Source organism: Lissotriton vulgaris, chromosome 2_1 (assembly GCF_964263255.1).
Source record: "Lissotriton vulgaris chromosome 2_1, aLisVul1.2, whole genome shotgun sequence".
Lineage (NCBI taxonomy): Eukaryota > Metazoa > Chordata > Amphibia > Caudata > Salamandridae > Lissotriton > Lissotriton vulgaris.
Window position 1 is genome coordinate 1,977,616,262 of NC_141687.1, and position 72,089 is coordinate 1,977,688,350.

General features: G+C 44.1%; 1 protein-coding gene across 1 annotated transcript; it reads right to left on the reverse strand.

Annotated features, from left to right (window-relative positions):
- Window positions 1–2,714: 2,714 nt before the first annotated feature.
- On the reverse strand, window positions 2,715–30,753 carry HYPK (huntingtin interacting protein K). Its single transcript, XM_086958185.1, has 4 exons — window positions 30,526–30,753; window positions 29,831–29,886; window positions 21,133–21,184; window positions 2,715–3,016 (listed from the first exon to the last, which is right to left on the reverse strand). Exons 1-4 carry the CDS (start codon window positions 30,685–30,687, stop codon window positions 2,921–2,923), a joined length of 366 nt encoding a protein of 121 aa, XP_086814311.1. The 5' UTR covers window positions 30,688–30,753; the 3' UTR covers window positions 2,715–2,920.
- Window positions 30,754–72,089: the final 41,336 nt, after the last annotated feature.

Below are 72,089 nucleotides of genomic sequence, written 5' to 3' on the forward strand. Positions count from 1 at the left end.
CTAATCGCTCTTGAAGTTCATCCTCCCCAACTAAGAATTACTCATGAGGTTCGTGTCCAGACCATATGTTGATTTTTGTTCAGAACCATCCTGAAACTACCCAGTTAATTCAGGGCTTCTCCCCAGTACCTTACTTATGATTTGTGTGATTGTTTCTGGCACAGAGAGCCACAAAGGGCTGGGAAATATTCCATCTTGGTTATCAATGTCAATACTGTCTCCAAGGACAGCATTTACTGGTGGCAAGAAAAACAGCATGATAACACAGGGACTGAGCTGCTGAAGTTATCGAATATCTGGGAGCAGCCATTTCCTCTAAAGAAGACAAACTGTTGGCACTCATAATAAAAACGAATTTAAAATGTATGGTCAAAATGCTATGCAGATAGGTTTAACTAATTTACATTTGCTCCAAACGTCCCCGGGAACTGGAAAGGTGCAATAATAAAACGTATATAAAAAAGGTGAGTCCGCATCAAGCAGATGTGAATGACAGTAACCCCACTGCAACTCATTAGCAAAGTCAGTTGTCACCCTGCACCCAGGGACTCTATCCGACCCAGGTACTATTTATACACTCTAATCTAAAATATTCAACTATAGATACATATCCTAATATTTAGCTCACAATCCGATCGGGAGGACATCACCAAAAGCACATTTCCCATAATTTCTCGAACAAGTGAAATTCGGAGTGTTTAGATGTACCACCTCAATTGGACTCTTAAAATGTTTAGCTTGTACATGGTTGATCTCTATTTCCTCAGAGAGGCAGTCATCCTTCTCTATGTAGGACTGGTACAAGAAAAAGAGAAAGAGTGTAGTTCTACAGGAATGCAAAGTTTCCAATTCTGGCCTTTGGTGAAAATTAAAACAGTTTCACAATTTACCTTGAAGTAAGCAAAGATTTCTTTCAGCATAGTGAGATAATGGTCACTGCTTAGCATGCATTAGTCTTTATGTCCCATGAATTTCAATTAAAACAATTTATGAGGCTCTTTGCAGCATTCTGCAAAGTCTCATGGTGCTATACTGTCCTGAATGTCTCAAAGTCACTGATATTTACCTCATGCGGTTTTCATATAAATATAACTCGGCTGTGCGGTCACTGGAAAAGGGACATGGACCATAGTTTTTTGGGTTTTTTTAGAGAGCTGTTATCACATTTTAAGTTCCCACATAAAGAGTAAAAAGAAAGAAACCTAGATATTGGACTTAAACACTGTAATGATAAAATCACATTTAAAACACTGAGTGTACAGGCGTCGGTGCAATGCAGTACAGAAGAGCTTGCTTGTGAAGGTTATGCACAATCCATTACACAAGTAAGTGCCAACTAGAAATTAATTGGAAACTATTTCAGTACAACAGCGGAGGAGCTTGGTAGCTTTTTTTGGAGGGGTTGGGGCGGCAGAGGGGTTAGAGGTGGAAGAGCACTAAGGACATACATTTTCTTAGGCATTGAAAACATCAGCAAACCAGGTTCACCAGCTTTCAGGTAAATCTCATATTAATCAGTCATCTGTTAAATTACAGTCTACACCCTCTTCTCTACAATTACCAATTGTATAGAGCAGGATCAGCGCTGTTTCTTTGTATATTCATCTGCATTTTTATAACTGGACCCTCACATGGTCAAAGTTGCATGGAGTTTGAGAACGAATTAACAGCCATTTTGCCTTATCTCATAAACCATCAGTCAGTGCAAATTTTCAGGGTTAAGTTGAAGCTACTGTAATACAAAAGGTCTCACCTCTAGGAAGATATCCAATTTCCTATGCAAGTGAGCACACCAGTGCACTTGTGCTTCTTATTAAATAGGTCAAAAACATCACACCATCTGAGCTGTGTTGCTTAGATGAAAGACAATGTAGTGAATGATCTGTCAAGTGTTCAGTTTGTAACAAGCAATTAAGCACATCCATATGCAAATCAGTTATACCGGCTCACTTTTTTGTATACTTTGTGTTGCCTTAAGTGCGACCGGTATGCCCAGATGTCAGTCCTGTGCAAAGTCATTTCAAGGGGCATCCACATAGCTTCAAACTGGCCCGCCTTTAAAGGGCCAGGTAATAGAGGCAACATCTTATGAGGAGTTGATGGATCTCTGAAGCTGAGCAATTAACTTGGGAAGGAAGAAGCCATTCGATGGTGCATATACTTTAATGGAGAAATTTACTCAGGACAAAGGGAGATTCTTGGACACTGCTCAATTCCTCAGTGGTAAAGGAGTTTATCAAAGCTCAAGTTTTTTTCTTTGAGAAATTGTGTAATGTAGGCATAAAACCAGCAGAGTGCCGAAGATCTTTGCTGGATGCAAAATGTAAATTAAACGGCGTATTTGACTATCCAAACACCATGTAATTAACTCTTGCTTCTTCTACAAGAATCCCAGTCATCACTTTGCTGCTGCACAGAGCACCAGGGGTGGCAGTTAAAACTTACTTTGCAAAGCCATAACATTGAAACCCTACAAGAGCACACTGCAACCAAAGTGATCCCAACATTGGATAGCCTCCTGCAACCTGGTCCTCATAAATGCGGAAGCAACATGGGTACTTGTGTTAAAATCTTAGCAGTCAGCAGGCGATGAAAAAAGTTCAAGAGTTTACCAACATGAGAATTTTCGTTTTCCACATGAAGAAAATGGACTTTGCCAGATTCCAGAACCAAGAACTGGAAAATATATGGTTTATTATATGAACACGAACACACTTTGTTTACATATTTTTATTGATACTTTTACAGTCTAGGAAAAATAAAATAGTAATGAACACTGAACTTGTGGGTCAATATGACCTAAAGAAAAGGTCAGTAGTTTCAATACAAATTTCCCCCTCCTGTTGCTCTTCCTGACCAGAATGAATTCATTGATCAAAGGAATCACCAATGTAAACCATACCAAACACAAACATATCATTCAGTTTGTGAGGGCAATTAAGGCTTCAACCACATTCCCCATATGCTCTCGCAGGCTCCGCTCTGCCGTTGAACGTGGGATCTCCATTTCATTCATCTGTAAGAAGGTATACAAATAAGAGTCTCTGAAAAGCATAAAATGCTGCAATAATTATTCAAATCAGTTTATGACAAAAATATACATCTCATGCTCTGGGATGGCTAAAATATTGATTGAATCGGTCCATTTTCGAATAAATAAAAAGGGCACTGTGGGCAACAAAAAGTACACAATGGACGTTGTCAATTTAAATAATGCAGCTTCTATGCGTTTTTGCAGGCGTTTTGAGAAATGTTGGTCAAGTCAGAAAATCAAGTAGAGAGAACACTAGCAATAATTGTTTTTGTAAATCTCAATGCTTTTCAGCAGCTTAAGCACACTTAGGGGCATAAGCAAGTGGGGAACAGAGCTGCATGAATAGGTAGGTCTGTATGTTAGGTTATAGGTTGAAACTGTTCGGTTCACCACATTATGCAATAGATCTATAATACTGATGTATGTGTATTAATGGAACACCGAAAATGAGAAGCCACACTGGAGGAAAACAGATCATGTAAAACCAATTTAAAGGGGTTTTCGGGTGGATAATGTTTGGTGGGGGATTTTTAGGGGTTAGCAACAACTAGCATTCAGTCATAGTAAGGAGTTTTTAGCGTTCAGAGAAGAGTGTAGGGGAGGTGAGGTTTTTTTTGGGAAGGAATTCACAGATGAGTGGTGTTTGAGGGTTTATTGCTGGGCGGGGTTTAGGGCTGGTGAGGGATTTTAAGGTTCAATTATGGGTAGTGGCTGGGTGATGAGTTTTTTAGGGTTCAGGCAGGGTGGAGTTTAGGGTAGTGGAGATTTTAAGAATTCAGAGCTGGATAGAGTTTTTAAGGTTCAGGAAGGAGTAGTTTAGGGGGTCATGGCTGGTGTTTAAGGGTGGTTAAGATTTTTGGGGCGAGGGTTGCCGGCTGCAAGATGGCCGCACATTAAGTGGGCTCTGCCGGCCAAACTTCTTTATCCACCACCATCCTGCAGGCATCCCTACCTAATCTATACTACATCACGATTCCCAGACTCTAGGGAACTTCGGTGCACCCACCTGCCCGATACCGGTGCTCCTGCGTGCCTCTCCGGCAGAGATCCACAACTCCTGGTCACCGCTGGGTCCATGGGCCGGGAGTCCGCCTCCGCTCCTCTCAAGGCTGTCTGGGCCAGCAGGGCCCCGACGAGGCAGTTGGTGACGTCTGCGACCTGAGGCTGCTGCTGGCGGCGAGTCGCGGACGCTGTTGGGGTTGGTGGGGGGCAGTCACCGGAATTGCGTCTCAGCTTGACCAGCTCTAGGCTCGCCTGGACTCAGTGAAGGCTCGTGTTGACTCCCACCATAACAGACTGCTCCATGATGTCGGACGCAGAGGATGCGGCCACACAGGACAGGCAGAAACTACTCCAAATGGACAAGATCCTGGCCGTCATTCGCGAGAAAAATGAAGATTGAGGCTCACTCCCGTCGGAGTAACCTTCGAAACACGGTTCTTCCGGAGTCCACTAACATCTCCAAAATTGAAGACTTTGTCGAGCAGCTGATTCGGGGACACCTTGTCCCAATTCTTGTGGAACGAGCCAACCGCTCCCTTGGCCCGCACCTGCCACCCCACCCCATTGTGGCCAAGATCCTGAACTTCCGAGATCGCAATGCTATCCTTTGAGCGGCTCGCGACAAGGGCACCATCACACACCAGGATAACTACCTCTCCTTCTACCCGGACTATACCCAGACCGTTCAAGCTGCCAGTAGAGAGTTTTTGCCGGCCAAGCGCATCCTTCAGAAACACTACGTCTCCTATTCCCTGGCCTACCCGGCGAAGTTGAGGGTCCGACAGGATTCAAAGACACTAACTTTTTCCTGACCAGAGGGAGGCCCTGGCTGTCGCTAAGAGACTGGAAAAAGAATCTCGTTCCTCCTCTCCCAAGTCCCCACAAGAAAGTGCTAGCCACCTCAGTGACAATGATTGACTGTGCAGCAATGTTTCCTGTGCAGCAATGTTTCTTGATCAGCATATTATCTATTTTTGATGCCGCTATCTAACCCAAGCTTGGCACCCTGCTTTATTGCAGGGTTGTCTGCCGAGTCCTGCCATGCACCCACTGGGATGATTCCCACTAATGATGCTTTGTTACCCATTCCAAGTGGTGGGTCCCTGGGGCGGGGTGGGTAGTATTCTCAGCCTGATTGGGGGTTTGGAGTGGGTGTGTGGGTTTCTTTCTGCTTGGGTCGATGTGGTTGTTTTGGGGTGGTGGGGATTGTGGGCTTTCTCCCGTTTTGTTTTTGAGACTGTTGCAGTTCGACTTCATTTCGCTTTATGTCTTGCTTGACTGTTACACTGCACAATGTCCTCCAATTCGTCTTGATTGCACTTACGGGTTATGTATTGCGGTTTTATATGCTGCTCCACTGGCTCCTCCCACTATCCCTAGGCTGCACCCTCCTGCGGACAGGCATGTTGGGCGATTTCACCACCTGCCGGAGCATTTCTTACCCTCAGCCACACCGGTCAGCCAGACGCCCATGTGCTTTGCCCACGCTGCTCTTTAGGTGGCAACCCATCGCTAGTTGTCTGCTTTCCATTAGTGCTACCCCTTGCTTCTACTTGGCTCCCTTATTTCACATATGCACTGCAATGAGCTGAGATGTCTGCTGTCCGCGCCGCAAGATGCTGCACCTGTTCCCGCCCCCTAATGGCTGACAGTCTGCTGGACTTGGAATTTCTGCAGTCTGAATGACTACCGCAAGGCCCATCTGATACATTCCCACCTACAGCGCCACAAAGTGGATATCTGCCTCTTACAGGAGACGCACCTCTTACCCGGCAAAGTCTCCAGACTTCACTCTCGCTACTGGGGGGGAATCCCACTCCTCAACATACTCTTCGTATGCCAGGGGTGTCTCAATCTTGCTGCGCCGTGGCCTCCCTTGGCAGACCTCCCGGGTTCTCCTCGATCCGGAGGGTAGGTATGCCATACTCCATGGTCTATTACTGGCCAAGCCTGTCACGATTGCCGCAGTTCACGGCCCAAACTCTGACAACCCGGACTTTTTCCAATCATGTTTGGCACCTCATCACCTCTTGTGGCTCTGCGGCGATAGTTTGGGGTGGAGATTTTAATGTCCCTCTCAGCGACCCTGGATCGTTCTGGCTCTTATACGTCCCACCCGCGCGCAGCAGCGGCGGCGGCTCTCTCGTCTATTTTAATTGACGATGCACTCTATTATGCCTGGTGCCACCTCAGACCCGATGCCCATGAGGGTACTTACGTAACTGGCACGCGGGGCTGTTGGTCGCAAATTGATGTCCGGCTGACCACGCCGGATGTCCTGTCCTGGCTCGCTGATGCGGAGCATATGGCTTGTACCTTCTCCGATCACGCGCCGGCCCAGGTCAGTCTTTGGCCTCCCCACTCCCAGCGACGCGCCTTTACTTGGCATCTTTCTCCCAACGCCCTCCAGGACGTTCTGCGCTGAAATTCATACAGCGATCACTAACTATTTTGATCTCAACGCGGGTTCTGTCGACTCTGCCTCTACCGTATGGGAAGGTTTCAAGGTTGTCGTTCGGGGCAAGTGTATTTCCAAACAGGCGGGTGTTCTCCGCTCCATACGCTCCACCCTGGCAAGGCTTGAGGGGGAAATTAAGGATCTTGATGCCGCCCAGGCAGCAAGCCCCAGTCCTTAGACGCTGCTACGCCAAAAACATACCAAATTCTCGGCGGAAGCCGGCCGTGAACTTTCTTTCCTTGGTAGAGAGGGTCGAGCACGCCAATTTGGAGAGGGTGACAGCCCGGGCGCACCCTGGCTGACCTCCTACGTCCGCCGCATGCTGCCTCCTATATAACGACTCAGTGATGGTGGTCCGGATAGGACCACCTCCCGGAAGATATAAAATCCAGTTTTCTTGAGTTTTACTCCCAACTCTATTCTGCCGGCACTCCCTTGCCAAGGGAGGAGTTCGACCAATATTTCGAATTCATTGCCCTTGTCTGGCTCGAAGACTACCATAGAAATTCTCGATGAGCCTTTCTCCAGGGAAGAAATACTGGCAGCCATTAAAGGCCTACCCAGTGACAAGGCCCCTGGCCTGGATGACCTCCCTGCATCGTTTTACAAATAGTTTACTGACATCCTGGTGCCGCATCTGGCGGATATGTTTAACGAGTCTTTTGACACCAGGCTTTTCTCGCCGTCCCTGCGCGAGGCACTAATAACTCTGCTCCTTAAACCCGACAAGCCTGCCGACCTTCGTGACTCCTACCGCCCTCTATCCCTAATAAACAGATAATAAAATCTTTGCCAAATTGATTGTTTCCTGCCTTCTTCTTTTAATGCCCACCATCGCTCTCCCAGATCAATCTGGCGTCATACCCGGCAGGGCAACCTCACACGATCTTTGCACCATTTTCTCGGTCTTACACCAAATCAATCCTAACTTGCTGGCCGTGACCGCACTACTAGATGCCAAGACATTCGATACGTTGGAGTGGCCTTTCCTATTCTACATCCTACCGCATATGGGTTTCAGCGCTCACTTTCTGCTTAATATCAAACTCCTTTACACCAGCCCCTCTGCACGTCTCTGCATTAATGGTCAGGTCTCCGACCCCATCAACATTGCCTGTGGCACTCGTCAGGGGTGTCGGTTATCGTCCATGCTTTTTGCCATCACAATGGAGCCCCTGGCAGCTAGGTTACAGCAGCACCATACACATAGGGGCATTGGTTTCTCGTCCCGCTCGCTCCTGGTTTCAATGTATGCGGATGATGTTACCTTCTATGTCCGCCATCCCCAGGAAAACCTTAGCCCCCTGGTTCGGGAAATCATACGTTTTGGCGGGCTTTCGGGAATTCAGGTGAACTGGAGTAAGTCTCTCCTCTTTCCCCTGACTGATGCCACGGTCCCCTTCACACTGGACTTTCCATTCGTTTGGGCATCAGGCCCCCGCGTTATTTGGGCATCTGGGTAAGTAGGGATTTGGATGAACTGTGGCGGTCGAAGTTCGGGCGCGCTGCTGACTGGCTTGAACCCAGAATCCCTTAGTGCAGCAGTGTGCCGCTATCTTTGGCGGCCCGTATCGCCATAGCTAAAATGGTGGTCTTGCTTAAATTCCTCTATCTTTTCTTGAACATACCTATCCCCCTTACCTCAATTCTTTCGCAAACTGCGTTCTTAAGTCATCTCGCTTGTTAGGGCGGGCAAACAACCCAGGGTGGCCTATGATATCCTCACTCTCCCTATGGCTGCCGGTGGGATGGGTGCGCTGACTTTCGGATCTATGCCTTATGTGCCAGCTTTCTGCATTTCTGGATACACCCCACCCCATTTCAGCCCCATGTCACGGTCGAGACCAAGGTTGCTTTCCCCTGGCCCCTGTCCACAGCTTTGTTCCCGATTGCGGTGCATCCCCGGGCAGAGGTTGACACGGTCGAGAGGCTGAGCTGGGCATGGTCTTGCCTGCGCCAGCTCTCCGGTCTGTCTCTTCTCTCTGCTAACGCCATGCCCATTGTAAACCACCCAGATTTCCCCTCACTTCAATCTTCCAGCATGTCCTGACACGATTGGGGCTGGGAACAGTGGCGGATATTTACCCGGGAAACTCCTTTTTCTTTCTTCCAGAATCTCCAAGGGTGCAGGACACATTACTATTCTATCAGTTACGTGCCACTTGCCGGAAACTGCATTCCGCCAGCCCCCTCCCACCCTTCCGAATCTGGACTTCATTTATACTTCTTCGTCGCAGCTCAAGCTAGTCACCAAACTGTACGCTTTTTCCCCTTGTGTCTGCCCCCATCTCCTCGGGCCGTGCGAGGGAGGCGTGGAGCGCAGACCTTGGTATTGATATTTCGGAGGCAGACTGGCTTTATTGCTGCAATCAAACCAAAAAGCTGTCACCGAACTACCGGCTCTGCCTGATACACTTCAAGTACTTGCATAGATTGTACAGCACCACAGTACAGCTCTACCGACTCGGGCTCTCCCCTGGGGATACATGCATTCGCTGCGCTGCTCCCGCTGTGGACTTTGCCCATCTAGAGTGGCTCTGCCCCAATGTTTCAGAGTTCTGGTTTGCGCTGTACTCCACCACCTCCGACATCACCGTTGATGCAGTGCACCCAGACCCTCCCCTGTGCCTTCTTGGCTTTGTTAAGCTCTCTGGCCTGATGCTTCCCACCGCCTAACTTCGATGCTACTGGGCCTTGCTAGACGCAGGGTGGCCATGTGTTGGGGTGGGCGGCCTGCTCCTAGGGTAGAGAGTTGGTTGGAGGATGCCTCCCGATGCCAGACTCTCCTCTCTGAGTTTTGGGATTTAATGCCTGCCAGATCCCACCCTGTCAACATTTGGGCTCCCTTGGTCGCTTATCTCCTTTTCCACTCCCACCACAGAAGCGCTACCTCTCCCGTGCTCCCTGCCAGCCCTGGGTCCGCAGCGGCAGCCGGTGTTGGTCAGTGAACGCTCCCCTCCCCAAATTTCCCATCAGTGCCCCTGTTGCCTTGGCTCTCTTCTTTTATAGCGCTTTTATGTTTGCTTTCCCTAGGGGGACGTAGCCCTGGGCAGTGGAGCTGTGACTTGAACATTCCTGGATTTACTAAACTGCTGTAAACGTAACTGAACTGTAGCTCAAGGTCTGAATTGTACTTCATCTTGCTGCAGTGGCTCTGCATGGTGTACTGTGTCTGCTCTGCTTATATTCTTTAATAAAAGTTTTTTAAAACTCAACAAAAAAAGGGGTGGTGAAGGTTTTTGAGTGTTAGGGTGGAGTTTGGGTGTGCCGAGGGATATAGGATGGGTGTTATTTTAGGGTATGGGAATGGTGTATTTGTTGGTACAAAGACCATTTAGGCATGAGTGAAGTTTAGGTGAGGTGTTTTAGAGAGCAGTTATTGATGGGGTTTAGAGGTTGTAAGGGGTCAGCAATGGATAAGGTTTACAGGTGGTGATGGTTAAGAAAATTAAAAAGCATCCGAAGTTATGGTTTGATATTGCATGCGGATAGAAATATAAAGTAGAGCACTGAAATACATCTCTCACAAACTGTTTCTGAAAGTAAAACCTGCAATCATTGGATTTACATTTAAAAGAGACATTCTATGAATTATTCTCTGCATAAAGGTACATGCCATTCATTCTGAAAATATCCAACAGTTTAGATTAAATAGGTTTTCAGTAATGGTATTCTGCGAAATAATTTCTATGAAATCACATAATGCCCTATAACACAGTAAAAGCCTGGAAGAGAAGTTTCCCTGCACAAATCTTTTTTGTGTAGATGTAATAGTGTTTTAGCCACCAGACAACTGAGATATGGCGACGATCCATTGTGCAAGTTCGTGGGTTAAGGTAATTAAATCACATCTCAGAGTAGATCTCACAGAGATTATATTTTCCTACCTTTGTAGAATTTTATGGAGCCTGCAAAGGGTCTTAGGTGCTGTGAGACAGAGTTCCTGAGAGATGAGCCATGGGCCAATGGAAGAGGCACCAGAGACCATCCGTTAGTAATAAACCAGAGTCTCTTATTGATGTGTGCCTTGCAATGTTAAAATATAAAACTCAAAGTTTTGCTAAGACAGTGACAGCCAAGATTAATTCCGGCTCTATTGCACTTGTGCCAAACCCATGGACAACTAGATTTAAATTTTTAAAAAGCAACATAAAATAAATAATTCCATTTAGTCACACTTCTCTTGGCACTGGGGAAAATGCTGAAGTTAGTAGCACTGTCATTTCTGTCTGCGTTGATGGCACATGTCTGGCGGTGTGTGGACTATTGCTTGGTTGGGGGTATCCATAGATGGCGCTTGGCCGGCAGAGTGGCTTGGATTAATACTCCAGCGTTTTATTACCCAGAATCCCTTGTAAACCTTCAATGTAGCTAATAAGACAGATTTTCCTCACATTTGTGTGCCAAGGATGCGAGATCACTACGTCGCCACAAATTTCCAAAACCCCAGCATTTTCCTCAGTATCCCAATAAAAATGACACCTCACTTGTCAGGGTGCCCAAAACAGTCAGCCTAATACCATTTGAAATAAATAAATGAATAACTGCCCTTTTGGGCCCACTTTGGTTCCCCGTCAGTTTTTAATTTTATAAGTTTTTAGATTCTCTGCTATGGGCACCCATTTAAGTGAAGTATCATTTTTATCAGGAAACTGACGGGAACGCTGGGTGGTGGGAAATATGTGCCGGGAGTCTGACTTTTTAGCAAATTGAATCATTTTTAGGTCGAGCCTAGCGCAGCGCGCATGCGCTACAAGCCTTCTTGTATCCACTCTGTGTAGGTCCAATGTCTTTTTCGAATCAAACCCCGCAAATGACTAACGGTGGGTGCATGTCTCACCTCTTCTGAAAAATGCACTACCACAGTGATTTGCCACAGGAGCTAGCAGCGGCGCGCAGGGCGGTAGCTGCAGTGCCTCCTTGTCTCCCCAGCACCACTCCTCCTTGTCCTCCTGTGCCCACCCCCCACCTCTCCTCTTGAGCTGCTTATTTGTTTGGCAGATTTTATAAGCAGAACTCAACCCAAAGGTACTGGATCTCTTTTGTGTGTTACAACAGCACTCTCTCCGAGCTCGAACACCTGAAAGCGCTCACCTCAATCATTCTTTGGAAGAGAAGAGTGCCTTAAGACCTCGCTCAAGCTGTAAATACGGACAGAGTCTGGGCAAGAGGAAAGTCGAAGATTGCATAGGGATTCTGGGAGTAAAGCTGTGGGGGAGAAGGCAGCCCCGACAAGCACAGCAGGTTTTCCTGGGAGTCATCGTCTTAGGTTTGTCATGGCTACATGTGTATGATACAATTAGCCTATAGCAGAGTTCTTCAATCTGTGGGTCGCGCCCCCCTGGGGGGGCGCGCCACCATCTCAGGGGGGGGCGTGCACTCCACTGCAATCTGACCTTCGTGCCCATGCTTTTGTCTTGCTAACTCTCCCAGGAGGGGGTTAATTGATAGCGCTGAAATGCTTCAGCTGCAGTGGCGGGCAGGATGTCTGTTAAAACCGAAACTGTTCCTTCACTCTTTCGATATCATAACAGACCACTGCAGCTGAAGTATTTCAGCTCTATGAATTAACCCCCTCCTGGGAGAGTTAGCTGTTCACAGAGAGGAGACAAAGTTTCCAGCAATGTTTTAAAGCATGGGCAAGGTGGGCTCCGGCCAAGGGCACCAGCTTTTCAAAAGAGGGGTGGCGGGGTGGGGGGGGTGACTGAAAGAGCCAGCTCTGTTCTACGGAGTCTAGCCCTCATGACTGTATATCACAGACATTTTGCAGACAAAATGGGTTTATGAGTCATGCAACATCCATATGAAAAGTTAATTTTAGATCAATACAGGACCTCACATATGAGAAAAGGGAGGGTGTGACAGATTATTTGCAGTAATGTTAGTGAACTGCTGTTGTGTTACATTCTGAAAACACACGTCACTATCCCTGAATATCAGATGTACACACATTTACTATTTGACCAAAGAAGGAATAAAAGAGCTGAGACTGAATGATAAAATCAAAGCTGATCAGAACTGGGGCCCCAAAATACATTTTGCCCAGGGCCCCCCAAAATCCTTACAACGTCCCTGAAAGTTTCTTAAAATTACAAAGGCAGGCGCTCAAAATGCCAACCAGCCATGTGCTGTTTAAACAGCCTGCAAATTGCTTGTCTTGATACTAAATAGTATGTATTCATGCACTACTATGTATTCAGGGCCGGCTTTAGCGCTAGTGGTGCCTAGTGCAAGGATCATTTTTGGTGCCCCCAGGACTGCCTCCTCGGATTCTCTCACTACCACCAGGCATATGTGCTATTCATAAGTTAATAAGTTATTGCTAAACACAGTGCCTCCCCATGAGGTCGGCGCCGCATCCATAGGTCAAGCATTCTAGTAAAAACCATTTGCGCACATTTTATCTTGGAAAGTGGTGTTTTGAGCTGTGTAATAAGTCTCTGTAATTTCACCACACCCACTCACAAACCTGCAGTTTACTAAACACGCTTATTGTATTGAACATTATTTTCTGGATATACCCGGAATATGCTCGTGGCAGGTCGATTCCAGAAATTTCCGTCAGGTGGTGGGGGGCCTCAACAATTTAAAAAAAAAAAATCAGCTGGGGGGGGGGGGCTCAGCCTACAAAAGTATGAAGACCTCTGGCCTACAGCCTGCCCCGGCATACCTCCCACATAGACGCGGAAGGAACCTAAAGGACATATTAGTCCACACTTGTTAAAAAGAATGCCAACCATACACACCTTCTATGCCTGGCATACAAGGAAACTTCCCATGTGGCAACTGTAGCAGCTGCCACCTCACTAAAAAGAGCAGACAACTAACTTTCAAAAATGGAAACACAGAAAACTCACCACCTGCAACAGCAAAAATGTAATTTACTTAATTACATGCCCATGTACATTGGAGTACGTAGGGATGACAGCCAGAGCCGTAAAAACACATGAATGACCACAAGAGCAACATCAGATGCAAACAAAAGTACCACGAAGATGGCAACGCATTTTTTGGAAGCCCAACACTGTGTGAATGACATCAAATGTACAGTGATTGAACAACTACCAACGGAGAATGGGTTGTTCCAAAAAGAGCAACGTTGGGTGTTCCGCCTTGGCACACACATGGACGGGCTCAATGATGAAATACCCTGGGGCCAATTCACCTGAATCAGTAGCCATATCCCATCGGCAACACAAGAGGCCTGCTACCAGATTCTATTTTGCCATATGATACAGGGATCATGTTTTTCTACATAATAAACTTGACCACCTTGAACGGTTAAAATTCAAACCCCACTGTTCGATTACTGAATTTTTGAAAAGCTTACAATACAAACAATCAAATGCGGATAACTAACTTAATGCACGTGTTCTTTATATCAAATTGTTCTTCAGAATTGCCTTGGTCACACCTTATGTGGGGAGTTCCAAAATACCCTACGAACATCAATACTCCACACTTCCGCAATTACATTGAACTCTAAAACATCAGAAAAGGCACTCTTGCCTATCGCGCATTTTTTCGGAACACTTCAAATGAAACGTGCATGCGCAAATCAAAGACGCCGCCTTCATCAAGATGCGCACGAGTTATCCGATACTAAACTACACGCGCATGCGCAAACAAAAGACGCAGGCTTGTATCAGACACGCATGAGCTATCGGACACCTCAGAACTAAAAACATGACTTCCAATATAACTCTTAGGGAACGGGCTAGCGGAATACCCATATTAGGCCCTTCCGTTAATTAAGCTACCAATTACCATTTCAAACAAGCATTTTGTACACTATAAATACCGCCCCTCCGCCGCACTACCGCATTCACTGCGGAGCCGCGTTCGGGGGAGCAAGGATATTCCTATTGCTGCAACACGGGAGTATAATCTGATGGAAAGATGGGGCCATTGTGAATCATCTACCTGTAAGTACCAACAACTGCTATACCATACATTACTTACAGGAACCAGTGGGCCAGAACAACAACCCCAAACGTTTGGAGGCTTATGAGGCATTGTACCTAAGAAAAAAAAACATGCCTTTTTACCCCTGTTTTTCTACCTGTTTCTCCACGCTACAAGTTATGTCCTAGGGGCATGAAGGGTCCAATCCTCTAGAGTGTGTGTTTTATGTTAAATGTACGTTTGTAAAGTATATGTCCTTTTTTACAGGGTCACCTGCACGAGTAGCATGACCTGATTTGTCTAGTGACCCAACTATATATGTTTGCACACACCTCCGTAATCCTTGCGGAGGTCAAAAAAGGACGGCACTCCAAGTTGTTGTTTTCACCAAAAGTGGTTTATTGGCAGACCCCCCTGCCCCCCTGACATACGCGTTTCACCGAAAAATATATATATATATATATATACACACATATATACACACACATTTGTTACAGGTCACTGTACCATGTATGATGATGAGGAGTGGAGTACTACATTGTAGTCTTTTCTTCCTTTTTGTTTTTCTTTTCAGGTTATTTGCATATTGGCAGAGAACTCAATTTAATTTGTAGGCACATTATAGTTCTACATCTCCACTCTTTTTGTAAATACACTTTTTACTTAGAAAAATGTGAGTAAGGTGGGGTGTGGTGCACCCTGTCCTGAAAAAGGAGTTGATCTCCGAAACATGTTGACGCATCCAAGAGGTGATGTGCTTAATATCACATAATCACCTCGACCTGCACCTTTATTTAACAGTACCAGCCCGGGGGATCATTAAAATTACTTTTAACTTACCCTACGAGCCAGGCACTTTTTAAATCATTCACTCACTTATATTGCTCCACCACGTACTCACACAAAATCCTCACACGCCCCACGCATCGTCTTTGTAATCAGTGCTCCCGCGTAGTCGTAGGTCGCAGCACGCCACATCCTGTAGAGGGGTGCGAAGACCCCAATGATGATGATGACACCAAGGGTCCTTTTGGTGTGTGAGGGGTATTTTAAAAACACTATGTGCTCTCCACCACAGTAGGGAACACATTACCTGATCAGGTGGATTCTTGATATTTATTTATATTGTCTGGGAGAAGGAATCCACCCCTTGTTTCTCGCTCCCCCCCCCCTTTGGTATTTATAGTACCTCCCACAGTGCCATAACCGGTGCCCACACACGCATTAGTCAACGAAAACAAACCCCACCTGTCTGCATGGCTGGCCTTTGTTTATTTTTCGTGATTTGTTTGGTGACACAAGGCCCCACGAGGAGGCCTGTTGTATTAGCAGAGCACGGTGCGCAATTTAACTTTCACAGGGTGCCAGCAGCACTCGCGTAATCCCAGTACTTTTTTAGTCCTTCCCAAATGTTTCGGTTTGCATTTTAAACATGCACACACTCTTTTTTTAGAAGTTTTAGTCGCTCTGGTTAGTTTTTTTAAAACTCATTGGTTATCAAACATGCTCCGCTGGGAGCGGTTTTTAAATTTTTTTCTCTTTTAAACACATGGCATTCAGGTTTCATTTTTTATTAACAACGAGAAGAGCCAATGCAGAGACCCCGCCCACACCCAGTTGCCAATGTATGCTTTCCACTCTCACTCGCTAGCATCAGCTTCCGCACTCCTCCTCCTCCAGCGCAAAAACACCGGCCAGGAAAGCAGACCAGCACTTCCCCTCTCCCTACCCGGAGAAGCTCTGACACCAAAGTATAAGCAGTTAGAGTGCCCTCCCACCAGAAAGATTGAATGGCTTTGGGCTTCTCCACAGCGATCTTCCTCATCCTGGACCCCTACAACTCCAGCCCAATTAAGCATGCTACAGGCAGCTGCCTTAAAGCAAGTACTCTGGCTCTTTGTGCGCCAATCTTGCAGTGCACAGAGACCGAATTCAGCCTGGCCGGAGGAGCAATGTTCCGCTTACAAACACACTGTGCAGGACGCCTAGCCAGCTGCTTAATAATCTTGTCAGCAGGAGTGCAGCCCATGATTAGGAGCTGAGAAGGTTGGCGCATTCCCAAAATTAGAACATGGTCGAATTTTATTGTTACCCTAGAGCTGGAGCAACTTGGTGCGCACGCTTCCGAAGGCAATTTCTAAGTCACATACAGGTATGAGTACCTAATTAGAGAGCCGGCGTTTCAAGGCAAGTGACATCTGTACGTCAAACTATTCTATGTTTTAGTCCGCTTACTGGTGGTTTACTATTTTTTCCTCAGTTTTTATATAGCCTGAACTCAACCAGAAGGTATTGGGACTGCTTTACAAGATCAACACTTACATTATAGAAGGGCACATTCATTTTGCTTTATGCACAGGGAAATTAAGTGACTTTGCCAGAATCACAGGGTGTTGAACCAACGCCGGGATTGCTACCAGGTTCCAAAAGCAGCAGCTGTAGCCCTTTAGCCAGATCTCAACTCCACCCTTTTCCTGTTAAGCTCTCAGTTTTCACTTCACTCTACTCCCTATGCTTCACCCATACCAAGGCACTTAATCACCACCCTTTTTGCACAATAAGTCCAGTGCAGCATCTCATTACTCTTTCTCTGTGTTCTCCCACCCACCCCCCCCCTTGTTCCATCCCGCACCCGTGCCCCAATATTGTTTCATCCACTGGCCCTCTGGGATTCCTCACAAGCCCCACTTCCTGCTGCTCTCCCCTCTCTTCTTTTTGTGTGCCAGTTTCAACTCGCACCGGCAAACTAACTTTATTTTGAAACAAGCATTTGCAATGCAACAGGTTTCGCGAGTTTGAGCTATTGGCATTGTAAATGACAATGCCTTTCATATATGTGTTAGTTTTTAAAACAGTTAGGTAGAAGGCATTTCCATTTACAATGCCAATAGCTTAAACTCTCAAAAAAGCGAGACCTATTGCATTGTAACTGCTGGTTATCAGGAGACGCTGGGAGGTAGGAAATGTGTGCTGGCATGATGATCCCAATCAGAAATGGGAGGAAAATGTGATTTTTTTATAGCAAGTTTTGAGGTTTACAGGGGATTCTGCGCATGAAAACGTTGGGAAATCCATGCAAGCCGCACCTCCGTTAAATCTCCCGGCGGTCTAATTTTCAGAAATCTCTGGGTTTGGCAGGTTTCCCTAGATGACCGCCGAGCCAGAGAACAAAAATGCAGGTGCCCCCATTTCCAAAACCAGCTGCCCCCCGCTCCACCCCTTCCCTTCAAAATCAGGTTTTATTAAAGAAAATGCTGCCTCCACAATACATTTAAGCCCTTTCCTGTTGCAGGAAGTTGGCCCACCCATACAAGTGAGGTACCATTTTTATCAGGAGACCTGGGGGAACGCTAGGTGGTAGGACATTTTTCTTTGACCAGTGAAACAAATGTGGGGAAAATTACATTTTTGGGGCTAAATTTGAGCTTTGCAGGGGATTCTAGGTAACAAACCGTTGAGGGGATCCACACAGGCCACATCTCCCTAGACTTCCTCCGGGTGTCCAGTTTTCAGAAATGTCTGGGTTTGGTAGGTTTTCCTAGATGGCCGCCAAGCCCGGGACCAAAAGCACAGATAACTCCCTTGCAGAACCATGTATTTTTGTGATAAATAATTTTTAAGTTGCCATAGTATGTTTCCGTCATTTCCTGTTGTGGGCACTAGGTCTACCCACACAAGTGAAGCACCATTTTAATCTGGAAACTTGGGAGAACACAGAATAATAGAACAAGTGTTATTACCTGTTGTCTTTAAATACATTTCTGCCTTCCAAATTAAGACCATGTATAAAAAAAAGACAACATTAGAAAATGCCTCCAATTCACATTTTAGTTTGGCTACCCACAAATCCAAAGCTGTGCAAATAACCATTACTTCTAAATTCTATATCTTGTTTCCATTTCAGAAATACATAGATTTCCTTGTTACCTATTTTCACTCTTTAGATTTGACCAAATGAACTGCTGTATACCCAGTACACAATGAACAAGCATTTGCAATGCAATCGGTCTCGCCTTTGAGACCTTATACATATTTAGCCATGCAGCAGATAGTCGGTACAGGAACATTTATTGTTCCACTTTGCAAGGTGCGGTACCACAGGCTGTTACTAGGTGTCTCATGGCCTCTTTTAGCCACATAAGGTACTGCACCCTGAAATTTTAAAAAATCCAACACATCCCCAATCACCCTTCGCTCACCCAGGACCGGGTCATGGGAGGAGCCATAAAAATGCTTAATTACACCACTGGCACAGTCAGTTTTCCATGCAAGAGAATGTTCCAGTTTAAGTTGTTTAAAAAAATATTGTGCAGCAGGAAAAGAGTGAAGGGTTGTCCATATATATTCTGCATTTGTAGCTCGAACGAAAATACTGAACGGAGAGGCTACAGTCCGAACTTAGCTTTTTCAATTACACCTAGCGGGAATACCAAAAAAAGTGAGCTGGGTGCACTTTGATGAAGTGATGTGTATTGTGAAAGTAATGCCTTGATGCCATTTACTTCAAATAAATACAAATTTTAAAAAAACACCAACACCTGAAACGAGGGAGCATATTGAGTGAAAGTTAATGACATCAACATGGTTTTCCCCCCCATCTCCTCTCAACTTGGCTGCTGCCAGGGCTTCGTAATTGAACTCCTGCATAGAGTAAAGGCGTGGAGTGGAAACTGTGTAGGCTTTTCAATTAACTATGTGACAGCTGTAGTTAGGTGGAACATTAAATTCACCTTTTGCTTTTCACAGACAGAAATTAGAAGCATATGATTTAATACTGCAGTAAACTAACAGCAGCAAATCAGAATAGAACTGAGAGGTTCAGGCGAGAAGCAGTCAGTGTTTATGGCACACCGAGAGATCAGGGTTTAAAATCCATAAACGCCCTTCTCTATGACGCCAGTCCTACACTCATTTTGCAAGTGTTGTTTGTACAGGTTCCGCAGGTGTTGTCATAAATCACAAAAGGGACATTTAAACGAGTGTCTACTGAATTAGCTCTGAATGCCCATCAGACATTTTCCCTACCAGGCATTTTGTACATTTTATCACTTTGTGCAGAACAGGACATTTTAATGGAGTATCAGGTGTCGCGCAAAAAAAAAATGAAGAACGGTGCCCATGCAGAGAAAAGATCTATGGCTGCATTAAAAGCACCCACGGGAACAGGGGAAGTAAACAATAACATGGTCGGAGGTACATGGCGCGTGGTGAAATGAAGGCATGTATGCCGAACTCAGCTCCTTAAATTTAAAATGTAAGCGGCGCGGTTCATAAATGAAGGTGCACAGCCATGCTGTGTGTTAAAGCGCTTCAGAAGAGGGGGTGGTGATGAACAGAGCGTCTGAATTAAGCAGACCACTCTTACCCAGTCCAAAGATCAGGGCTTGATCCATCACCGTTATTTATCTCACTGCACCATCCCAGCTCAGAACCTGGCTATATGCAAATCAGTCTGTCCCTGGCCCAGCGTTAAGCGCAGCGCTCACCTCTACCGCTCCTTACATTTTAATTGAAAGCTGGGCCGTGTAGAACAAGTGCAGTGAAAGTGGCCCGCACGGCAAATCAATTAAAACAAGCCCAGGAGTTCCACCGCGAAAGTGAAAGTGCATCTTGATGTACTTGGTAGAGAAAAGATTTATGGCTGCATTAAAAGCGCCCTCGGGAAGTAAACAACAACATGGTCGGAGTTACACAGCGCGTGTTGAAATGAAGGCATGTGAGCTGCTGCGCGTAAGCTTGAGGCCAGGAAAAGCCTCTGGTGGCACTTTTAACAGCCTGTTTACTAAGTTTCTCGCACTGCAGCGCATGCGCTACCTCAGCAAGACCTAAAAACCATCGCACGGTGCAGCTCTGTTATTGGCTCTGGGTACCTCTGGTTCTTCGTGAACCAACAAGCCAAATACATACCAGCAACCAGAAGCGTCCTGCGGACGCAATGGTATTTTGGTTTAAAAAAAATCTAGCATAGTTAAAGGTAAAAATGTAGGCACAAACGTGTTTTTTTCCCCCAACTCAATTTCAACATATTTTTTATTTCACCTGATGGAAAACCTTGAAGGAGTTACACAAATGACTCCTGCAGAATTCAGAATGTCGTCTTCTCTTCAAAAATGTGTGGCTTTCCAGGATCCATTATCGCTTTACATCAATTTCTACCACTAACTGGAAGGAGCTTGAAAGCAGTCGAAACCATGACCTCAACTCTGAATTTGTGTGGGGTCAGTGAACATGGTTACAACGGTCCACTGATCACAATGACACTCTCACTAAAACTGACATGTAATTGCGCAAGTGATGGAATATCTTTTTACACGACAGTCCAGGTTTAAAAAGGAATCAAGGAAAGAGACCAATATAAAGCAACCTGTTAAGAATTGTATATAAATTTATTAACAGGATCATTTTCCATTGAAAGAAACTTTACACTACACCCCATCTAATCCCCTCTACTACATAAAGCGCAACACTATGCCACCCCAAAGACTAAGATTACAGTACATACATTTAAAAAAGCACTATGCTAATATCCGGTTTGCATTCCACGTTTAAAGTGAACCTTCCAGAAAACTTAAAACCTATTCAATCAAATACAGATTGAAGATCTTATACACCTATTTTTTCACGTATTTTTGGAGACATGCATGGTTGATGGTACATTTCTTGAAGTTCTTATTCATCAATCAAATAGGGTACTACACAAAAAGTAAAATGTATTTTACATTTTCATACTTACGATCAACTCTACATCCTCTCTTTTGATAGTTACTTTTGCCAACTCCTTTTCCCTGCAAAGAGAAGTTTTGATCAGAAAATTGTTATTTCAGCTTTCTAGCATTTCTCATCAGCTATTAAGCACGTCTTCCTTTCTCCAAGAGAGTATGTCTTATCAGAGTAACTGTAGACACAAGAGTTAGACTTTAATAGCATGTAACACTTGGCAGATAAACACATTGGTTTCATGAATGATATTCAATTTTGATTTGTATTAAGCATATGTATTTTGCCCTTATGTGCCCCAGTTATTACAATGAAAGTACACAAATGAGTATTAATTTGGAGATGGGTAATAATCTTCTAATATTTGCCTGAAAACCTTAGCCAACATCTTTAGAAGAAACAGATTACTAAAGAGGTCTACACAGACAAAAGCGTATTTAATAACCTGCTGAAAGAAAATCATTTTCCAAATGGTTGACTAATATTTAAGTCTGGAGTACAAACAACTTGCAATTGAAAGCAGAGAATGAAAATCGTAAAGGGTCTAACAGTCAAGTTATTGTTTCTGTAAGTTAAATAAGTATTAAAATCCTGCGAGTGAAAAGCACTAATCCTACGCTCTTTTGCTAAAAGATGTCGAGTTAATAAGGGCCAAAGGTCAGGCATGGATTGACAAACAAATAATGGTGTGTGCAAATGGTCATACTACGGAATGCCAAACTCCTGAAAAGAACGGAGGTTATACAAAACTCCAGGATAAAGTCGATCTGGAATGCATTTCATAAGCCTTTTCTAGACTTCACTGCCCCCAAAATGGGGAATTGAACTGCCTTCAGAGCATGGTGCATAAAGTCAGCTACAGTACTACTCTACAATATTTATCTGGGAAAAACCATACCCATAGTGTCATCTCATCAATTAGGATCTTTGGACAAAATGTTGATGCAGCCTTTTTACTCAAAACATGCACAAATCGGAGGGAAAAGGTTTGTAGGTGTGCCTCTTTAATTATGAAATATGCTTCAATTTCCCCAAAATCACAACCCTCACACAAGAGGTTTTGGCATCTACTGAATATTGCGTTCTCATGAAAGTCCTCGGCTTCTGGCACAACAAAGCTTACAGATGTTTCTGCATTAAGGGCACGGTGTAAATGTATTACTTATTTGTGCCATAACAACCACCAGAATATAACTCTTCAGTCTAAAGCACAGGCAAAAGGTGACCAGAAAACACTACATCATCAAAAGGAAAAAAACATTTATTCTGCAAAACAGACCCGACCACTATCATCCTCTTCCTTGGCCATTGCAAACTTCTTTGCCCAACACCTGATACATTAAATTTCCAATTACAAGCCACCCACGCCGATCTTAAAACCCAACTTACTTAGCCGAGTTGAAGTGAACAGTGAGACAATTTCAAACTCTTTACTGAACTCCTCACATACACGCAAATAATTTTCTGACTATGCAACCATTTGCACTCTACTTGACTATGTCTCCAAAAACGTTCCATACCAGCAGAATAAGGTATTCTAGTTAAAAAGCTAAAAAACAGGGCGGGGGGGGCGGGGGGGGGACGACCCAAGCTCGACAACGAGATGGCCGCATGTTAGCTCGGCTCCGCCGCCCTACCTGCCTACAATCTAATATCCTGTTGATTATCCTACCCAAAACGGACAACAACTTATATGCAGAGCTTTGCAGTAACTTACCATCCATCCCGGTGGGTCCGGTGTTCAGTGGATCCACAGCGGTGCCCTCCCGGAAAGTGCGGCCTCCCCGGGGTCGAGACCGGGGCCTCGCCCTTAGCGAGTTGCCGGCGAGACGCTGTCGGCAGCGGCCTCGGTGGAGGTCTGGAGTCAGCCAGAAGATGCCGATGTGCGAAGAGCCCGGAGGCAAATGAACGCACCTGGGACACTCGTCCGGTGCTCCAGAGGTGGTGTGCGGCAAGTTGTGGGTTGGGGACGCCGTGTCTGGTGGCTCCCCCCTTTGTTGCTGTCCGGCCGTACCGGGCTCCTTCACTTGGTGGCGAAGAGGGATCTTGGTGGAGCGGTGTCACCGGCGGGTCCCCCTCCCTTGTGACCACTATTTCAGCGTTGTGGGTGCTGCTCGCGCGTTTGATGGGGGTCCCGCCGGGGTTCTGCTGTTGAGCTCACCCCTGGAGACGAATTCGGAGAGGCGGCGCAATTGTCGCAAAATGGCGGCTGCTGCCATGTTCCGTGCAGGGTCCCGGGATGCCGATTTCTTGCCCTTGCACTCCGCTTGGGCCTGTACTGGTGAGCTCCAGCCCACGGTGGGCGACGTCCTGCAAGCTTTGAGGTCCTGGAGGTCGTCCTTGGTCCGGGATTCTTGTGTGCAGAGGGATGTAATGGCCGCCATTCCTCCCGGGCCAGCTTTTGAGGACACGGATGGGTCCGGTGCGGTCGCTGATTGTTCCCCGCTTTCTGGTTGGGGTGGCGATGGTCCGACTCATGAACGGGTGGAACCGCTGGAGTTCATTGACATTGGTATATACGGCTGCTGTGAACAGTTTCTGCATTGCCCTCGGGAGAGGGGGTCCTATTGGCTGCTTCCGTTGATAATCCAGCAACTTTTCCATGGCCTTTCTTCCTCGCCATGTCCTATGCCCACTGGATCTACGCATATAGCGATGTTGGCTAAGAAGGGACTAGGTTGAACCCGGTTCTTTTCGGAGGACTACTGATTGGTGAATTGAGTTATGGACTGCCCTACATTGTGATACTTTGTTGATTCCTTCGTATTTGCGTGTTGCTGAACACTTGCCAGTTTCGTTTTGGGCACTACCCATGGCGTAAGTGGGAGGGGGGTGGGGGCCGTACCATTTGCTAATGGTTCCTCTCCCCAGGCCCTTCTTTTTCTTTCTCCCCTTCCTTTTTCGTTTCTCTATATTCTCTTTTTCTATATTTTGGGTTCATCATTAGGGAGACAGGCACGCTGCTTGGGGGGGAGGGGTAGGCCATAGCCTTCTGCAGCGGTGCGGGATGGGGGGGGGGGGGGGGAGTAGGGTCTATTAGGTTGTTCTTTGTTTCTATGGCTCTTTTGTATCCTTTCCTTGGGTCTCCACGACTGTGTGTCACCCCGTGGGGTGAGTTACTGTGAGGGGAGGAATAGGTATTTTACGTCACATGATACTCATGGCACTGTTTCTCCTGAATTTATCGCTCCGCCCCCAAGCACGCTCGCTATTTGTATTATTGCTCGCCATTATCACTGAGGGGCGGATACAATAACGTGGAGTCCCCCTACTTCTTTGGTTTTCTCGTTTTCTTATTTTTGGGGTTGGGATGTATAGTGATTGCAGCCTATCTGCTTCCCTGATGGGTTTTTATTATTGCGGAATTGCTGTTCAGTTAGTCTCTGGGTACATGTGGCTGGGCGTGGAAACTACCATTGAGGAATTATAAGCTAACCTAAGTCTTGCATGCTATGGACCTTTCTGATTACTGCTCTTTTTTGTACTGCAACGAAACAGTTGGATTATTCCCCGCCATGTACTGCCATTCTTTACTATATAAAATTAACCTCCTCTAATCCTGTTAGCTGATAATATTGACTTGCAGCGTTAGGTAATATCATCTAACCACTCTGTGCCTTTAATTGATGGTGGTGCTTTCCAGTTTTGCTCCGTGGCCGGCCTCCGGGTTGTAGGCCCGTATTTGTACGCATCCATTTTCTCAAATAAAGGTTTTCAAAAAAATTTTTAAAAAAAGCTACAAAACTTAAAAACAATCTTCATTAACTCCAAAGTGCAGTCTTCCACAGTCAAAGTGGTTATTATTAGGAATCAAAGCCTGAATGTTAGCTACCTAATGTAGCAAAGCAAGGCTTAAGCTATGCATTGGTTACGGAAATTATGGCAGAAGTAGTAAAAACGCTGTCATTTTGTGATTTGATGGGTACATTTTGCTTTCACTTTATACAAACTATCAGCCTGATTCATGAAGCAAAATTGCGCTCGCAATAGCTGCGAATATGCTATTGCGAGCGCAATTTACAAAATCGGTATTCACCACCAAAATTGCGAAATCGCAAACACAGAATAGCGAAAATGCTAAAAGATTTGCAGAATCCCGGCAGCAGACCATTAGCGAATCGGAATTTGCGAAAAACTACGGATTCTGCGAATAAAATAGCGATTTCGCAATACAATCGCAATCGGTAATCATGAAAAATCGCAAATAGCGAAAAACCCTAAAATCCCAAAGCAGGTGGTAACCATCAAAGCCATCAAAAATTTTTTTTGAAAATCCGTTGCCCAATCAGTAACAGGTGCAGGCCTGACCAAACACACTTAAGGCGATGCAGCATCATCATAAGGAGTCTCACAATGCCAGGACTCTACATGGTGGTCAGGCAGCGAAGGCTACAGCGAGCAGCACGGAGGAGACGCAGAATCCTGGACAGGATATTCCGCCAGCGGGTCACCCTGCTGGGCCAAACCAGAGAGCAAATATACGCCAAGTACCACCTGAATGGGCCAATGATCATCAAGCTAATTCAGGACCTTGACCCCCCTGATGCAGCACCCAACAAATGGGAACAAATCCGTGCCCACACATGTCCAGGTATTGTGTAGCCTGCACCTCCTGGCCTCCGGGAGCTTCCAGGAGATAGTTGCGGCTGCTGGTGGGATATCCCAGCCCACCATGTCCCGCTGCCTAGGAAGTATCCTTGACGCAATGCTGACCCAGCTACACCACCACATCAAATTTCCCACCAGCCGACAGGATTTGGATGAGACCAAGCATCAATTCTACAATGTTGCGCATTTCCCACATGTGATAGGATGCATTGACTGTACCCACATCCACATCTGCCCACCAGCTGCAACGGAGTACATGTACCGCAAACGCAAGTCCTACCACTCCCTCAACATCCAGATGGTCTGCAATGCTAAGACATACATCACGGACATAGTGGCACAGTACCCGGGGAGTACACATGACTCCTTCATATTCCGGCACTGCGGCCTCCACACACGACTGGCCAGGGGAGACTTTGGTGAAGGACACCTACTTGGTAAGTACACTTTGCCCACAATGTTACACTGCGATGAAGTAGCTGCGCTGCACAGGCACTCACCCTCTGCTCCTCTCATTCAGGTGACAGTGGCTACGCCCTCGGTGAATACCTCCTCACCCCATACCTCAACCCTGCGACACCACAGCAACGGCGTTACAATGTAGCACACATACGCACAAGGAATTGCATTGAGAGGACATTTGGGCTACTGAAGAGCAGATTCCGCATACTGCACAAGACTGGTGGGGCCATGTACTACAGTCCTGATGTGTGCTGCCGCATTGTGGCTGTGTGTGCAATACTACACAACATTGCTACCAAGCTCCGGAAACCTGTAGAGATCTCTGGCAGTGAGTCGGAAGGGGGCGACCGGCCACCTGCACATGTGCGTCATGCACACGGGGAGAACCCAGCTGAAGGACACAGACGCCGCAACCACATCACAATTAACAATTTCTAGTGCACCCACTCCCCTCACCCAACAAATCACATTTGCATGCCAATGGAAATAATGACAGGAGGCCGATGTACGATGCTAGGTTAAATATTATTGTTGAGACACAATAATAATGTTATGTTTCAATTATTCAAATGCAAGCAGTATTGCGCCATATTGCTCCTAACAAAACACAGGACATGCTTGTGTCATCAGCATGGCCTAGCAAATGTACATGAGTCAAGTGCGCCTCCGGCGCGCAGCACCCAATCTCCTCTCGGGCTCTTCCTCTGGGACGGCACGTGTCCCTGCAGTGGGCCTGGTGCTGCGGCGTAACACGCCAACCTGTGAGGCAGACAGGCTGCTGACACTGGAGGCGCCCTCACTGGTGCCCTCCCCCCGACATTGCCTGGCCCAGTAGGATGGAGTGCCAGTACGGCAGCGGTGACCTGCTCCAACACTCGTGCAACATCCTCGCAGCATTGGATCATCTGTTGCTGCTGCGCCAAGGACCGTCGTGAGAGCTGGGAGGTGGCATTCCCAACTATATAGTTAGAGCGGGTGTATGCTGTCAGCCGCGTAAGTAGCTGCCGGTGGCGGTGGCGGGCGGTGTTGCGCTGCGATATGAGCGCAGCAGTGTTGGCCTCCATGGCTGTCGTCATGCGCTCAGTCCCGTCGGCCACATTTGCCACATTGCGGCCAATGTTATGGAGCTGCAGCTGGATCGCCCCTTGCCGTCGTGCCTGCAGTTGGTGGATGCGTAGCATCCGGCGCTCAATGCTCAGGCCCGGCACGCGCACAGCCATCCCCCTCCTGCCGCTGCGTGCTGTGTTCTGCTGGCGAGCCCTGCCATGCCTGCTCTGCTGGCTAGCCACAGTGGGTGTGGGCACTGTCACCGCAGTAGCTGCACCAGATGTAGAGGGTCAAGCTGGTGGTGGAGTTGTGGTTGTCAAAGGTGCAGCGCCTGATGGTGGTGGCGCAGATGGTCTTGCCCTGGCTGCGGGGATAGGTGCTGCGCCTGATGGTGGTGGCGCAGATGGTCTTGCCCTGGCTGCGGGGATAGGTGCTGGGTCTGATGGTGGTGGCGCAGATGGTCTTGCCCTGGCTGCGGGGATAGGTGCTGCGCCTGATGGTGTTGGCGCAGATGGTGTTGCCCTGGCTGCGGGGATAGGTGCAGCGCCTGTTGGTGCAGGATGTGTCGCTGTTGGCACCTCCTCGGCATCCTCTGGTTGCTCGTCAATGAGCAGCCTGTCGCTGCTGTTGTCAGCGCCACCTGTGAGGGGAAGTGGACGTACATTAGTTGCATGTATCCGTCACACGTGCAGTTGCTACATGCATGCTGGATGACATTCCCCGACTGGCTGTGGCATTGTGTACTGGGACGTGTCTGGCTGCATTGGGGTTATTGTACATTGTGGGCAGACTACATGTCCCACAATGCTTTTGGGCATGACCCAATGTGCATGGATGGCATGACTTTGGATGATTATGGGAGGCTATAGGGTCATGGCCATTGATAGGGGACAGGGTCGCAGTCGCATGCCACTTACCTTGGCTCTCTTGGGTGGGGCGGGATGAGTCCAGATGGATGACCCCAATGCACGCCTCTGGCTCTAAAGTGTCCTCCACGTGGTCCTCCATGGGGGTGTTGGGAGGGACTGTAGGATCACCGCCTCCAGTAGCCAGGGTCTCGCCCAGCCTCTCTGCCACCCTTTCCTTGGCACGACCTCGGAGGTTGTACCACCTCTTCTTCAGCTCCTCCAGCGACCTGTCTGCCACGCCCACAGAGTTGACTTTTGCCGCTATCCCAAGCCAGATTCGGCGTTTCTCCGCCTCAGGCACCTTCCTGGACTCTTTTCCAAAAAGTTTTGGGTGGTTATCAACCACCCCATCAATCAGGTGCTCCAGCTCCTGCTCAGAGAATTTGAGCTTCCGCTTGCGCCCTTGGTCGCTGGGCCCTGGTACAGCTCCCTCTGCCATTGCTGCAGTAAGATTAGATGAGGATTTGCAAGTGTCCTGGATGGAGCTCAGTGAGATGCAGCCTCGAAATCAGCCTCACTGTTCTGAATGGGGGTGGGAACTGGCTGCTTCCTGGTTGTGATGTCATCACTGTGCTCTAAATGCTACTACCTGTTTTTCCGATCTCGCGATTTTGCGATATCGCAATTCCTACTCTGATGTTGACGGAAATAGCGATTATTCTGCGATTTTAGAAAATCGCTAACGCTTTTTGCGGCCGCGTGCGAATCGCTTTATTTTTTCGGTAATTTTGATGAATGCCGATCTGCGATTTCTAAATTGCGATTCGCTGTAAATGGCAATTTACAAATCGCAGAATTCGGTTTTCATGAATCAGGCTGCATATTCCTAGAAAAAAATAACTTGGCTATTTACATATGCAACTCAAGCTCTATGCATGACAAGCTCTTTACAGAGTACATGCTCTGAAAAGCAGACCTGACCTTCAATATGAAAGAGCTTAAGCTGGAGAGAAATTTGGCACCCTAGCTGATGATAGTGTATAAAATTCAGTCAGTCTCTGAGGTGACTGGCCTCTAAACACAAACATTTTCGGACCTCACACAGCTCACCTAAATCACCCACAGTTTACCTGCGTCACGTTGATGAGGGGGTTGTTGATGTGTGTCAGCTGGAATGATAGGGTGATGGGAGGGCAAAGAAGGGGTTTAATGGGGAGTTAAAAATTAAGTTCATGGTATGATAGCGAAGGAATAAAACCACCTTAAACTGGCAAATTTGCCAGAACACACGGACATGGCTGTGGAAAGGAAAGAGCTTCTGTTCGCAAAAACTTCATGCACACAGCTCTGTGTGACCCTCTGAAGATGGTCGGCCTGGGCCCACCTCTACCACACCAAAAATTGTCCCTGCTTGAAAGGCATATCCAGGTGGATTATTCAAATTTCTGCAGCATTTTTTGTTGCAAATTTAGAAGCTTTTTAGAATTCCTCTTTCAAGAATATAATTTACGCCCCCAACGGTATTCTTCCGACTTCACGAATCATGTAATTCTACATGAAATGTTGCCGTTACACAAATCTAGTCAAACTTTTCAATTTGGATTTTTTTTGCAGTGTTATAAATACCCAACCTGAAAATTGGACAACTGTAGAAAATATACCATTTTAGACTGTTTTAAATAAACACAGCACATGATCACTGTATGGCTTTGAAAACTCTAGAGGAACCTGAATGACCAGATCGTTTACCTTTCCTGCTTTGCCTTTTGCTCCCTGGACCTTCGATCTCCTATCACCGACATTGCCTATAAATAAAGAATATAAACATTATACAAGATTACTCCTAACGTAAATGTTCAACTCGGTAATATTCTCATAGTGCAGCAACGATTGTTATATTAGCTCTCATTCGAAGGAAACGCATTGTTTTACAACAGCCTCCACTTGTTTGTACACCGCTGCCTCCTGTACACACCCACCATGTGTGAGCTGAAAGTCTGTTTCTTTTAAAGACATCATTTTGTCTCTAGTGTGGAAAAACGTTTTATTTAACAAAAAAGTTTAGCCGTCATCCCTCTAATGAATTATTTTCACTCACTCAAAAACAATCTTGGAATTACGTAACCTAAGTAGCTCTAACGCCTCTTTTACCCGGTTGATATTCTGCTGCACCAAATGAATTTCATAGAACAATCTAACACATTTTGTGAGTTATACCACTTGTTCACTACAAACAAATTGACTAAGACACTAGACCTAGAAATAATTACTTGTAAAAGAAATGCCTGGAACTGGAGCATCTTGTCCTTAACGACTCAGAATCATCTAATAACGTCAAGTTTGGGTCCATCCCCACACTGTTCAACAGAAGCAGACTTCCCAGTGTACTATTTGCATTCACTCCCTCGAGGCTTGCCTGTTTCTACCAACCCAGAACATCTCACCGTCTCAAGGTTGGAACTCTGGATCTCTTTCTCTTCCGCATAGTCGGTGACTCTCTCGAGGTCGGCGGCCCCGCTATCATGCTTGCGCGGCTTCTCCGTAGGCCGTTCGGTGCAGTTCTCTTCGGTTTCGAGCTCCAATTCAACATCCCCCTCTGCAGCCATCTTTCAAGCACAAGTAATAGGACGGGTCCTCATGTACAGTCCCGGAAGCTCATCATCCCCATCAGGGAATAAATTACGCCCATTCCGGAATTGCCTGTCAACGGCCAATTGAACAAGACTATCTGAATGTGCACAGCCAAAGACCCTCATGACCCGCCTCTTTTTTTGACGTCTGAGATTATAGAGTTCGAGGAAGGACTAGCGTGCATGTAAATATTCCGTGGAAGTTTTAAACACTAGACCACTCGAAAGTATGAAAAGACTGTGTCCGATCAACGGCCATCTTGACAGGAGTTTTAGACGGCGTTGCAATAAAAAAGCACAGATTTTAACAATCAGATGAATGACAGATGTGAGGGTGTTGCGAAGATGTGGATAGGTAGTAGAATAAACAAAATTTACATCTGTTAAGGGCAGCCTGTAACATGCAGGCTGCCAAACCGTATTTTATGCAGGGAGCTCAACGTGTGCTTTTGTAGCAGCGATTTAGCATGACCACCTACCTGCGTACAGGTCATTAAGGCCACGATTTCCAGTCCTGGATTTTTGTTCGATACCCTAATACGTTCTGTAAGTTGTCTTGTTTCGATTTCATTTAACTAATTAGACCAACATATCCGAAATCAGTGATTATACTGATTGTTAAAAGTTCATGACCCAAGAGTGTGTCTGTAATCACCTGGAGTGAGGTGGTCACCCTCCAATGATGCTTGTGCTTGTAAGTGCTATAGAAATGGTTACAAGTGTAATTAGTCATATAGACGGACACATTTAAAATTCTTACAGTGCATACATATCTATTAGATACATAGGGTTGCCACCTGGTTGCTGTTATAATAGCCTGGTCAGTATTCTAGTGTTCATAAGTACGACCAATGTAGAGAAGTGGTAGAATCCAGTATTTTTCCTTATCAAATATAAACCTATAGAAAGCTAAGTTTTCCTAGTGTTTGTGATTAGCTGTGCTATTGAGTCACATGCTATGCCTAGGAACAGTTGTCATGGTTTATTTTAGGAAGGTCGGTGTAATGTTTCTCAGTGCTTGGTGACGGTCCAGTTCACCTCCGCACTGAGCGCACGTTTACACGTTAGCGCATGGCGTATTGCGCATGTATAAATAGAGAGGCGGGCCCGGCGGCAGCAGTCGGGAATGCGCTGGTGAATTAAGCACTTTGTGTCTTGCGCATTATTCACACCCGCAGCGCGCACATGGGCCCCGCATGGTAGGCCATTACATTGGCGACGAGGCGGTGATGGACGGACGCACGCTGCCTCACAGCACAAAATTTCACTGCTCTGCCTGCCATGGAGGTACAGCTGGTTCTGCCACCAGGGAGGGTTCTACTACCCTGCCTCCACGCCCTTTCTGGCACCTGCTCTAGGGTTTCCACTACCCTGCTTTCACGCCGCTGGTCCCTGCTCAGCCTAAGCGCCCCTTACAGGGCATTCCCTGCCAGTGCTGCCAGGAAGAAGTGCCAAATTCCTTCAAAAGAAAATCAGTTTTTTTGGATACACGTTCTCAGACAGAGGGGTGGCCCCAGATCCAGATAAAGTCTGTGATATTCAAGATGCCCCAGCACCCTCCAATGTTTCTGAAATGCAGAGTTTCTTGGTAATGGTTAACTTCTTTGGACATTTCATTCCAGAACTGACCAATGTCACAACGCCACTTCGAGAACTGACGAAGACTGCCACTGCGTAGCAGTGGGGGCCTGACCAAGAAAACGCCTTCAAAGACACCAAAGCAGCCCTCTTGGAAGCGACCAAAGCGGAGGAGGAAGAAGCAGAAGAAACCTAAGAATATGTCCGCTTTGTGGCCGAACGGTCCCGGCCAATGCCGGTGACGATCGAAACTCTAGTTGAAGCCACAAAAAATGACGAGTGTCTGCAGCTAGCCATTGCGGCAGTTTGAGCGAATGACTGGCGACCCATCCAGTCCAGCATGGCCGGGCAAACAATCTCAGCGAAGGACACGTTAGAGTCATTGATGAGAGTCAAAGAAGAGCTATCCACCGACAGCAGCGGATGCCTTCTGAAAGGTCCTTAACTAGTTATTCCGTCAAGCCTGACACAGCAGGCAGTGGATCTGGCACACCGAGGGCACCAAGGCGTGGTAAAAACAAAATGTAGGCTGAGGGCAAAAGTGTGGTTCCTGGGGCTTGGCACGATAGTTGAACAGACTGTCAGAACCTGCCAATGGTGTCTAGTCTCAGACCAGCTGGAGCGACCCGCTCCTGTCGTCACAAAAGCAGATCCACAACAACCATCGGAGTGCGTCAGGATGGATTTTGGACACTTGCTAGACGGCCGCTACGCTCTAGTAATCCTAGACGATTACACAAAATACCCTGAGATAGAAATCGTAGGAAGCCAGACCGCAGGGGAGGTGATCACCAAAGTGCAAAAAATCATCGCCACACATGGGATCTTTGAAGTAGGAAAAATAGATAATGGGCCACCATTTCAAGGACAGGAGTTTGCTGACTATCTTGCATCCTGGGGCATCCGCCATTGGAAAATACCACCGCGCTGGCCTCAAGCAAATAGGAAAGTTGAGCGGTTGATGTGCACACTCAACAAGGTCATCCGCATTGCTCATGCCGAAGAAGCACCCCTAGAACAAGCTATATACAGCTTCCTGAAAGAATATCATCTGATGCCCCATTTCACGACAGAGAGAGCACCGGGGTCTGCAAGCATGGGCCGCATAGTACGAGACAATATTCCCCATCATCCGACCTGGGTCCCTTCCCCAGTTGACGGAGCTCAAGTCCTAGCAAAAAGAACTAACACCAACGTCCGGTCCAGTATCAACAGAAAATCGGAAGCATCCGGTATCCGTGAAGGAGACAAGGTATATGTCAAGGACAGACATCCGGAGAGCAAATTTCGCCTCCCAGTCGAGCAATGTCGGTGGACAATAACTCGCTGGACAGGCACAATGATCACAGCCCGGAAAGATGGGGAAGAACTTACCCGGAACATCTCCTTTTCCATGAAAGTATGTGCTGGGACATCTACCCTCCCAGTCCGAAGAAGTGAGGAGGCAAACCCAAGACCGGGAGCAGCAGTCCGATCCGGGGATAATCCCATGGCTATCCCGAGCGTGCCAGGCCAAGAATCCCCATCTCCACAAAGAGGCCCTGAAGGAGAACCATCCAGCTCCCCACCAGGATCTCCAGGTAGCTATGCCCGAGAGAAGAAGTTCTGTCTCCGGCCCCATCCAGAGAACAGCGGTCCCAGTATCAGTTGCGGGGCAATCCTGCCCCCTCCTCCCGCCTGGCTGGATACTTTGTGTGAGGATCCACAGTCATGTGACCGAGTGGGACTCGTCCAGGACTGGTAACAGATTATTTTGATGTTATATCTTTGTGTTTAATTAAGGTGAAGAGGAATGTAATGTTTCTCAGTGTGGGCTGACGGTCCAGTTCACCTCCGCACTGAGCGCATGTTTACACGTTAGCGCGTGACGTAATGCGCATGTATAAAAAAGAGGCGGGCCTGGCAACGGCATCCGAGACCGCGCTGGTGAACCAAGCACTTTGTGTCTCGCGCATTATTAACGCCCACAGCACGCACATTGTCCCAGCATGATAGGCAATTACAGTCAGTGAGTAAGACTTTTGAATAGTCGGTCTGGATTAATGACTTGACTATAATTTGTAGATCATGGTCAAAAGTATCTCAAGTTACCAACGGCTCGCTGTTACCATTAAGCATTTTTTTGTGATGTTGCAGACTTGATTTTATTAATGAGAGTCTGTTGTTATGTATAAAACCCAAGGGCTTGGGTTTACTTACTAATATCAGTCTAGGTAATAAAGGGTTTTAGTTTTGCATTCCGTTGTGCGCAGGTGTCAGTTTTGTTGTTTGGCAAAATGTGGAAGAACGATTTTTTGTCTGGATTGACCTTTAGGAAGTGCTTTGAAGTGCATGTCTGAATTGGTTCAGGACCTGGCTTTAGGTTTTCAGCATGCTTATCTTGAGGTACACTTGAGTGTCATCAGTGTTTTGATGTATGTTTGAACAAGTTTCTCTGATTGCTTCAAGGAGTGATTCTATTACAGGACCGGAGTCTTCAGATTATGCTTCTCTTATCTTTACTGCAAAACACAGTAGCCAATGAAAATGCATATTTTGTTGTATAACCAGTATAAACAACTACATTGCCCATGATGCACACATATTCGCCACGCCTCCATAGTCCATAAGAACCCTCTGCGTGGTCCCATCATCCTCTTTCTTTGAAGAGAACGCAAGTCCAAACATTAACATGAATAAGTCCACAATCTCCTCCAACGTGGAAGAATAAACCAGTTTTCAAGCATAAGCTCGTGCCATCCATCGTCTTCTATTCAGACTTCTTGTCTGATCCTGAAATAAAGGAAATGAAACAACCATAACCACTGTATATACCAATCCGTCATAACAGTGAACATGGACGGGTAAGCCTTTTACTGTTAACAAAGCCGGGTGGGATAATCCTCGCCTCTGTGTCCTTAATAGAATTGAAAATTCTTGGCGCGAATGCTAGCAAATTTTTGATTCTATTACAGGACCGGAGGCTTCAGATTATGCTAGTTTAACGCTCATTAAAAACCACAGAAGTAATATTACTCACCGGCTTATAATAAAAAGTTTTAAAAGTTGACTCAGAAGACCAATCTGCACAACGCATGATATCCTGAATGTTAGAACCCAAAATATATAATTTTTACGCCATAGCGCCTCTTACAGAATGAGCACCAAACATCTGGATGTCAATACCAGCTTCTTGCATTACAAATCAAAGCCATCTGGCAATAGTGGCAGCTGTTATTGGCTTAAATGGTTTCTGCAGTGCAATCAACAGCTGCGAACAGCCTTGGGGTCTCAAAACAAGACAGGGATTCCCTTTGTCACCACTCCTTTTCACACAGGCTATGGAACCGCTGGCAATCCGGCTACGGCGGGACATGGCCCGATGGGGCATAGTTGTAGGTTGGCGTACTCATGTCATATCTTTGTATGCCAATGACGCACTGCTTTGTATTCATCACCCAACAGAGACTGTGCCTTCCCCCCTGACAGTGTTGTCTGAGTTCGGGATAGTGTCAGGGTTGGTTATCAATAGCCAGAAATCAGTTATGTTCCCCCTGACGGCTTTATCTGGGAGAGAAATCATGGATCTCGCTGCCTCTGCATGTACATGGGAGTGCAATCATTTCCGTTATTAATATATCCAAGTTGCTCATACAGCCAAAGCCCAATATGCCTTGAATGCTGGAGCGGTCCTCACAGCCCTAGAGGCATCAATATGCTTCCGGAATCACCTATCACTGTCTGTCTTCGGTTGCATAGACCTGGCAAAAATGTACTTACTACCGTGCTGCCTCTATGTGCTGCAGAACTCCTTCTGCTTAATCCCCAATGCCACATTTACCACCCTGAATAGACTTCTCGTTTTCCTTGTATGGGCCAGGAAATGCAGTAGAAGGAAGCTGGAGTTATTAAAGCTGGATATGGACCGGGGGCCTAGGACTTCCAGACCTTCGTCTCTATTATTTCGCCAGACTCCCGCAGTATGTGGCACAATGGTGCTATGATGGTCCGAATACAGTGAAGAAATTATTGGCAGGCTAGAGCACAGAGGCCGATCTTCCACGATATCTTATAATGGGCTCGCAGACTACCCAGGATTGTCCATTTGTGGTATGTCCGGTTGACTGGTAATGGGAACACTTGGTCACTCTTGTACTATGAAGGGCCCCATACTTCCGGTTATTACCCTTAAAATGGCTTCACGGCTTCCATCATATACAGATGGTGATGGATCTGAATGGATGGTTTGATGCAGCTGTGTAACAGCAGGTGACCTATATTTCAATGGAACTTTTCTCTCCTTTGCAGATGCGAGAGAATGATATCATGTCCCGGAGGGTTACTTTCTACAGTACAGTAGCAGTGCACGTGAAATATGGACCAAATTCTCTGATGAACACCTGGAGCCTCATACCCTGATGACGATCATGGACCTCAGTTAATTCATGGAATTGATCTTTCGTCTGTATAAAGCCCTGAAGATGGACCGTAGAGTAGATGTATTGTAGGACCAGAGTAGGTGGTTGGGGTATTTGCCAAAAGTCGAAGGGGGTGTTCGCGCAGGTACAGAAAGTGGGCAGCAATGCTCGGTTTACACTCATCCAATTTTATTACCTGCACGGTACCCTTCTGACCCCTCTCCGATTATCGTAATTAGACACAGCGCGCAGGTCGACATGCCCTCAATGCGGAGCAGAACCATTCCATTTTGCACATACTAACTGGGACTGTCCTCACCTCCGCTCTTACTGGACAAAGATCCTGGAATTGTTGCGAGAGATGACAAGACTCCCAGTCAAGATGTAGATCAAACACTGCCTTTTAGGAGTGTTACCATCTCTGAAATCAAAGATGCCTATACAGTGTAAATTTGCTTCACTTGGGTTGGTGCTAGCGAGGCACCGTATCGCTATACATTGGACACAGTTTGCGACCCCTCACTTATTTAATGAAAGATGGACAAGTTGAATGGGGGGGTAGCAGAGGAACGCCGCCTACTCTCTGTTCACATGGATGAAAATGTTGAACAAGACTTGGAGACTTGGGGTATCATGCTGGAAAGATTACACGCGACTGATCAGCCGAGCAGAGACACAGCAGACTTGCCTCGGCTAGTGACCCCCGCACAGCAGGTGCTGCTGTCAAAGACCCTACACCCCATTGTCTGATGGTGACCGTGGCTAATAGATGAGCAGATTGACTGTCGGAGTGGGGGTGGGAATCAAGAAAAATTGAAGGAGGCCCCCTTAACTGTCAACTTTGGGACAGGGGAGATAGCTTTAGAAATCCAAAAAACGTCCCACAGGTTTACCACAAGATGGGTAGGAAATGGAATAGTAATGTTTAGTACGTTTTGCAATGTTTAGCAATACCAATCACACACTTCTACAAATTGCCAAGGGGTGAAATACAAATCATAAACCAAGTGTTATATTCAGAAGACCACCAACAGTTGTAGATTTTATGCCAATAAAGCACACAATTCGTCAGATGTAAAAAACAAATCAGAAGATAGTTTTTTGGAAAAATATATATATTTTTATCTATTTATTCAAAAGAAAAACACATTATCAACACAATTGTAACAAATCATTAAAAAACATACATGTGGTATGTCAAAACATTTCATAAAAAGCATTTAAAATCACATAACATAAGCATCAAGATAAAAGGAACAAGGGTCGACGCGGCGTTTCGGTTACAGGTAAACAATAGACAACCTTCTTCAGGACCAAGTTCTAGAACGAAACACATAATTACTTTTCTTTGCAAACCCGATTTTTCATACAGGGCAATTTTCAAGACAACATTTTTACTAAGCTATGACATTTGACAATTGGTGCTATTATTACAATTAAAAAGGGGGGGAAAGTGGTTGGTCATTTCGGTATTGCTAAAGTGCATCGCGCATTAATACTGATACCATTTAGTGGGTCACTATATTGTCTATCATAGCGAAAAGGGAATCACTTATGTGGGTATGTTTACTCATTTTTCCCACTATAAGGTTACCTCACATTGTTGATATTACTAGGAGTGCCTCAAGTCTTATTGCTAGCACCTCCTAGCAGGTCGCGGTTCGTATATTTGGGAGGGTTTCACTTATATGGGTATGTGGGTAGGTTTTATTACTATTATCTCCACTCTGAAATTACCTTAATGGTTTTAGTGACCTCCAAATAAATCCAGGAAGGCACAGGGCCGGTTCTATGATCCGGTAGTGAGCAGGAATAGATTCTCACTATTGTCACATATGTCGTAGTGGTATCTATAAATGACGATAAAGTTTTGCTTTAGTGATATTTGTGCTCTATGCATATTGAGCCATCATGAAATAATGTGTTAAATCTCTGAATAGAAAATTAATACCTTGAGATTGTTAGAAATGAAACTCGTTATAGTAGTAGGAGCCACCGATATAAATCTTCTGTATTGCTGTAAATAAATGCCCCTATTAGTATATTGCAAATAAGGAGTGATAGTCAAATGTCTACTAGTTTTTTAATTAGATGTTTATACTCACCCAGATTTGAATGACTGGCAGTTGTATATAATACACGTGCTTTTCAGTATGCTTGTGTATCAGCTTTTAACGTTCATTTCGTGGTGGGGATTGTCCTGCCACTGAGTCTTTGGGGACTAAACAATAAAAAATATTTTGTTAGGGTCCCAGTCTATCTTACTGGATGTTTAATCTTTATATCAAACAGCCCTGTCAAGTAGATCTTAATATTTGGGCATGAGGTTTCTACTGCACTAATATAACGTGTTTAATCAGTGTTATCTCGCTTTTTTCATATATAGCCCTCGCTTCACTCATTATGTTTTGTGCTAGTGAACAACACAATGCAGGCACCTGCAACCACAGTGTGCTTAAGCACTCAGTTGTAGACCTTGCCATGATAATGAACATTATGCGAGCGCCATCGAAGTCTCGCCATTGTTTCCCTTGCATTTGTCCTTATTGGCATATTTCTACTTAGTCAAAAAACCCTGCCGAGTAAAATTAAAATAACGTTTTAGCTAGGGTGAAAATACACACTGTTTCCCTTGCATTTATCATTATTGGCATATTTCTACTTATTTAAAAAAACAATGCCGAGTAAAATTAAGGTAGCGTTTTAACTAGGGTAAAAAATACACCCAAGAGTGTTGATGACTTACTCAAACAGAAACACTGGATCTGTCACAATCTTAGTAAGGAGGAGAATTTGGCACTACATGAACTACAGAACAACATTGATCTGACCATCAAACCGGCAGACAAAGGGGGTGGCATTGTTGTAATGGACACCCCCGATTATAACACCAAAATGTTGACCCTACTAGCCAACAGAGAGCACTATAAATTAGCGCATATGGATGAATGGACATCCCTAAAGCTATTCATTTCCAACTTAATCAAACATGCAAGAGATGACAACGTTATCTGTGAAGAGGAATATTCCTTCCTCCTCAACCAAGATCCTATCATCCCAGCCCTCTATGGACTCCCGAAAGTCCATAAGGACATCCAGAATCCCCCAATGAGGCCGATCGTCTCCAGTATCGGGTCCTTGACTGAGCCCCTCAGTAAGTACGCAGATGTTTTCTTACAACCTCTAGTCATATCTCAAAAAGCGTACACAAAGGACACCACAGACATCATACAAAAAATAGAAGGTATCGCCTTTGACCCCCATTCTCAATTTCTAGTCACACTAGATATTGAATCATTATATACGAACATTCCTCAAAATGCCACAATAGAATTTGTTACCGCTATGCTTAATCAAGAGGATAGGGACCTTACCACCCATGAACAGTTCATCATCGACTGTATTTCCACAGTATTAAAGAATAACCTCTTTTTATTCAATAGACAACTGTACAGACAGACCAAGGGGACCAGCATGGGGGCCACATGTGCCCCCAGTCTGGCATGTCTGTATGTTTCTAACTTTGAGGAACAACACATTTTCAATATAGTATCACCATTCTATGAAAATGTCTCAATGTGGTCCCGTTACATAGACGATGTCTTTTTCATCTGGACGGGGCCCATTGAGACACTCAGAGAGTTCATCACATGGCTTAACCTAGGAGATAATAACTTGAGGTTACTTCTCACATAGACAACGATAGCTGCGAATTCCTCGATCTGATCATTAAGAACACCAATGGATCACTAAACGTAGAACTATTCACCAAACCCACTGACAAAAATACAATGCTCCACCATAAAAGTAATCACCCACCAAGCCAGGTTAACAACATACCGTTTGGGCAATTCTTGAGACTCAAGAGAAACTGCACAACATCCCAAGATTTCGAGAAACATGCTAGCATCCTTAAGACAAAATTTCTGGAACGTGGTTACCCCAAGCGTCTCATCAGACACTCATATAAACGTGCCAAATATTATAACAGGGAGAATTTATTCCAACCAAAAGAAAAGAATGAGCAAACCAACCCACCTATTATTTTTGTAACAAATTACAACTCCATTAGCAATAAACTTAAAAATATTATAAATAGGAATTGGCACCTAGTGACGGATAAACACAATAATAAGTTGCCCAAACCTATGTTTTCCTATAGAAGGAACAGAACCATTAGAAACAGCTTGGTTCATACCTATAGGGAACCCAATACAGCAAATCAACCCTGCATTGATAATGCCCCGATGCCGACAGGCACCTTTCCCTGTTCGGGCTGCATTAACTGTAAAAATATCATTCGTGGTAACACTATCACAATCAAAGACACTGTACTCAAACCAACGAGTTTCATGAACTGCAGAACGAGTAGTGTTATCTATCTAATAAGCTGCCCCTGTAATTTAATCTATATAGGAGAAACCTCAAGAGAAGTCCGAACTAGGTTAAACGAACATAGATCCGCCCTCCGAACACACAAGATCGGTGCCCCTCTAACCGAACATTGGAAAACAGCGAAACATGATATTAAAGACCTGCGCTGGTGCTGCCTTGAACATGTCACTCTTGGTACCAGAGGGGGTAACCTAACACAAAAGAGGAAAAGACGAGAGCAATTCTTTATGTCTAGATGTAATAGTGTCCGCGCTGGTCTGAACAGCAGAGAAGACTGGGAGAGAATAATTTAACAACAAGTAATGCCATGTGGTCTATTTTTCAGATAACTAACCTACCTTCGGAGACACAGCTAATGTTGTACCACCTCAAATTCGCTTCTATTGATAGACGTTTTATGGGGTTTATAAACCTTACCCCACGAGGCTGAATTTTATTCTTCATAGCTCTCCTTCGATTTCCAATATTATGTATTTGGTAAACAATACTAAGGATATATATTTTCAAATAGTATACTAGTAGACATTATAATGCATTACCCTACCGCTAAACAGATACATCGACTACTGGCATGGCGTAATTATCTCCGCCTTTCCCGGATAAAACAATATCAGTAAGCTTTCTTTTTTATTTTTTATTTCCTATTTTTGTGACACGCATCCGTGTTGCACCAATAACAATCGAGTTCAGTCTCAACCCCTTCAGCAAAGTCACGGCAATACTATACATGATATTCGTGAATGTCCATAAACAAACAGAGAATACCACGTGACATCAGGCCAATGAATCATGGCAACGCTCCTACGCATTGAACGTCGTTTCAAACAATACCAGTGAGTTAAAGATCAGCTGCATATATCCCTGGTTGGGACATTTAAAGTAAATAGTTCGGTTCGAATTACTTAATAAATGCAGTAGAACCTCAGCACTCTGCTCGCTAGTCGTTAATGTAGATAAACAACTAAGCAACACCACGTGACATTAGGCCAACCAATTGGGGAGCGAGATGCTTACCGCCCAATCAGCGGCCGCGTATTACAAATAGAGAGAATCCTATGCCTGCTTCGATACCTTCCCCCAGATGATACCGGAGGACGCACTGTGACGGTAGTAGGAGCAGGGAGGCCGAATTGAAAGCCCCAGGTAAGGAGACAACGCCTGAACCCTTTACCGGTTCACTAGACTTGCTAATCTTGCGTTGGGTGTATTTTTTACCCTAGTTAAAACGCTACCTTAATTTTACTCGGCATTGTTTTTTTAAATAAGTAGAAATATGCCAATAATGATAAATGCAAGGGAAACAGTGTGTATTTTCACCCTAGCTAAAACGTTATTTTAATTTTACTCGGCAGGGTTTTTTGACTAAGTAGAAATATGCCAATAAGGACAAATGCAAGGGAAACAATGGCGAGACTTCGATGGCGCTCGCATAATGTTCATTATCATGGCAAGGTCTACAACTGAGTGCTTAAGCACACTGTGGTTGCAGGTGCCTGCATTGTGTTGTTCACTAGCACAAAACATAATGAGTGAAGCGAGGGCTATATATGAAAAAAGCGAGATAACACTGATTAAACACGTTATATTAGTGCAGTAGAAACCTCATGCCCAAATATTAAGATCTACTTGACAGGGCTGTTTGATATAAAGATTAAACATCCAGTAAGATAGACTGGGACCCTAACAAAATATTTTTTATTGTTTAGTCCCCAAAGACTCAGTGGCAGGACAATCCCCACCACGAAATGAACGTTAAAAGCTGATACACAAGCATACTGAAAAGCACGTGTATTATATACAACTGCCAGTCATTCAAATCTGGGTGAGTATAAACATCTAATTAAAAAACTAGTAGACATTTGACTATCACTCCTTATTTGCAATATACTAATAGGGGCATTTATTTACAGCAATACAGAAGATTTATATCGGTGGCTCCTACTACTATAACGAGTTTCATTTCTTACAATCTCAAGGTATTAATTTTCTATTCAGAGATTTAACACATTATTTCATGATGGCTCAATATGCATAGAGCACAAATATCACTAAAGCAAAACTTTATCGTCATTTATAGATACCACTACGACATATGTGACAATAGTGAGAATCTATTCCTGCTCACTACCGGATCATAGAACCGGCCCTGTGCCTTCCTGGATTTATTTGGAGGTCACTAAAACCATTAAGGTAATTTCAGAGTGGAGATAATAGTAATAAAACCTACCCACATACCCATATAAGTGAAACCCTCCCAAATATACGAACCGCGACCTGCTAGGAGGTGCTAGCAATAAGACTTGAGGCACTCCTAGTAATATCAACAATGTGAGGTAACCTTATAGTGGGAAAAATGAGTAAACATACCCACATAAGTGATTCCCTTTTCGCTATGATAGACAATATAGTGACCCACTAAATGGTATCAGTATTAATGCGCGATGCACTTTAGCAATACCGAAATGACCAACCACTTCCCCCCCTTTTTAATTGTAATAATAGCACCAATTGTCAAATGTCATAGCTTAGTAAAAATGTTGTCTTGAAAATTGCCCTGTATGAAAAATCGGGTTTGCAAAGAAAAGTAATTATGTGTTTCGTTCTAGAACTTGGTCCTGAAGAAGGTTGTCTATTGTTTACCTGTAACCGAAACGCCGCGTCGACCCTTGTTCCTTTTATCTTGATGCTTATGTTATGTGATTTTAAATGCTTTTTATGAAATGTTTTGACATACCACATGTATGTTTTTTAATGATTTGTTACAATTGTGTTGATAATGTGTTTTTCTTTTGAATAAATAGATAAAAATATATATATTTTTCCAAAAAACTATCTTCTGATTTGTTTTTTACATCTGACGAATTGTGTGCTTTATTGGCATAAAATCTACAACTGTTGGTGGTCTTCTGAATATAACACTTGGTTTATGATTTGTATTTCACCCCTTGGCAATTTGTAGAAGTGTGTGATTGGTATTGCTAAACATTGCAAAACGTACTAAACATTACTATTCCATTTCCTACCCATCTTGTGGTAAACCTGTGGGACGTTTTTTGGATTTCTGGAGTGGGGGTGGGGCCACTGTTGTGTGCGTTTAGCATCAAGGCTAGGGATTTAGCTGATGTGTTGTCTGTGTCTCCCCAATGGATATTGAACTCCCCTATAAGATTTGTTTTGACTTGGAGAAAATGTTGTGCAGTGTGTACTCCAGGATTTCCTCCTCATTTTGCTTCAGGGTTGTGGTAATTAGTGCTACATTTTATAGTGGTTGTGGTATTTAATCTAGTTTCGATTTGCAATTTCTATTTGTAAATGTTTGAATTCGAATTTGTTTAGGATCTTAGGCCCACATGCATCAACATTACCATTTGCGATTCCTTATTAGCGAAAAATAAGAATCGCTAATAAGGAATCGCAAATGGCTATGCATGAAGAAATCGCTAAAACAATAGCGATTTCTTAAAATTCCTTAATTGCGACTCACAAATTGCGAATCGCAATTGAGGAATACCTCCCCATTCATTCCTATGGGCCTAGAAGCCCATAGGAATGAATGGGAAGACATTCTCAATTTGCGATTCTCAATTAGAGAATCGCAAATTGAGAATGCAATTTCAAGGGTGCTAGGGTGTCAAAAGGACACCCTGTTGCACCCCTGAAATCTGCCTATAAGTACATCTTGCACACGCACATGCCCCAAGGGCATGTGTGTGTGTAAAATGGAACTTTGAAAAATGCACTTTAGTGCATTTTTCAAAGTTTTTGCAAATTACCATGAAGAACAACTTCATGATAATTTGCTCCCCCTATTAGCGAAATCGCAATTTTTTTTAGGTTGATGCATTGCATTTAAGGAATCTCAATTTGAGATTCCTTAAATGCAATCGCAATTTAAGTAATCACAATTTTGCGATTTCTTAAATTGCCAAAAGTACAAAAATTATGATGCATCCCAAAAGTACAAATTGCATTCGCAAACGGCCGATTTTTGCAATTCGCCCCATTTGCAAATGCAATTTTCAATGATGCATGTGCCCCTCAGTGATTTCTGAATCAGTGCTACTCCTCTCCTGGTTTCTTTTCTCTGTCCGTCCTTAGAATGGAAGATCCTTGCAGAAGCAAAATATGTTAAATGGGCTGACAGTGGGAATTAAGCCATATCGTTTTGCTTAATAAGAAGTCCATATCTAGAGTAATGACAGTGTCTCTAATTTCAGTTTCAAGTACTGCAGCCGATCTTCAGTTATGTAGTATGCATTTAATACGTTTGTTAGTCATTGTTTCGACGGTTAAGGTGTTACCTTTTATTAGATTATTGGTGAGATTGATTTTTTCTTTGAATAGTAGGAATATGATCCACTGAAAGGGAGTTTTTAATTTCAATCATTTTGTTATAATTGATATGTTTTTTTTTTTAACTGGCCTTTCTCTTTTTTAGGCATTTCGAGAGATTGATTAAAAAGGATATAAAGTGAGTCGTCAAGGCAAATAAGATTTCACTGTTCAATGTGGGTGTGCTGGCATTTGATCAAAGTTGCTATGAGTGTGTTGGAGTTTAATAATGAGCAATTCCAGGGTTACAATTCTGGTAGTTAACGACTGTACTGCACACTCATTACGGTTCAATGGGTTGTCAATGTTTAGATCATGTTGCCCATAATATATTACTTTCTTGAAAGTAATGCCCTGTACATCACATTGTTTTCAGTTTTGTTTACCTTGGGTTTGGTTTCTGTCTTTGAGTTTAGATCCAAATGTAAGGATTTAGAATTATATCAATGATTAATCTTAACTTCAGACAGACTGCCATTAGTATGGGCAGGAATTGGGTTGAATGTTTAACTATGGGAAAATGTTTGTGTAGACTCTACTTACAGTTCATGATCATCAGGGTAATCTGTGTTATAGCAAAAAACAGAATGTAAAAGAGGGTCTACAGGGGAAGTATATTTAGAGACCTATTTGCATCCTATCCCTTAATCTAACTAGCAACAAATACACAAGGGATGCTAACGGTCTAAGCATGACTCAAAAATATCTGCTTGTTGAGAAGTGGGTGCATTTAAAAGCAAAAGTCAGGTGAGAAACAGTGTGGAAATATACCCATCAGCCCACCGAGTGGCGGAAACTCATCATCTGGGATTTTGATCAGGCTGGTATCTGCTAGGTTACTATCTTGAGATATCATGAGAGATCCTAATGCAGATCCACCAGTGATGGAAGCCACAAAGCTATGGTGCAGGTGCTGAGGTGGGAAGAAGTTGCAGTGCTAAAAAAAGTGTATAAACCAAAAAAGTGAAAATTAAAATTGCCTGATGTGGTGCCAAGAAATAACTTTATTGAAAGAGCCACCACAATGGCAAGGTTAAAAGCAGAGTGTAGATAGTGCCAACAAATACTACTATCAATAGATGGAACTGGTCGACATGTTTCAGCCAAGAAATGGCTTTCTTCAGGAGATAATGATATTGAAACACTACTGCAACAAGTGAGGACAGAATAAATATTATCTATCCGAAAAACAAATGTACCATGTGAGTATAACCTACCGTATATTTAGTATTGAACGGTAGGACAATGAAGACATGGCCACCAAAATTCTCACCCAAAAGTTTGATGGGGAAAAGCCTCACCTCGCCTGGCACTCTCTCAGGTAGAGAGGCCCCGCTCTGTCCGTCGGTACCTCCGGCTTTAACTGAGCCGAGGGGAAGGTGTGAATCTGTGTTATAACCTGTTTGACAGTTCAATGTTTCTACAGTGTGATCTGCTTCTGAATTGAAGGCGGTGCTTGTTTTTTACTCACTCTAATATAATTTTGACTGGTATGAGGGTCTGATTTTATGTAGGGGCTTTATTATTAAAATTTTACTGGAGTTGGTGCACCCAGTTCCGGAGTGGTATTTAGAAACATTAAGTCCTGGTCATAAGTGATGTGGAGATGTGTAGCAGAATTATTTACAGTTTTCACATGGCCAGTAGAAACCATATTAACATCAACTGTGTAGTCAATAACCTTCTCAGTATTATCTTCTAGGTGGTCTCAAGTGATCCCAAGTAACTTTCTTGACTCTTGTTTATGACAATAACACTGGTAGCTTTTATATGGTGTAGAGTATTGCCCTTTATATCACATTTCTAGTTTAGTATGATATATTCTATGCCTCCTTTGTTATCTTGAACAGCATCATCTACAAATTCTGAGTGTTGTCTTCAGTCCTGCTTGATTAAAATAGTGTTGTTTAAAGTTATTGTTTCTCAACCTAACATATCCACTCCACAAATTACTACATTTCTATCCTGCTCAACATTCTCCTTTACCCCTCCTTCTTCCCCATCCAAATCCAATAATGTAATTACTTGTCTGGTAGACTCAGAAAATATGACTCCTTGCCACTCCCATCCCACTCCCATCTAAGCCCTTTGCCTGCTAACAACAGGTCCTGCCCTTTAAAAATGCATCATGAAGTGTCCTCTTAATGCAAGATTATTAAGCAGAAGACATTTCAGCATATCCAAACCTATGCCCGACTCTGACATAGATCTGCTCTTCGTTACAAACTCCTGGCAAAAAAAGACTCTAGGCCAATTTTTCATGAAGCTATACTACTTGGATTCTTTGGATCCTCATGAGAAATAACACCAATAAGAAGATTGGTGGTGCAGATTCTACAGTCTATAGAATGATTCTGCCTTTAAAAACTATTCTGAATTATGCCACGCCTGGATGCGAATCACTGCTCGTTCAATGCTCTTTTCTTTTCCTGCTCCCATCTCCTTTTCTGCTTACACCCACAACATGGTCCCACATTCTATGACCCTATCACCAACCTCATCTTGGAGATCAGCCTAAAACATCAAAACTTTGTATACTGGGTCACTACAGCATGTGGGATGTATGACGTTACAACGCATACTTTTACAACGCCTACCTTTACAACGCAATTTTTACACCGCAACATCCATTACAACGCATACCATTACAATGCATGCCATTACAACAAATTCTTTGAAACTACCTTTACAAAGCATTTCACTACAACGCATACTACATTTACAACGCATACTATTACAACGCATAACATTACATTGCATGTAAGGTAAGTATTGGATAGTGTAGGGGTAAAAATTACTATTCTAACTCCAGGGGGTGCAACAGTAGGGTAAGTGTTGGATAGTGTAGGGGTTAAAATTACTATTCTAACTCCAGGGGGTGCAACAGTAGGGTAAGTGTTGGATAGTGTAGGGGTAAAAATTACTATTCTAACTCCAGGGGGTGCAACAGTAGGGTAAGTGTTGGATAGTGTAAGGGTACTATGTGTTGTAATGCTATGCGTTGTAATGGCATGCGTTGTAATGGTGTGCGTTGTAGTGTCATGCGTTGTAATGGTTGCATTGTAAATGCATGCGTTGTAATGGATGTTGCGTTGTAAAAGTTTTGTTGTAATGGTAGTGCGGTGTAAAAGTTGCGTTGTAAGGGTTGTTTCCCCAGCATGTGGCTTGATAACCCTGACCACCCAACCCCAAAACAATTCTAACATGGAACCATGTAACCTAGAGCTAATGATTGAGAAACCCACTCATTCGGCTACACAAACCATAGCTGTAATATTCACTCTATAGAACCTCATGTTTATTACCAGAAACTATTACATGACCCGAATTGATCATGCAGTAATCAACTTTAACATTTTTTACTTGTCCCAACATTAAAATCTACAGCTGTAATTGCTTAAAAATCCGTGAGACCTTTGAAGTGCCTAGACCTTGCCACTTTCCTCACCTAATTCATCTGCTCAATAGCTAATATACCCTTATTTTCAGCAATTTCTATCAATTGTCAGTTTGGCATACCCCTCAGTCACTATGATGGAAGCGCACAACAAATACGTTATGTTTACTGTACATTTAATGTTCTGTTAAAAAAAATCATATCATATTTTTACAACATACACTTACATGGGTAGTTAATTGTTAATACACATTTTAGTACAACATTGTTGTCATATCTTTTCCACAATGTAATCATATCATAAATTAACATATGTTGGTTCTTATTATAATTGAAAATAATAAGCATAAATACGTAGCACTTTTTGTTTTTCCTCTTACCTTACCTTACCTTTACTTTATTAATCTTCTTTTCTTTTTGTTGCTAGGTTTTCTCACCCTCCGATTATATTGAAATTTACAGCAATGGATATTTACAAATGTATCATGTAAACTCGATGTCAAAATTGTAAATGTTGTGGCTTATATTTAAATCAAATTTAATACATTTTTACATTGTGTATGTGAAAACGAACATAGAAACCACGTGTTTCAAAAACAAATACATTTATTTCTTTAGAACATTTTTCTCTGTCATAGAAAAAAAATAATTAGGTATCTTTTAACAATAATAAACATATATCGAATAGTTTGGTACTGCTTATCAATCTTGCCTCCTATATAGCTTTGTACTAAAAGTCCCTCCTCTTTAAGGGGCATCTCTCACTCGATGAGCTGTTGTAGCTCAGGCACTTCAAAGATTTATAGGGGGTATTTTCTTGAGGGGTTTGTTCATAGAAGGAAATTCTATGAGGGAGTTGCAAGGAGAGATTTGTTGGGGGAAGTGGGTAGTTGTGAGGTACTAGGTGCTGAAATGGGTGTGGTGCTTTGCAGGGTTGAGAGTGTTCTGCTGGCTGCAGGTGTGGTGGGGGTTTGATATGGGTCTTTGGGTGAGGTTGTGATTTTGGATGGGTGAGGGTGTGGGTTTGGGTGCTTACTTGGGGAATGGTGTTTTTTTGGGTATGTGCTAAGGTTGTGGATGGGTGTTTTGAAAGGGTGTTTTTGAGTGTGTGTGTGGGTGAGAGTGTGGGTTTACGTGAACGTGTTTATTTGTGTGTTATTTTATTTATTTATTTTATTTATGCAATTTTATATAGCGCGGACTTTACCCGAAGGTGTCAGAGCGCTTCACAATAGGAACAGAAAAGATACAAACTGAGAACATTACACGAGCAACAGATTGCAGAGGCATACGTTACGTTACATACGGTAAAGTGATAATTGTGAGCAACCAAGAATACATGAGGTAGTAAAAATTGTGAGAAACCAAAAATACATGAGGTAGACAAGGTAATTGTGACACTTGTGAGCAAACAAAATACATGAGGTAGTAAAAATGTGGGCTACCAAAAATACATGAGGTAGTAAAAAGTGCACAGGAGGAAAAAGTGACAAGTGTGCAGGCTACAAGAGAAAATAGAGTATAATTTGCGGTATAATACTGCAATATATGTTACACGCTCAAGCACAAGTACAAACGATTACGTAGGCAAAAGTGGCACTTGTGCAAGTATCAAAGGTATGTGGGGGGGTTGGGGGTTGTTTTGCAGAGGGAAGTGTTTTGGCTGGGTGTTGCTAGAGGGTGAGGGTGTTGTTTGTAGGTGGGTGTTGGTGTGTGGGTGAGTGTGTCTGTGTGTTGCTGATGCTGTGGTAGTGGTTGTGATAGTTATTTGTGGGGGGCATGGGTGTCTGTGAGAATGTCTGTGTGTTGGATGACTCTGTGGTGGTGTTGCTTTGTGTTGTGTTGGTGTGTTTTGTTTTGCATTTGTATGTGTGTTTTGCTTGGTAGGTGGGTGATGCTGTGGGTGAGTGTTTTTCTTTTTGTATGTGAGGGTGTATGTGAGTTTAGTGCTGGGATCTTGGGTTGGGGTTGTTTGGGGTGAGGAGGTTCGTGGGGGAATGATGGTTGGAAGATGAGTTTGGGAAGAAGAAAGGCCATGAAATGAAGGGGCAGGTAGTGGTGGGTGAAAGACAAAGCTGTCTGAAGGGAATTTGCTACGGCCCAAGCCTCTCTGTTTGTGTGACAACAGCACTGTGTATGCCATACAGGATTGCTACTAACTGGGTGATTGGCTGGCTTATTCACAACAGAACAGTATGCCCTACAGAGAGGCTTAGAAACAGACCAATGGCCTCCTCAGATTGCACCTCTGGGTGAACATGGCCAGGAGCTGAGGTGCCTGGCGCATAGGAAACCCCAGTCTTTTTGGATGTTGACCTACCCTGGGGGGAGCAGGGTCTATTGGTGGTGGCCAAGATAGTAAGTCCTATAGGTTGTCTAGGGTCCAAAACTACTTGGATCTGGTCCAATGTGGAGGTCTCTGATTCTGAAGATGTTGTGGCCTCCTCTCCAGCCATGTCACCCTCGATGCCGCTGTGTCCTTCGGTCTCAGTGGTGGCACCTTCAGACTCCCAGCTGAGGAAGAAAAATAGTTTAAATTATTGTAGCACTGTTTTATTTCAGATTTTTATATGTAGTTTTCAACATTCCTAACATTTCTTGATGATGTTTACTCTGAAACAAATATGATGATGTCTTTCTTCCTCCTATTGCAAACCATTGTACTATGGCTCCTGCAATGTGCCAGAGCTATTATCATGTATTATGGTTATGAGGCAGTGTAGTTTTGTTGGAATCAACATTTCAAGCGTAAATATACCATGCATATACTTGAAATACACAGCTAAGGTATGCTGTACAAGATCATAGGTCAGGTATCTTGGTATTTTAAATTTACAACATGCACTTTTACTGTTTCAATATGTTTGACTACTTAATAAAAACATAACTGTTTTCTTTATTGTACCCAAGCACTGCCATTCTCTAACACTGGTTAACTTCATTAATCATAATGATGTTTAAATTCAGCTATGGAAATGCAGGAAGGGTGCTTTTTCCACTTTATTCTACAATAATGTGACATTCTCTTTGAAGAAAACCGTGATTATTAATTCCCAAGCCATAAAATAACACCTTTATAACAATTGACAATGTGCAGCATAAACGTTTGAGGGGCTGGCTGGAACTTTCCTTGTGCAACTGGAGTGTGCTTTTCAGTTGTCTTTGAAAGTACATTGTGTGGGACACTGTATAGTAGGGGCTGGGTGTTGAGGGGAGTGGAGTATGCTGCCTGGATGGGTGGATAGACCTGGTACCTGATCCACTTGCCTTCCAAATGGCAATGAACAATGTACACCCAAAGGAAGCTGACACAAGGACTCCCTTCAGGAACGCCTCATCAGACATGCAGGGCTCACACCTGGGAAGCAGAAGACTACTCACCAAACATTTTTTCACTGGACAAAGATACTTTTTATTCGCCCAAAGGCTGCAACTGGGTAATTGGATGGTAATCTTATAAAATAAAATCACATCCCTAGTGGCCTTGTTAAGACCAGAGGAATTTGCATAACTAAGAAGAATCCCCTCCCACAGCTCCTCTCAAGGTCCCGGGCACTAGTAGGTGGTCCTAAGACCAGTATGTTGAGGAAAAGATCAATTGGGGACTTTGTAAAAACCTGGTTAAAATGTAAGCATGTAAACAACAGGAGATTGGAACAGAGCCACAAGTTTTACCGTCCATAGGTGCATTGCTGCTGGAATGAATTTTGCTTCATCTCCAAATTATCACAATTAGTGGTGTCACGTCAGTAGCACAACGAAAAGACACAGGGCGATGAGAGGAGAAGCAAGTGAGGCATGAGGAAGTGGTGTTTATGGCCGCAACCCATGAGCTACTGCAGCACTCATAGTGCCAATATCGGCAACACACCCAACTCGCAACCCCAGTAAAACCATAATAAAGAGCACACAAGAACACACAAGACACATTGGTTGTTGGAGAAAAAAATGCTGCAGGTTTATTTTGCATAATAAAATATGCCAACATGGTGGATCAACTTACAGGCGATCCAAGGGAAGGCAGCCCTTATGCTGTACTGCCCTCCTGAAGAGCCAAATTGCACCATGGCATAACCAATCGGTGCTAACCATTTTGGGGGATTACCCCTTACATACTGTGGACCACCAGTCTACCTATTTACTCACGCACCTTGAGGGTGGGGAGTGTTTTCAGGCAAGCCCCCGGTTGCTCAGGTTTACAACTGCCGAAGAACTAATGGCATGTTGCCATTCCTCCAGGGTCCTGCCATAAGGACTTCCTCGAGTTGTTTGGCATTTGCACCCTTCTTCTGCTCTTGAAGCGTGTACCCCTATGTACCATTCAGCCTCTGGATCACCCGGTAACTCTGCCTGCAACACAAAATAACAAGTTCCTACCCTAGCCACCCTTCCAGTCGACACGCCGGGTAAGCAGTAGGGAGGAAGACGGTGTGATACCTCTGCATGAAACGGATCTCTAGCTGGGAGGGGAGGTAGATATACCTGCCCACTTGCGTGCTGTAAATGAGGCAGTAGCGCCGGACCCCGGAGGGGTCCAAACACTAGCCCTGTCGAGTTTGTGTCCTTATGTGGCACAAAGGTGCCCGCCCTCCTTTGGGGCCCCCAGCGTGGGCCGCGGGTAGCCTCATAGTGCCAATATCGGCAACACTCCCAACCCGCAAACACAGCAATACCATAATAAAGAATACATAAGACACATTCGTTGTTGGAGAAAACATTGATGCAGGTTAATTTTGCTTAAGAAATATGGCTACATAGTGGGTCAACTTACAGGCGATCCAAGGGCAGGCAGCTCCGATGCTGTCCTGCCCACCTGAAGAACCAAATTGCAATGTGGCATAACCAATCTGTGCTAACCATTTTTGGGGATTACTGTGGACCACCAGTCCACCCATTTACTCATGCCCCTTGAGGGGGCGGAGCGTATCCATGCAAGCCCCCGATTGCTCAGGTTTACAACAGCCCAAAGGACTAACGGGGCGCTGTTGTTCCGCCAGGGTCCTGCCATAACTACTTCCTGGGGTTGTTTGGCATTTGCACCCTTCTTCTGCTCATGAAGAGGGTACCCCTATGTACCATTCAGCCTCTGGATGGCCCTTTAACTCCACCACAGCCCTGGGTATGGCACCCGTCATACCCAGGGCTCCCACCAAGGCAGGCATTCTCACTTAAACCCTGCTGATTCTAGGGCATCACCCAGGTCCAACATAAACAGGTCCATGCCCATTCTAGACAAATGGACCCCCATCCTCATCAAACCATCCTGTGGTCTTGGCATGCAAGAGCTGAGTCTGATAAATCCAGAAACCCCTCTGTTCCGTGAATTTTGTGCATGGCGCTGTTTACCCTCCTGCGAGAAATTTCAACGGCCTCTCCAGACCCAGACAATTCCCATTTACCTCTGACATGGTTACCAGTCCTTCTAGCTGGTCAATTCAAATCTAACTCTGCAGATGTTTACCGGTCCTATCGGAGGAACCTTGCGATGTATGCACCAAAGAGACTGTGCATAATTCACCCAGCCCATCTGATTTTATTTGATTTTGAATTAGAGTTGAACCAAGCCCTCATGCTTGGTGGACTTGCGCATTGCTTATTTACCCTTATGTGGGCAAGTTTGATGGCCTCCACTTCACTTGGAAACTACTGTCCTCTGTTTTAACCACATCTTTATTTACCCCCCTAGGCATATTCAATGGCTGCCCGGGGTTGTGACAATTGATCTCTAATTTAACCACTTTTCAGGAAGAAATCCCTTTGGTGCCCTTTGTGCCAATAGGGGCCTTCTTGTTAGGTGTTGCCAAGTCATGTGTTTACCCATTACCGCACCATCCCTGGTATAAGATTTGCGATAAACGTAATGGAGTGCACCTCCAAGGCCATCAGTATAATTGTTAATAGTTATTAATAAATATCACAATACCCCTCTCTCTACCTGCTGACCTCTGTTGTATGGGAGTACAGCGTCAGGCAGAGATATTATCCTAGAAATAAAACTACTGCTCTCCTCTTCACCAGGCTTCTGGGTGGTATATTCCATTGTGCCCTGTGTACCCTACTGTGCAGTTCCATGTGGGGGTTGACTAAGCCCTTGGTTACCCCCCCCGTGCTTGGCAAGTCCACATTTGGGGGTTCAAACTGATGACCTTGTACAGCACCAAGAGAAATATGGACCCCCTGGAGAGGATCATCGGGCAGGGACAGGGGAGTCTTGTGACCGGTACAGTATTGCCATGCTGGTGTCCCCGCCCGAGTAGTAGCCCACAATCCTGCACACAATTGTAAATGTTCTACGCAAGGTTGCAACTAGTTTGACAGAAATTACACTGCACACATGTTAGCATATGGTGCTACGCAAGATTGTACTTAGTTTGCTCAGAAGTCGTACTGCACACATATTAACACATGGTGCGCCAATGCACTTCAGCCCTGAAGACGAAGCCTTTGTTTACCCCTGTACTTGCTTCTTCCCTAACTTTGGAAGTTCACACTGATAATTGTGTCCTGTACCAGCAGTGGAAGTTTACCTGCTCCTTCCAAATTTTAATTTTCCTGAATAATTGACATGCCAAGTTTTCTTAATACATTGTAGCCTTTTTATGCTTCTACCCCATCATTGGGACAGCAGCACCCTTGTCAGCTGACAACATCCACATACAGCCTAGCTAATAAGGCTAACAGGGTGGGGGATTTTTTGCTTAACTGGAGCAGCCTGTAACCTACCCTCGATTACAGGGTGCACATACTTTGCTGAGTTTGACTAGACATAGCAACACCCTTTGTGATTGCTGAACCCAAGTCGAACACATTAATGGTATCAAGTCTGTTTGAGGGCATGTATGTATTGTGCCCACTATGGACGTCACCACACCCTTTCTTGGAGTGACAACAAACGCAGCCCACCCGGCTCACTTAACTGCAGTCCCATCACAGATGCATACTACCTGCTAACCATCTGTGAACATTGTTGCTTGAATCAGCAATAGACCTAGATCACTTATTTTTTTAGTTTTTTTTTAATATGTTTATTGACATTTTCACAGCAATAACAGCAAATAAAGACAGCGGCACAAAAACATTGGCTTGGCTCTATACACATCATCTACTAGTAAGTTTTCTGTCACCCTATATCGCAGTTATACATTGCAAGAGAAATAAGACATGCAACAACTAACACTGTAGGCACTGAAGTGACTTAATTTGTAAAGTGTAATAGGCCCATAACCAGCCTGTTGTAATCCAAATGTAGAGTCGTGAAAGGGGGATACGACGGTCAAAGATGAGATAGGTTGGTGAAGGTGGTCTGTCTATGTGTCAGGGTACGCGTCTTCAGTCGTGGACCTCATCTGTGGAACGGTGTCAGCATGATCCGGGGTCGTCCGCGTGGGTCCCCTGGTCACGAAAAGGGACCAAAAATGTTTGGGTCTGTTGAGTGGGGGCAAAAGTTCACTGTAGTGTCCTGTTTGGGTGCAACAGTACAACATTTCTCTAGTCCACTGTGTTAGTGTAGGTGTCCCTTGTAGAGAGCGCTGTGGGGTACAACCTATACACCAATTTGGCTGGCGACTTAGCTTTAATAATAGCGTTCAGTGCCTTGACCGCCAGTGGTTCTGTCATGTCGTCTCCGAGCAGTCCCCTGAGTGCATGTCTCACCCTGTGGAACTGGCATTCGTATATTGATAAGATGTATCTAATCATCCTGCGCTGAAAGCCCTTTAAAGGTGGGACTCAGTATTACCGTAATTCGCTCTTATATGCTCGTGTTGGTGTTAAAAAAACGCCATGTCTCTGGAACTTTATTCTCCCATTATTGCCGGTACGCTAGTGGAACCATGGGAATGTTTGTAATGAGGAAAAGAAAGCTTGCAAGTAACAAACCCACCGTGACCTCAAAGAGGCAAACATAAAGAAATTGTGGATAAACAGATCAACTTTGCCCATTGAAGCTAATTGTAATATTAGGAATACTTGGAATTATAAAGGTCGTAAGATCCAAACCTTTAGAGCCCTCAGGGAACTAATCTTAGAGAACGGACTGATAGATGTGTGGAATAAGCTAAGATCCACGGAACCAGGCTTTACTTATTTTTCAGCTCCACATCAAAAATTTGTTCGTTTAGATTATTTTTTTATTTCTGCAAAGTTTACTGAAAACATAAGTATAGATGTTTTACCACAAATCGTCTCCGATCACAACCCCATTGTACTAGAACTATTACTATCTCCTCAGGACTATTTTCAAAAAAGGCAATGGTCATTCCAAAGAAACCTACTGTTAGATCAGGACTATCTAGTTCATATGGATATGACCATAAAGGATTTTTTTCTGAACAATAATAATACGGCTTCTATTCAGATAGTTTGGGACTCTTTTAAATCGATTATAAGAGGTGAGACCCAGAGCTATTCGAAACACCGTTTTAAAAAAAAACAAGCTGAATTTCAGGCCGCCCTGGACAAAGTAACTCAGGCGGAATTAAAGCTAGCTTCTTGTATTAGACTTGGTTCTGGTATACAAGAAGCTCAAAAAGCTCTGTCCTCTGAGCGGTCAGCCGTCTACTAACTCCTGGCTGAGCAGGTAGCAGTGAAGTATAAATTATTCAAAAAAGATTGCTATGAATTAAGTGAGCAGATGGGCAGAATACTAGCGCAAAGATTGAGGCAGAAAGCATCTATCACTGAAATAATGAAAATTACTGATCAAGATGGTGTTACTCAAGAAACTAGGTCTGGTATATTGAAGGCATTCCGGGATTTTTATCAATCTCTGTATAATAAATCGAATGATGGTACTAGTGTAAGGAGTGACGCGTCCAGTTATTTTTCAAACTTAGATTGCTCCTCTTCTCTCACTGAAGATCAAAAAGCAGTGTTATCTGCACCAATTACTTGTGAAGAGATAGAAAGGGCTATTCTTGGACTACCCTCTGGTAAAGCTATGGGTCCGGACAATATCCCCCTGGAATTTTATCGTATGTTCCGTACCACTTTGAAACCAGAGTTGCTAAAAAAAATTCAAGAAGCATTCTATGGCAGGTCTCCTCCCTCATGGTCATTAGCAACTATAGTCGTATTTAAAAAAAAAGGAAAAGATTCTATGGATCTTGGGTCATATCGACCAATTTCTTTAATAACTTCAGACAGCAAGATCTTTTCCAAAATCTTAGCAAATAGGCTAAATGATCTGATGCCTAATTTAGTCGCTAAATTTCAACATGGTGTTATAAAAAAGAGAGACACAACGGATCATATAAGAAGAATCATTGCCCTCTTGGATTGGGCGCAGGCCTCGGGATCCCCAGTCGGAGTGGCCCTATTGGATGCCTAGAAGGCATTTGATAGGGTCGACTGGGGGTTTCTTTGGCTTGTTCTGGCTTGGAAGTGCTTCCCCGTGGAATTTATAACGGCCTTGAATGCTTTATATAACGAACCGAAAGCCGCAATTCGAATGGCCACTGACATTTCTACCACATTATCGATAACAAGAGGGACCAGGCAAGGGTGCCCTTGTTCCCCCCTGTTATTCTCACTCTATATAGAGCCATACTTGCAAAAACTCACAAACGAGGATAGTATCCCCCCGGCTATAATCCATCAAATAGGATATAAAACCCTAGCCTACGCTGACGATGTTGCGATCGTCACATCGGATATCAGTTTGGCATTTCCCAAGATCATAGAACTAGCTCGTGAATTTGGCCTATATTCCGGTTACAAATTAAACATTGCAAAAACACAGATAATTCATTCTGCTGCCGGTTCACTAACTGATTTGACACTATCAACTACAGCTCTGTACCTAGGTGTGAAATTGTCCGCTAAAATAGAAGATATTTTAGGGCTTAATCTTGATCCATTACTTGCTTCTACTAATAGATCTCTCGAAAGAATAAACAACTTACACCTTTCCCTTTATGGTCGTACCAGGCCATTAAGATGCTTTTCTTTCCCAAATTTCTTTATTTTTTTCGGACCATACCCTTATTGTTTCACTCTAGTTTTTTTGTAAAACTTGATAGAATAATTTCAAGATTTTTATGGGGGTACAAAAGAGCTAGGAGGTCTCTCAAGTGGTTTACTCTACCTATGCTTAGAGGAGGCTGGGGAATGCCGAATTTATATTATCTAGCGGTATCGCTTAGGCTCATGAGTGTTCTAATCTTTCAAGGGACAACTATGGACAAGTCCACACATCTATCAATTTATGAAATGATTCTTGGCATTCAAGCACGACAATGTCTAGTATAGTTCACTGAACCAAGCTATTACAAAAAAACAAGATTTAAAGTTATGTCAACGGCTTTCCAGATATGGAAACAATTTAAGAAAAGATTTTGCTTTAATTGTAATTTTAGCTATTACACACCACTATTTGATAATCCGATGTTGCCAACAATATTCACAGATCACGTTATGCAGTGTTGGCAAATTTCTAACATATCTCGGTTAGGGGACCTCTATCAGGATGTGCAATTTGCAACATTCACGTATTTACAGCAACAGTATAATCTTCCCAAAGTCGACTTTTTTAAATATTTGCAAGTACGCAGCTTTCTAAACACCAAAAAATTACTGAACACTAATAAAATTAAGAAAATCGATATATTGGAATGCTGCTGGAAGCAAAATAGAATCGGGGAGATCTATCAAAAAATGATAAACCGATTAGAAGACAACCTTGAATTATTTAATACAAAATGGCAATGGGATTTGGGTATAGAGAGTATTAATGTATCCGATGCATTGACATTGTCCGCTCAAGTTTTGCATAACGAATCTTTAAGAAGCCAATTCTTCATGAGCATATTCGACCTATTCTATACCCCTGCTAAGTTATTGAAGTGGAAAGCCAATAGAGGCGATAAATGCAGCCGTTGTGGATTTCTTGGTGCAAGTGCTATTCACATGTTTTTTCTTTGCCCTAATCTAACCCAATTTATTTCTGAAATTCAAAAGTTTTTAAATAATATCATGAATTCACCAGTAATACTTTCTGCTGAACTCGTAATACTTGGAATCCAATCAAATCCTGATAGGCTACAGACAGGTGTAGAAGAAGGTTTTTTATTTATATCTATGTCGATCTTCAGATATTGTATAACTTCTCGTTGGCTTGACGCTGATCCTCCTTAATTTTTTCAGTGGCAATCTAAATTGTTAAATATTTATCAATTAGAGAAAGCTGTGTATTCTCTAAAGGGGAAGAAAAGGAAAACTTTTGGTTCAAAAATGTGGGCCCCTATTCATAATTGGATTCATTGTTAAAAAATCTAAATCTGTCTACTCATGCCAACGCTGCTAAAGTGACTCTAAATTGAGTCTTACTTTTATTTTTCGTTATTTGTCGGATCTATAATGCTCGGCTAACTATTCATTCGCTGCTATGAAAATCAATAACAAATATTTTTTAAAAAAACATTTGCCCAGGAGGGCCCAGGCCAACAGCACGAGAACAAGTCATTGTGGGGTAATATAGTAACCCGGCCGCTCACATTGGGAAGCCATGAAGGCAAAAAAGACAAGACCCCGCAAGGGGGAGGAAATTCAGCGCATCAGCAGCGCATTACTAAGAGTGTCAAACAATCCACGTCGTCCCTTACCTTGCCTTGGCGGAAGCCCTCTTGGATGACGCAGATGATTTCGCAGAGACGCAAGGGACCAACTTCCCAAATCACTAACTAAAACTTACTGGTTCTAAAAATTAACAGCAAGGTTTAAACTAGGAATTAGGGAGGAAGGCCGGTACTGGACGTTGAAGTGAAGACTTTAGTTCTTGCTGTCGACCTGCGAAGCAACAAGCACCAAAGACTTTAATACTCAGGTCAAAGGATATTCCTCCTAACAATTCTGTGGCTTTTTAACTATTCTTATCTACTCTCTTTAGAATACCTAAATCAGTGTAGCTGTCTCGTAGTTCCCCTACCTGCGATCAGTAAGTAGTTGGCTTTCGTCCAGTATTTCTTTCTTGGATCGAGATGATGAAGTCATCAGACGTCCTCTAGGATTAGTGGTCAGCTTGTAGGATATCACCTTGTATTGTCAAATTATTGAAAGCTAAAATTAAAAGGAAGAATTACTTTACATTCTTTAAAGAGTTTCTTTGCAAACCTTCTACTCTATTCCTATCACTTACTTGAGATTAACTTCTTGCTTTTTTGTCTTGGGGTTCATGTATTTCCTCTAGTTCAACAAAAGATAAGCATAGACCAAAAAAGAACACAAAATCCTATATGTCTTTCTTCTATCACCTTACGTTAGGCACAAATCAAAAACCATAAACTAAAATTCTTTCTCAGAGTATTACATACATACAACAGTTTACTAATGTTCCTCTAAAATCAAGATGCGTGATTTAGCTTAAATCAGATCTATCCAAAGTCTCTTTCTTGCATTTTTCTTCTTCTAATAAAGAGTTCCAAAAATTCTGTTGACCTTTCTTGCGAAGGGCGCCTTTAAACAATGAAAGTACTTAGCTTTCTAATTCCTGTCTTTCAGGATTCTTGTTCCGATGTGAGAAGAACCGCTTTGAAGAGGAGTTGAATCGGAGTCCTGCCAGCATTGAAACGCCATCAGGTAAGTTCCTCTTCCAGACGCGACCTCCTCCGGTGGAAATCAGAAGGCAAAGCGCCTTCTAGAAGGCTGGGTGCGGTTTAAGTACAGGACCGCACCCAGCCGCTCCCAGCTACGCACTAGGAACGTGCGTGAAGACGTTTCTCTTCATTCCCTTCGAACGCGCACCAAAAAGGAGCGTGCGAGGGATGCGGGGAGAGAAATAAGCAAACCTTCACTGGGCTACGTCCCAGTTGTACCAAACGCGGAGTCCAAAGCTCTGAAATACTGCACAATTAGGCCACAAAAACCAACGCAAAGGCTCAATAAAAGCAAATAACAATAATCCTAAACGTTATAAGGCATGAATTGCTAAAGTATTGAACACACCTAAACATACTGACTATGAAGCGTGCGGGGAGCACGGGACAGGGGTGGGTTTCAATAAGGGAATACTACTCATGTCTACAGGGCATGTGTATTCTTTGAAGGGTTATGCAGAACCATGACAGTACTCCCTCCTCAAGATCCCCCCAAGAACAGTAGAAATGGTTTTTGGTTTTTCAGGGTGTCTTAAATGAAAGAGTCGAATCAACCTAGGAGCATTTTTCAGATGGTCTAAAGGTTCCCAAGACCTTTCCTCTGGGCCATAACCTTTCCAATCTATGAGATAAAAAAGTCTTCCTCTAACTCTTTTAGAATCTAAGATTGTTTTAACTTCAAACTCAGGGTGACCCTCAATCATGATGGAAGGCGGAGACTTAGAAATACGAGTTTGGGGATGGAAAGGTTTTACTAGAGAGACATGAAAAACTGGGTGTATCAAGTATTTGCGAGGAAGAGTCAATTTTACGCAAACTGGGTTGATTACTTTCTCAATAGAAAAGGGGCCAATAAATTTTGGATTAAATTTCCTGTTTCCTCTTAATTTCAAATTTTTAGTACTCAACCATACTTTATCCCCAGCTTCATACTGAGGCTGTTCAGTTCGATGTTTATCCTTGGCTTCTTTTTGAAATTCCTTAGCTTTGGCCAAGTTGAATTTAGCTTCCTCCTGAATGGAGAATACCTTGGATACATAGTCAGAAATTGCAGGCACGGAATCATCGTTATTGTTGTTAGAACTGTCGGGTATACTCTTTGGATGAAATCCGAAATTACAAAAGAATGGGGACATTTTGATGGAAGAATGTTCAGAGTTATTATAGGTGAATTCTAAAGGGCTTAGAAGATCGGACCATTCTTCTTCGGAAACATTTGGCAACATACAACGAAGATATTGTTCTATAGTTTGATTAGTTCGTTCAGTTAATCCATCTGTTTGGGGATGATAGCTAGAAGATAGACGAACATCCATATGTAACAAAGAACCTAGCTTTTGCCAAACTTTAGAAATAAATTGGGAACCCCTATCAGAAATAACTACCGAAGGAATTCCGTGTAGTCTTATTACATGGGTCATGATCAAATGAGCTAGTTCCAATGCAGTAGGAAGCTTCTTTAAAGGAATAAAATGGGCCATTCGAGTGAACTGATCTACTACTGTCAAAATAGTATTAAATCCCTTCTTGGTTTCAGGTAGTTCAACTATAAAATCCAACGATATAGTATGCCAGGGTTGAGGTGGGATTGGCAGAGGCATTAACAGACCACTGGGAGCTTGATGAGAAGATTTGTGTTGAATACAAGTGCTGCAAGTTTCTACAAATTGCTGAATGTCTTTGGACATAAAAGGCCACCAAAAGTTCCTTTTAATCAGTTCCACAGTTTTCAAAATACTTGGGTGAGCTGCCAACATAGTGTCATGGTGCAGATGAATAATGGATTTTCGAATTTTCTCATTAGGAACAAAAATCAAATCATGTACCATCATCAAATTGTCTTTCTCATATAAAAAAGGATGATCTTTCTTCCACATCTCAAAATCCTTTTCTTTCAAAACCTCCTTGATTTCATCAATGATGTCACCAATGGATAAACTTCCCTGAAAACAAGAAGTAGGGATTACAGGATAAATAATTTCAGGTTGCTCCGGGCCCTTATCTCCAATTCTGGACAAAGCATCTGCTTTTAAGTTCTCTCTTCCTGGACGATATGTAATTACAAAATTGTAATCATTGAAGAACATAGACCAACGTAATTGTCTTGCAGTCAAAGCCTTTACTGATCTTAGAGCTTGAAGGTTTCTGTGGTCAGTATAAATTGTTACTGGATGACGAGCCCCTAACAGGTAGTGACGCCATTCTTCAAACACAGCTTTTATAGCCAATAACTCCTTATCGGCAATCGCATAATTCTGTTCCGCTTCTGATAACTTTCTTGAAAAGTAAGCTATCGGGTGCATTTGGCCGGTATCAGAATTTCGTTGTGAAAGAATTCCGCCCAACGCATATTGAGATGCATCAGCTTCTACAATAAATGGCTGATTGGGGTCAGGATGGCATAAGATGGGAGCCATGGTAAACCTTTTTTTAGGATTTGGAAGGCTTCTTCTGCATCTGAGGTCCATAAAAATTTAACTCCTTTTCTCAACAACTTGGTTATGGGTGTAATAATTTGAGAAAAGTTCTGAATAAATCTGCGGTAAAAATTTGCAAATCCTAGGAAACTTTGAATTTGTTTCACAGAAGTGGGGCTTGGCCAAGTTGTTACTTCTTCTACCTTTTTTGGGTCCATTTCTATCCCTTCTGGACTAATAATATAGCCCAGAAAGTCCACTTTGGAAACATGAAACAGACTTTTTTCCAATTTCACAAAGAGTGAGTTTGAAAGTAGTTTTTGAAGAATGGCGCGAACCTGTTGTACATGTTCTTCTTCTGAATCGGAATAGATGAGAATATCATCTATGTAGACTACACAACAGATGTCAATGAACTCATGTAAGACCTCATTTATAAAAAACTGGAATGCGGCAGGAGCGTTACACAGACCAAATTGCATAACTTGGTATTCGAAAAGGCCAAACTTGGTGCGGAAGGCCGTCTTCCATTCGTCTCCCTTTCTTACCCTTACTAAATGGTAAGCTCCTCGTAAGTCCAGTTTAGTATAAATCTTAGCCTTCTTTATTTGGTCCAAAAGTGTAGGCATCAAAGGTAGGGGGTACCTGTTCTTTATAGTTACATTGTTTAAAGCTCTATAATCAATGCACGTACGCAATTCCCCTCCCTTCTTTGGAATGAAAAAAAGAGCTGATGAAACAGGAGATTTTGAGTGTCTAATAAATCCATTAGCAAGGTACTCATCTAAGTACTCTCTCAGATGGACATTTTCAGCTTCAGTAAGAGCGTAAATGCGACTGCAGGGCAAGGTTGCTCCAGGCATTAAATCAATCCTACAGTCAAAATCTCTATGTGGTGGTAGGGTGTTGGCTTTCTTCTTGTCAAATACGTCAGATAAATCATTATATACCGATGGAACCCCATCCAAAATCAGTAGATTGGGTGATTCTATTCCAAAGTCAAAACCTTGAATCACATCCTGAGATCTATCTATAAGGAAGCAATGATCAGTACAAGTAGAAGATTTAAAAGTAATTAACTTGGTTACCCAATCTATGATCGGGTTGTGTTTTACCAACCAAGGTATACCCAGAATCATTTTAAATTGAGGAGCATCAATAATGTCAAATTGTATTCTTTCTCGATGTATAGGAGAACAATCCATTTCCAGTAATTCGGTCTGTCTATTTACAGGACCCGAAGTCAATTCCTTGCCATCAACTGCTCTGACGGTTTCTGGGTGATCCTTAAACAAAGACTTAAAACCCAACTGGAGGAAGAAATGGGAATCTATAAAGTTTCCAGTAGCTCCGGAATCTATAATGGCTTCTACTTTTCTAGTGTGAGATTCTGGAAGCAGACCCCGAAGTTCTACTAGAATAGAAAAGTGTCTACAACTGATGGGAGGAAGAGTTGAGGCCAAACTAGAGAATAAACCCGATAAACCGACCTCATCCTTTACCGAGTTTTCTAGTTTTCCGACTTTTCTTGTGTGATTGCTAAGTCAGATGATTTGGTCTTAAACTTATTTGGTCGTGTGGGGCATTCCTTTACAAAGTGTCCTGTCTTTCCACAATAAAGGCACTGATTTAATCATCGCCTTTTTTCCTTCTCCTCCTTTGATAAAGGACCACGGATAGAACCTATTTGCATAGGTTCTACTGAATCAGTTTTAGAACTAGTTTCTCGGTTAGGTGCGGATCTTTCCTTAAAGAAAACTACCTTATGTTCTGACTTCCCTCTCTCTCCCTTTCTCTCAGAAATGCGATGATTCAACTTAACCACTAAGTCGATGAAAGCACTTATGTCTTCTGGAGGCTCTAAAATCTGAGTTATCATATCCTTTAGTTCGTCCCTTAATCCTCTGTAAAAGATAGAGACTCTTTTGTCGTATGGCCAATCAGCTTCTAAAACCAAACGGTTAAAGGTGGAAATATAATGCAACAAATCAGAAGAACCTTGCTTTAATCCTAAAAGCTCATTGTCTGCTGACTGAACTAAAAGATGTTTTGCAAACATCTTCTTTAAAGCCTTCTCAAAATCTTTAAAATTATATAAGATCCGATCATCATTTTCCACTAGGGGGACTGACCAAAGACCTGAGAGGAATCATCTGGAAAGGCTGAAGTCTTAGCTATAAAGTGTAAATGGCATTGTTGTAAGAATACTGAGAATTTGTTACAATCCCCATAAAACCTCTCAGGTGGGGCTAAGGGGGTGGGAACCGGAGTTACCACTTGGATTTGTGTTGAGGAATCAGAACTGGAAGATGAACCCTGAAAAGTGGCTGGTCTCAAGACTGACTTCTGCTGAATTGAGTCTTGGAGAGAGGACAAGTCTCTACGTAACGCAGCGTTATCCTGTCTAATTGCGTCTAAAACTGAGGCCAAATCTTGCAGGTTGATTTGATCCATTGCGTCTGGGCGAAATTATCAACGTGGGCTTTGCCTTCTGTCAAACAATCCACGTCGTCCCTTACCTTGCCTTGGCGGAAGCCCTCTTGGATGACGCAGATGATTTCGCAGAGACGCAAGGGACCAACTTCCCAAATCACTAACTAAAACTTACTGGTTCTAAAAATTAACAGCAAGGTTTAAACTAGGAATTAGAGAGGAGGGCCGGTACTGGACGTTGAAGTGAAGACTTTAGTTCTTGCTGTCGACCTGCGAAGCAACAAGCACCAAAGACTTTAATACTCAGGTCAAAGGATATTCCTCCTAACTATTCTGTGGCTTTTTAACTATTCTTATCTACTCTCTTTAGAATACCTAAATCAGTGTAGCTGTCTCGTAGTTCCCCTACCTGCGATCAGTAAGTAGTTGGCTTTCGTCCAGTATTTCTTTCTTGGATCGAGATGATGAAGTCATCAGACGTCCTCTAGGATTAGTGGTCAGCTTGTAGGATATCACCTTGTATTGTCAAATTATGGAAAGCTAAAATTAAAAGGAAGAATTACTTTACATTCTTTAAAGAGTTTCTTTGCAAACCTTCTACTCTATTCCTATCACTTACTTGAGATTAACTTCTTGCTTCTTTGTCTTGGGGTTCATGTATTTCCTCTAGTTCAACAAAAGATAAGCATAGACCAAAAAAGAACACAAAATCCTATATGTCTTTCTTCTATCACCTTACGTTAGGCACAAATCGAAAACCATAAACTAAAATTCTTTCTCAGAGTATTACATACATACAACAGTTTACTAATGTTCCTCTAAAATCAAGATGCGTGATTTAGCTTAAATCAGATCTATCCAAAGTCTCTTTCTTGCATTTTTCTTCTTCTAATAAAGAGTTCCAAAAATTCTGTTGACCTTTCTTGCGAAGGGCGCCTTTAAACAATGAAAGTACTTAGCTTTCTAATTCCTGTCTTTCAGGATTCTTGTTCCGATGTGAGAAGAACCGCTTTGAAGAGGAGTTGAATCGGAGTCCTGCCAGCATTGAAACGCCATCAGGTAAGTTCCTCTTCCAGACGCGACCTCCTCCGGTAGAAATCAGAAGGCAAAGCGCCTTCTAGAAGGCTGGGTGCGGTTTAAGTACAGGACCGCACCCAGCCGCTCCCAGCTACGCACTAGGAACGTGCGTGAAGACGTTGCTATTCATTCCCTTCGAACGCGCACCAAAAAGGAGCGTGCGCGGGATGCGGGGAGAGAAATAAGCAAACCTTCACTGGGCTACGTCCCAGTTGTACCAAACGCGGAGTCCAAAGCTCTGAAATACTGCACAATTAGGCCACAAAAACCAACGCAAAGGCTCAATAAAAGCAAATAACAATAATCCTAAACGTTATAAGGCATGAATTGCTAAAGTATTGAACACACCTAAACATACTGACTATGAAGTGTGCGGGGAGCACGGGACAGGGGTGGGTTTCAATAAGGGAATACTACTCATGTCTACAGGGCATGTGTATTCTTTGAAGGGTTATGCAGAACCATGACAAAGAGCCCCATTTGCAAAGCAGGGCCAACATCGGACCAGCAGGAAACAAATTAACATTTGGGAACACCATAAACAGTATTACAGGGAGGCATATATAGAACTCAAACAAGATACCACAATTCACTCAGTCATTATCATCCAGGGAGCCAGTAGCGGCATTCTGTGAGGAAGAGGCCTGTTGACTGCTCGAATGTTTGTTAGCTTTTTCCCATTCGCAAAAGGCCTTTTGCAGGGATTGTGGGTCGGAGTAAATCGCTTCCCGTCAAAGAGGACCTTTGAGCGTGCTAGATATATCATGGCATATTCAATGTGGTGGTCCGGCAGTTTGCGTTTCAGTGTAGTGAACCGCCGCCGTGCCTCCTGCACTTTCAGGGTGAAGTCAGGGGATAGGGAAATGTCCGATAACTCGTACTTCAAGGACCCCAGTTCACGTACTTTGAGGAATGCAGCGTCCCTGTCCCGATAATTTTAAAGTTTAGCAATGATGGGCCGAGGAGGGGCGCCAGGTTGGGGCGGGGCCCGAGGGAGCGATGCGCCCTCTCAACGTCGAATAGATGGGAAAAGGTGTCAGCGCCCAGAAGAGAGGTCAGCAGGTGTTCAACAAACTGCTCCATGTTACCCGTTGCTGTGGTCTCCGCCAGGCCAATGATGCGCAGGTTGCAGCGGCGCGACCAAGCCTCTAAGTCCCCAGTCTTGTCGTGCAGGGCTGCAATAGGGTGCTCCATCCGCTTCCGTGCATATCCTGCATCAGTCTGGGTCTCCTCTACCTGAGTGATGCAGCGCTCAGCCATATCCAGGTGCTCAGAATGTTTATCAACCCGCTCAGAGACCTGATCGATTCTATAGGCCAGGGTGTCAATCTTAGAGTCTTTGGCAGTGAGGCCCTGCTGCATGGACGCAATAATCTGTTTTATATCCCCCACATGATCGTCAGTTGGGGCATCAGTCTCAGGGGGGCCCATCTGCTCCCTCTGCCCCCTCCTCATTACGATGGGATTTGCGCTGTTCAAATTGTAGTTTAGGTTGGGTGCGATCGACTTTCCCCATAATGGCGATAGGTAGAGCAAGTAGGCGCAAAGCAGAGGAGGGAGGTGCAGGATCTCAAGACAAGGAGGCCAAACTCACCAGCGCACATCAGAGAGTCTCGCAACAGCAGGAGGGATGGCACCCGTGGGGATACCAGGGTCAACTGAGCAAATGGGCCACCGAAGGCAGGTAGGCGCAGCCCAAGAAAGCAGCAGGCACAGAGGGTATGGTAGCCCACCCTCAGGTGCGTCGTTGGGTGCCCCGGGCCAAGGGGTCAAGTAAGCATAAGGAACCACTGAGGCGGCAATCAGTAAGCAGCACCCCAGAGAAGATCCTGGCGCCACGCTCCCATCAGCGTCAACCAATTTGAGGGACAAAATGGCCGCTCATCGTAGATGAATGCCATGGCCAGTACAGCCACGGCATCAGCAGGAGGGCCCCAGCAGGCCAGGCCCAGGGCCACGCGGGAGCACAGCAGGCAGCCTCAGGTAAGCCCCACACAGCTACACAGAAGGCAATGACCCAAAGCTCTCACCTCAGCAGCAGGAGTGGCGGCGCAGGACAGGCACAAGGCACGAGGCGCTGCACCAGCAGGGGCCGGCCCGGACGTCAGGAGGGTCGGCCGCCTCCAAACTTGAGGCCGGGTATCAAAAGGCCGCCCCATGTCGCAGCTGCCGATCTCTTGCAGTGTGCGAGGATGACTTTGCAGCAGCGAGCTGGTTCCCCCTCCGGGTTTGCGGGCACTCAGGCAACAGTTGCCGGTTCTTATGTTGCGGTCACGGCAGAATTATGCCCGGATCATGAACGGATGATAGCAGTGATGAGCAGGGCTCTAGGGAAATGCGGCCATCTTCCAGCCAGGCAAGACGTGCCCCCCAGATCACTTAGTTTTCCCCGCAATTGATTGCCCTCAACCGAATCAAAGCTTGGTTTGGCTTCCTTCTAGTCACCTTTTAATTCATGTTGGAACATATGTCACCCCACATAGCCAGAGAGTCTTTATTATTAATCCAATGATAATGTTGAAATTAAGATTCAGAGTTTAATGTTTTGCCGCAGCCCACCTTATGTGGTTCCAGTGGGTCCCATCTGCCTCTCTGCAAGTTACCTAGTAACTTAATACAGCTCCCTTACTGCGCTTGCCTGACTCAAAGACAACTGGCAACAACATGCCGCCCGCAGCTTGGTGAAGAGGATGTTTGAGCCAAACGTACCCCAGTCCGTGTTTTCAGCATTTTATCCTTATGGAGGCTCTAATTCGTGTGAAGTGTTTCAATGTCCTAGCAAGGCATACCCAATAGCCTGTTCAACCCTCGAGGCTATCCTACTATGATGAGTACTGTTAAACTATCTGATGAGCTTAGAAATTTGTGACCTTAAGCAAGGGAGTCCTAGTTTACTTGCCGTGAATCCCTCCATTCTTACAGTAATTTTGCCTGTTCAGATTATCTGTGGTGTTTGCCCCCCAGACTTCCAAGGCTGCTTACTGCTAACCATGTAAGCAGCTGCTGACGTTAATGATTGAAATCTCCCAGTTACCACTTGCACTTATACAGCGCCGCCTTAATGTGCTGCGTTGTAAGCAATGGAGTACCTTACTTTTGTCTCTTAACCTTGGGAGGATACAATAAACCGAATTGGTGATGAGAACTGTCATAAGCACAACATTTTAACCTGGACATACTTCCAAGTGAGAAAGGCTCTATCCGGCCATAAGCCCAGAGATACACATGCATTAAACCCACAGATATACCTGCTGGGAGCTGCACTTGTGACCATGTGTAAAAGCAGTACCCTACTAACTGTGAATAGTAATGAGGGACCCATCTATCTGCGCATGCTTGCAACACTTTCCACTGCATCACCCTAGTCAGTAAAACCAATGCAGAGTAGCATGCAAAGCTAAGCCCATGCAGAAATTGTCTGCCTCTGCGAGCAGACCAAGCATTTATCACTCCCCAAGGCATCAGAACTGTCGATGATAACCCTCGGCTGTTGTGCGACTCGCCCACCCAGCTTCAACCAGCTGGACATTACCCAGTTTCAAGGCAAAGTATAATAGTCAAGGGCATTTCAGAGGTAGGGCATGTCAGCGGTAGGACAGTCCTCCCTTTAGATTGAACAAACTATTGATTAACAAGCAAGCTCATCTATTACAGAAGTCATCCTTATTTGACCTGCCCAAGGTGTACTTTAAGGGGTAAATATCTTGCACCTTTATCCAATGTGCCACCTGCATCCTTGAAAGTACTTATTAGAGCCACCCGCTGTGCTACTGCTTCTGGCCCGAATCCAGACGCTGTCTTGGCATTGGATTAAAACAAAAAAGCTGACGTCTGGACTTGGTATTTCGTGCGGCATAGTCCAGCCTCTTCTGCTATTGTACCCGTCAATTAACTCATCCCATAACATTGGACCTACAGCCAGCCAGGACCATTGATCCTGCCACTGGTTGGCAATTGCACAAGGCTAACGAGCAACACTCTGGCTAACTCGCAAGAATATTGAAAATGCTTTCGTTCTGAACTGATGAGACTGTGCAAGCTCTCCATCGTCTCCGTTACTAGGGCAAATCCACGGTAAACTCACAGGGCCTCATTTATGAGGTTTTGCCGTAGGGAAGCGCAGCAGGCATTCCTGCTGCTCTTCCCTACGGCAAAAGAAAAGTGCAGGAATGCGCCGTATCTACAAGATACAGCGCATTCCTGTCCCTTTCCCCTGCGCTGGCGCACAATGGGTAGCCATGCACCAACGCAGGGCCCTTTGCACCATGGAAGGGAAACCTTTCTGTACAAAAATAATCACAAGGGGCTTTTCCTCTTTCTATGTGTGCTGCAGTATGCAGCACACATGGAAAAAGGAAAAAGGAGGAGAAATAAAGATATTTCTCCCCGTTGTGCCTCCCTTACGCCTCCCCTGGGGAGGCGTAAGCTTTTGGCACTGCTTCAGAGTTACGATTTCTCGTAAATCTGGGGCAATGTCAAAAGGCCATGGTTGTTGCTGGGAACGCGCCCAGCAACACCTATTGCACGCCCCTTTAACGCAGAACACTGCGTTAAAGGGACTGATATTTATCAGGCAGCATTAAGACAAAAAAAGTGGCTTAGTGCTGCCTGATAAATATCACGTAGGCTTCTGCGCCACGGAACGTCATTAAAAGTGACGTTCCGATGGTGCAAGGGGCCTCATAAATGAGGCCCACAGCCTTCCAGGAAGAGGCAGTAAGAGAGACAAACTTTTTACATAAACTCGCAATGGCACGCCGAT

Bases quoted from the DNA above. Each gene is read 5' to 3' on its own strand.
- HYPK (XM_086958185.1), bottom strand. From the start codon at position 30,687: ATGGCTGCAGAGGGGGATGTTGAATTGGAGCTCGAAACCGAAGAGAAC. The intron at 29,887-30,525 runs GTGAGATGTTCT...CTTTATTTATAG, and splicing joins AGAGTTCCAACCTTGAGACG to GCAATGTCGGTGATAGGAGA. The intron at 21,185-29,830 runs GTAAACGATCTG...TTCTCTTTGCAG, and splicing joins CAAAAGGCAAAGCAGGAAAG to GGAAAAGGAGTTGGCAAAAG.